A 72089-nucleotide genomic window follows, 5' to 3' on the forward strand; every position below is an offset into this window, starting at 1 on the left:
ACATTACCCACAGTACACAAACAGAAAATACTTTTGTTTATGACATGTCTATTCAGTTATTGGCATATTTACTCTTATTTCTGTTTTCAGTAAAAATAGATTGCCATCTGAGCACCAAGGACTAGTGTCTACAATGTGCATCCTTAGGAATTAATAAAGCAATCATAATGCTTTCACAATTGTACTGATCCTAAAGAAGAGTCAACAATTCATCCCACCTCATAAAGGTATGGAAATGATATCTACTTTTTTAGTTCCAGCAATTTTCAAAGTTACTACTAAGTTATTGAGGATATTATGTTTGGTATTAGTGGACAGAAAACCCATTGTAATGAAATTATAAGTACTACATCTATTTTCTTTTCTTCTCATGATAATCCTGGGAGATAATTTATATTATCCTTATTTTATGGAAGAAAAAAACTGAAACACAATGAACTGCCTGAGTTAGTGTCACAACTAGGATGAGATCTCAATTATTCTCTTAGTCTTCAACTTTTTCTGCTGAATCATATCTAACCAAACAGTTCATTTATTCTACTGTGAGAACTCAACTATCCTCCAAATTTCTTCAAAGTACTTAAAAATAGCTCAAAAGCTCTATTTATATCTTTAACATGCTTTGGACACTCCAGTTATACAGGGAACCTATCTGAAGGTCACAAATCCCCATCGATTTGCCAATTCTCATTTCTCTTCCATTCTAAGGAAATGCTTACAGAACTATAGCACCATGAAGGGAAGAAGTAATGAGTACACCTCAAGATTGATATCTATATGGCAGAAGACTACTCTCTCTCTCTCTATATATATATATGTATATATATATATATATATACATATATACACATATGTAAGAATGGGTAAGGTTAAGAAGTCATTGTCAAGAACAATAAATACTCAAACTGGATTTTGTGCATATGAATAGGACTCTCATGAAATCAGAATTAAGTTTATATCATCATGTGAAGTCCTTTGTATACTTTGTATGTAGATGCAGCCATTGCCATCTTTAAAAAAAAGTTTCCAGTCAAGGCAGTTGTTTATTTTTAATATATGAGGGAAACTATAAAAGATTAAGGGGGAGAAAAATAAACAAAGGCAAAAAAAGATAAATAACATTCCAGAAACAAATCTATTTTTGGATTTTCTTCCTATTCTTTTACAATATTCCTGGGCTCAGGTTTTAGATACAATACTATTATTTGGTTTTAGACAATGGAGCATTTAAAAGGAACAAGTTGTTTCTAGCCATTTCTAATATAGTACTCATAGACCAGACTTTGCTACAGTTTATAGATTAATGGGGGAAACGAGCTTTGCCAACCTGTTTTCTCACTCCCTTTATTTGTGCTATATACTTGTTTATGATCTTTTAGAAGGCACTTTTCATATGGTTTGAAATGAAAAGATGATCTATTTCCTCATTACTGATCCACTGTTCAGTGATAAAAACAAAACAAAACAAAACACGGGAACAAAGGAAAATGCCTTCCTGTCAGTTCTTAATGCTCCCTGCTGTTGCTCAGCTGGGACTGGAGAGAGTAGGGGTTTAATGAAAGAAGGTGAGAAGGTGAAGAAAAAAACCACCCTAATGAGGGTGTTTCGTTGTACTGAAAGATCACTTAGGAGCTGGCATGATTTCCTTTGTGCCTGGAGAATGTTAAAGCAGTATTCCCCAAGGTCAGAGAGACCCATCCTTCCTCACTCATTCACTCCCCTCCCTGGCAACCAGCATTTCCACCTTGAGCTGTTTTTCGTGAAGTTTAATGTCTGATGGTTGAGTCAAAAAGAAAATTAATCTTCCCTCCCCAGCTTTTGGTTCCCATGGAATATGTAGAAATACTGCATGGGATTCTTCAAATAGGCTGGATTGTAAATGGAGCAGTTGTCAAACTCTTAGCAGCAAGGGAGGCATTAACTTCTTTCAACTCTAGATGATGGGATTCGACTTTTGAGTTCCGGTTCCTGGGATTGCCAACACTTGTCCCTTGTTCTGGAAGTGAAATATATTGCCATCCAGCAACACTCGGGACACTGAAAACTCAAATTTACTCATGCTTCAAAGGAGAGTCAATGAGATCCGATTGGACTACAATGTATACTTCATATTTACTTTGCATATAGCTTTAATTTACTAATTTATGTCCATGTTGTTCACCTCCCCACCCCAGATAAGTGTAAGCTTTTTGAGGGCAGGGAGAGAAAGACTCCCAGGATCCCAGGATCTTACATGATATCTGACATGTACCAGCATTTTATAAATGTTTGTTGAATGAATGAATGAATAAGACACTCCAAATTAGAATAAAATTATGCTGTCATATCCATCTGAACAAAGAGTCTCTATGCAATTAGCCAAAGCTGAGTCCTGAACATCAATCATATATGTGTGTGTATATAAATATGTATGTAAGTATAATTATGCTTTTGTTTTCTAAGTTATCAACCAGTCAAGGCATTGATCATCATTCTCAAGCTGCTCACCACCTAGGACTAGAATTGTAAAGGACCTTAGAGGACATCTATATCAATCCCCTCATTTTAAAGAAGGGAAACTGAGGCCCAGAGTAGATACACAGGTTTTGAGAGGCAGAGCTAGGATTTGAATCTAGACCATCTAAATTTAGATTTAGTGAATATTCTTTTCACCCTGACTCTCCTTTACTACCAATTTGAAAGAATAAAAGAAAGTATAATAGATTTGGGGATGAAAGGGACCTTAAAAGGTCATTTAATCCAATGTCTTCATGAAGAAACTGAGAGGAAAAGGTGGAATAAGTTATTCTGAGTCCTCTCACTCCAAATTCTGCACTTTCCATTGGACCAGCCTGCCTCCCTTTTATTCACAGGATTTATGTTGCAAGATTAGGAGGAAGAAGACCATGATACTGTAAAAGAAGAAACTTAAAATACAGCACCTTTTAGATCAACAAAGATCTTGCCAAGGCAGAAGATTCTTTCCAAATATACTATGTCCAGTGTAACTATTAGCACTTCTGTCAGGAATAAATGAGATCTTTCTTTGAAGTTGAAATATGCAGTCTTAACTGTGCTCTCATCCTCTTAATTTCACTGAGTGAATAACCTAAATTACACAGAACAGCAGTTAAATTGGCTCATCATCACTCAGCTCTAATTTTAAAAGGATAAAGGAAAAAAGAAACCAAAAAAGCTAGTGTGGAGGACTGAACGGCATCATGCTTACTGTTACGGGCCACCAGGGTCCTTCCTCAGAAGGGCAGTGGTTCAAATTCAGCCCAAGTTAGTAGTGGCCAAAGACCATTCAATGCCTAGTGTTAAATTAATGCATGGCCTCCACATAATGTTCCTAATGGGTGTATTGACAGATTACATTTGTCATTTTTGCGGACTCTCTCAGGGGTGAGGTGAATGGTCTACCAGATGTGGGAGACTAAACCGTTTTCTCACTTTTAAGAGCTATACTCTGTCAAAATGTGTATTGAGGTGCTAGGGAGAGTCTTTCTTTAATGTTACTAGCAACTGCTGGCAAGGAGGATAAAAAATCATCTCATCATCTGTCAATCTAGCATTCTTGAAGAGCCCTGGGTATATTTAAAATTGTAAAGATATATACACAACACCATAAAACAATATAATAATTTCTTCATTTTCAACTTAAACATTTACATGCCCAGATGACACACTAGGTCAGAAGTCACATTTTGTTTCCATTACTAAGTACTAACCTTGATCTCTAAAATGGAGAAGCAGTTCTATTCACCAGCTGCCATCTTTCAGATTGCCTCTGCTCCCACCCCCACCCCATGGCAACAGAACGAAGGGCTAATGGAGTTAGGAACTTGGTCCCATGCTTAATGGTTGGTTAGTGTCCAAGGCGCCTTCACCAGTCACTCAACAAATGTCCTTTCATCATTCTTAAGACAATTCTTTTAAAAAGTTCAGTTTTCATTTTAGAGCCACAGGATTCAGAAAATTCATGTAAGTTCTAGGAGTTAATCCAAATATATTTGGGATGGACTAGGAAAAAAAACAAAGGGAATTAGACTGCTCTTCTGAAGCAAATTGAGAGCTGTGATGGCAGACATTTTCTCATAATTTAGATAGAAAATCCCCATGGACCACCACAGACTGTAAATTTCCCTCTATAACACATTAGACTTTAACAACTCAGTATTGGGAGGGTGGGTGAGGTAACACTGCTCTGAATAGGATGAATGCCACCAGTATTTGTAAGTGTCCCCTACTTCATGAAAATGGAACAGAGTTGGTCCCTTGAGCATGTATTATCCCTATATAGTAACTAACAGTCCCTTCTATAGAAGAGGGTGCTATTGGAAGTGAAGCACCTCCTGGGCAAAACATTCTTACCTAAAGGCTCTCTCTAAGCATAACTCACAAACCTTTTACAGTATCATCCGAAAGATGTCCTTCTAACAAGGAGTGAGAGGAAGTCCTGCCTGCGCAGCCTTTTTCCTGCATTTGCTGCCATTCCAACTGTATGGCACCAGGCAGTCTAGATGCTTCGAACATGATGTTCAGGCCATCTCTTCCCTTAGCAGAGACTGAGACACTAATTACTCTGGAAGGTAGTGTCTGGCAGAGGTTACAGGGAGGGCAAAAGCCTGGCAGCGTCCCTGGTCGACCCTAGGTTGCCACAATGAAGGGAGTAGATAAGAGAGGGTGGTAGAGTTCAGAATAAGGAACTCTAAGCAGTCTGTGACCTTTGGAAGATGCCTCCAGTCTAGATCCCTGGGGGAGAGCTGATGGTGCCTACTGCTGTAGGATTTTCTTCTATATAGAGAAGTATGACCTTCCTTGGCCATTTTGTAGGACGAATTCTCCTTTGAAGTATTTCCATATATTTTAATAATAAATTTGAGTTTAACTACTGATGATGCACCTTTATCTCAATTTACCATTGAAGAAAAAAATGACTGGAAGTTTTTCCTAATATGAAGGTATAGGTACCACATCAGGCGGCTCCTACCCAATTTTATCCCTTCTCCAATATCTTTCAGCTGCTTGCTTTTCCGGATAAGTCCCATGCTTTCCTGGGACCCCCAAATATGGAACGACTATAAAATAAGGGTTCACGAAAAAAGCTCTCAGACTGCATGAGTGTTTGTTTTGGTACTGGAGGTGAAAGTGAAAATGGCAAAAGGGAGAGGAGTGAGCTTCGGACCCTTTGCAGGGTGAAAACAGCAACAAAAACGTACAGGCAGCAGTCTGGTTGGGCTTACACCGCCTTCCCTGCTGTGCACTAATTTTGAGTGATTGGGCGCTCGCATCAGGTGGAAGGAGGTTGAGCCTCCCCCACAAGACACCACACTAGAAATAAAGATGTCTAAATAACAACAACAACAAACCGAAACCACCCAGCGCCAGTCCTCAGGGAATGGCTTTTCTCAGCTGCTCACGCTATAGCTGAGAGATGGGCTAGGGAAGGGGATCTGGGGGTAGGTTGGAGGTTCGTATTCACCATGATAAATGTAAAGACCAATTAAGGTTTGATCCGTCCACATGGGAGGCAGACGGCGGTTGATATTGTAACCAATTAACGAGCATGTCCCCTAATTCTTGCCGCCACCTCCGAGTGCAACACGCATCTCTAGGCGTCGTCCGTGGGAGCCCCCTGCCCCGGAGCACACAGCTGATCCAGGGGAGCCAGTCCCCCCTGCCAGAGTGGTGGGGCAGACGTTGTGTGCAGTCCCTGAGGTGGGGCGAGGGAGGTTGGCTTAGAGAGGCAGAGGAAAATGCTGGCAACCGCACCTGGCGGATGCAAATCAAAAGTGGTTGCGACTGGCACTGGCCAGGTGGGCAGTCTGTAAGTAATTTGCTCCAGACCTTGAGCCCCGAAGTGAAAAAGGAGGGAGGGAGAAGGAGGTATGGGGGTGAGAAGTCACCGGGCGAGGGAAGGAATGGAGGAGGAGAGACGGAGAGACCAGAAGGGGAGGAGAAGGGAGATGGAAGTGAGGAGCTTTGGCGCCCTGGAAAGAAGACAGGTGCCTCGAGGAAGGAGGACAGGTGGCGAAGCAGCAGCCCAGGTAGCACCTCGAGGCCCTCCCGGGGAGACCCGGAGGCATTGGATGCCTTCTCCTCGGCTGCTGGCCTGCGCTGAGTAGGGAGAGGTGGTCCGGGCTCCGCGAGTCTCTTCCTTCTTTCCTTCCTCCCCTCACTCCGCCTCCCCCAGCCCACCCAGTTCAGTCTGGTCCCCGGAGGTAAAGCGCTCCACTGCTCCATCAGCAAGGTGATACCGATGTATCTGGCCAAGGTGGCGATCGAGAATGGTCTCGGGGGTCTGGGAAAGTGCAGGGTAATGCCCCGCACCCCGCTCCCCCACGCCCCCCAGTATTGGCTCACATTTGTGAGCGGACAGGGGTCAAAGCCCCTGGGAGCCCTCGGGCTGGCTGGGGAGGAGGTCGAGCCAGAGCATCTTTAGCTCCAGGGCAGGTGGGTGCTGCTGCAGCAGCAGGTCTCCCGGAGGCGTCAGGGGGCGGCGGCGGCTGTGGGAGCGAAGTTTGGAGGCTCTGCAGCCACCTCCCGTTCGTCCTCCCCTCTGCTCTTTGCTCCCTCTCCCCCGCTCCCCTGTCCCTCCCCTCGTAGCTCCCGTGGCGGCGGCGGTGTCTGGGCGGCCGCTGCCAGGGACAGGACAAAGGCTCATTAACACGTGATGGGACCCGAGCTTCATAAATGGGACTGGAGAGAGAGAGCGCAAGAGAGACAGACACAGAGAGCGAGCAGGAGGAGAAGGAGGGAAGGGAAAGAAAAGGGAAAGAGAGCGCGCAAGGGACAGGGATCGGGCGAGCAGCAGAAGCCAGGCGCACTGGCCCAGGCTGGCTGGGGGACACCGGGAGAGGAAAGGAGGCAGGCGTCCTCCTGGGGCTTGGAGACCGTAGAGGAGGAGGGGAAGGGGAAGGAGGAGGACTGAGAAGAGAGGGAGGGAAAGGGAGGGGAGGGGAGGGGAAGGGGCGACAGTAGGGGGCAGCTTCTCTGCCCATTTCCCTGCAAAAGCTTGAGACGGGAGTAGCTTCTTTGAGTAGGGTGTTAGATCAGTGGGAGAAGAGACTGCGGAGAAGAAGAGTGCTGGCAGGGGCTTGCACAGACAGGCAGACAGACTGATGGACACACCCCACTCCACCCTAGCTTAGCCCACCCTACCCCTCCTCTCTCTCTCTTCCTCACGCCCAGCGGCACCGCCTCCCTCTCTTCTCTGCCTTCTTCTCCTCTTCTCTCCTCTTGGGCTTACTAGCCTCTTCACTCCCCTAGTGCCTTGGTCCCTGGCCCTGGCCTGGGGCGGGGCGCCTTCAGTGCTCCCTGCCCTGGGAGGGTCTATAGAATAAGTGTGGGATCTTTCATTCTAGCTGAGCAGCCTCCATCCACAACATTTGTCAAGAGCCCCAGAGGGACTGAGGGTACCGGATCCCCGGCGGAGGACCAGGGGATGAGAAGGGTAAGAGTTCCACTGGCAATACTTTTCTGCTTCCCTCCCCTGTGGTGCTGACCAGGCTGAGCCCTGAAGCGACTGGTGCGTGCTTTTCTTGTTCGGTGTATGCGTGTGTATATGTACAATTCATGCATCCATATGGTTATTTAAATATCTAGCTGTCAGTCTGCCTTAATGTTCCTTTCAGTGGTCCCCCAGTTTTTTTCTTCTTAAGGTTTCTTGAGCCCTTCTCATTTCTTTATTAAATGTGCACTGACCAATATCTATCGTGTGCATCTGTATATGGTTGTAGAAAATGGATAACAGGAAATGTTTGCAAATTGGGTTTTTGGATTTGCTATTGAATATCTATAAACATCAACAAGCATGTCTTTTTAATTCAAACTGATCTCTGCACCAAACCTAGAACGCAGATAAAGTGAGAGCTTAAGTGCCTTATAAAAGCAATACATTGAAAACAATAAACTTTCTGGACAGCAAAATGCAAATGAGGATAGAGAGAAAACAAATGTGAACACTGAACTAAAACCAAAATAGTAAAAGATGGAACTAATTTGGCTAATTCATAACCTGGTATTTAATACATTTTTTAAAGTTCTTTCTTGGTCCTAAGTTGGAACCTTTAATTCTTTTTACTTTTCACAAATGATTGCATACTAAATGGATGTCTACATGGAAAAAGTGAGGAAACCTGTGATCATTTGGGATTTTAAAACATACATGAATTCTAATCTTAAAATTGTTATTCTTAAAAGCTTATAAATTAAGACATAGTTGGGGGGGGATAAAATATTTTAGTTTCCTTATCATGCATATGCACGTGTTTTGTCTTTTTTTTCTCCATATAGTGTTGTTTTGTTGCTATGTTGGCATATTAAGACACCTCAGGCATTTAATCTAATGAGGGATTAGGACAGGTTTTTATGGTCTTAAATATGTTATAGGAGTTTTATTGGCTCTGTGAACTGCTTCTCATTTTTTATTACCACCTAAATTAATATCTTTTGAACAATAGGGGGGAAAGCCAATTTCTTAGGGGAAACTCAGTACACATTGAGGACCAATGATGTCACCACTAATATTAATCTATTTCCTTGTATATTGAGAAGCTCATAGCAAGTAGCCTCTTAGGTTCCCAAAGGACTGTATCTGATTTAAAGTGTTGCTTTTCTAATCCCATCCTACTGGTAATTTACAATGGAAGACATTCTTATTGATTTTTTTCTCTGAGGTTTTTGTTAGTACCTCTTTTTCTCTTTCCCAAAACTCATTCATGAGCAATTTTATCAAAATGTCATTTATATTTCTTTAAGTGGCACCAAATTATTTTGGATTAAATATTGATATGAAGATGGCTACACCCTTTCTACTATATGTATATAAGTATTATATATATATATATATGTGTGTGTACACATATATATTTTAAAAAATAAGCCTGAAGACAGATGTTTGAAAGTACAATAGTATTGTAGTTGAGCAAGAGATTTAAACTTGGTCCTGCATTAGTCTTAACAAACTTATTGATTTTAAGTAAGCTATTAACAAAATTTACTACAAAAGGCCTCTTTTTGTTTCTAAGATATCTCCTACTCAACATGAGAAATCCTCTTTACCAAGGTATGTATCAAATATATGATGGGAAAGAAATTTCACTGTTTTCCTTAGAATCAGTGTGAGTAAGATGGTGCTAGAAAATGGAAGTCCATAGTTTTGCCCCAGTTAGGCAAAATTTTTTTTACTGTTTTACATATATAGTACCAGAAGAGAGATCACATGTACATATGCAAAATGCTCAATATCAGTATATATATACATACGTACATACATATATAGTCTCTTGTGCATAGTTATATCCATAAGCTTTTAAAGAGTAAGGTACCTAGTTTGATTGGAATTCTAAAGGTTCTAATTGTTAAAATGAAAACTTAAATGTGAAGTGTGTTGCATTGTCCAGCTGTTGTTTCTATTCTTTTATTGTTATTCTTTTCCCAGTGGAATATGTTCTTCTCTGTGTTGCTTGTGAGGCTGTCCTCTAACAAGCTTAGTTGCAGGATCAGCATGTTCTTTTGGCATTTCAAACTGTTAAAATAATGAAATTATTAAATGTTACCCAGATGAAACTGTTGGAAATTAAATCTTCCAAGATAATTATTATTTGTCATGTGATAGCCTACTTAGCCAGGAACTACTTGGAGGGCATATCCATTTCTCTTTCCTTAAGAAAAGCCCCAAGGATTAGATTGATGATAACTACTGGGTATGAAATATTAGTTTATTAATTACTGAAACAAATCCTGGAAAACTTTTTAATGACACTAATTTGTCATTTTAAAAAACTGCTTTGGTTTGGCCTTAGCATCATAACTGTGGGGGAATTTAGGTATATTCTCAATATCCTTGCAGATTAGCATATGGAATTAGACTCTAAGTACTTGGCTCTATAAGATTAACAATTTGGAAATGGAATTATGGTTGCAGCATATTATCCACAAAGCCTCTAACGAATGTGTCTTGCCTGGAAAACAAGTTGGAAAATGAAGAAATTAATTATTTTCCATTAGCTATCCAGGAATGCTACAGAAGAAAACTAATAAATTGAATTTGAAAATAGCTCACAATATGTGATTAAGGAAAGGAGGATTGGGTTATGGCTTCTTGAATTTGGTTAGTAAGATGAAGCCTGTTCTTTGGGTTGATGCCTGTTATTCTTGAGGGTAATTATGTTAGCCCAGTTGCATAGAGAACAAGAGCGTTCCCTTTCTACTAAAAGGATGACATGTTTCGACCAACGTAAGTCTGCCTCTTCTGTTTTTTATATGCATGATTTTCCAATCAAACAAATGATATTAGAAACTGGGACAGCTTTTTACTCTTTCTAACTCTATTCTTTTGACTCAGATGCAACATGGATCAAAAATTTCTTGAAAATTGTGATTAAAATTTAGCTATAAATATCTATCTTCTTTGAGACTGCCTGCTCTGTTTATTTACTTCTGATTAATTAAACATTAGTAAAGAAGTTTAAAAAGCAAAGAAAAAAATCTCAAGTAATCTGGGTATTTTCTTCTGACAAATTTAACTTCATGTCTTTGATTTATGGTTTATGGTTCTTTCTAATCAATTTCTTGTAGAAAATGTCAGAAAATTGAGAAACTCCAGTTTTTTTAACTTTCTGTGGCAGTATAATGTTTTTAGCCTCCACCTAACTCATTCATACATACATATATACATCTAATATTCATAGGTGAGGCTACTTTATCCTTATGAAATGGTGCATCCATAAAGATTTCTCTGAAATGTCCTCAACTGATAGAAATCATAAAGATTATTCAGATTATACAGGATATAAATTCCATAGCCTATATTGTACCACTACATGCATATATACATGTGACATTTTCTATAAATGAGTGTCATGGCCAAATTAATAATAATAAACCTTGCCATCTTTTAAAATTAGAGTACTAAGGGCTGATTTAAAATATATTCTGCATATACTGGGATTTGTCCAATTTCAAAGCAGCTGTGCAGATGGACATGCAAGGTTTAAAGCATGATGTCCACCTTCAATAACAAAGCTGTTCATATTTATGTAGAAATCTTTCTAAACTTCCTTTGCTAAGAATATTCTTACAAATTTGCAAGATGAACAGCGATGGCATTCTATTGTGAGTTTGATGTTAAATGCTTAATACAGCAACTCTATTTCTTTCAGGTTTGCCGGTCATTTTGATTTACTTAGAAACTAGTATTTTCCTGGTGTGAAGAGACATTGAAGATGTTTATTGCACAGAAAAATAGATAATTTATACCATGATATGCCTCATAGAATTATGTCATTATGATCATAAGCAAATTATAGCTATAAACAAATCCATAAAAAAGAAAATTTTTATTGATTCCTCATAGCCTCTGGCTAATATTTTGGTGTCCACAATCCTGTAATAGAAAAAGTTCCATCTAGAACTTGTTTCAGTATTGATAGTTCAGAAGTACCCCCTTAAAATGGTTGTTCCGTTTTCAGTCTAAAGACTCTTTAAGAGCCTTAAAGAAAGTTAACTTTCCATCTAAATAGGCATGCATAGCATTAAATACGTCTATTCAATTCCATTAAAATTCCAAGGATGATGTGGATATGCAAACATACCCTTAATGCAAATGTTCATATTAATTTCTTCATTGTAGAAGCATCCATCTGGTGCATTTCACATCCAAATACTTAATGATGCATTATCACCTAGTACCATTTATTTAATTTTATGTCAGGCAACTCTAAAGATATTGGATTTTGATTAATTATAATCTATCTTATTGTGGTTCAGACTTTTCAAAAAATGTGGGGAAAACATTGTTTACTCACCCAACCTGAGAGAATCTTTAATGTTGAGCTTTAGCAGTTGTTCAGGGAATACTATGAATTCTATTTCAGACCCAGCTGGAGTAATTTTCACACCTGCACTTTAGGAAAGCTCCCCAAGATGGTTGGGGGGGGTGTTTTGTTTTATTTTTTGTTATTCTTTTTTTAAATATGTGAAATGTGGTTGATATAAATAGTCATCATTTATAGCTAACTTTCTCCATTTAGAAGGTACTAGTGTAGTAAGTAGCTTTTGAATCCCAATTAAGTTAGATCATAAATGGAATTGGAGTTTGATAATTGCAAAAAAAGGAAACAAAGTAGGCTTTAGTTGGTTTGTTCCCCTCTTTCCCTCGCCCCCCCAAGATAGGTGGTAAGTAACTTTTCTGAGGTCAATATCCCTATTTTAGTATTCTTTTGTCAATTCCCCCACCCTCCATATTGTTCATTTAGAATTAGGATGTTAGGAGGTTGGTTGGATAAAAAATATTGGTGATCTTTCAGCTTAGTTAATTATTTATTAGCATAACCTTGAATTATATTATGTGTTTTATGGCAGTAGAAAGAGTGTAGCATGGGTTTTTAAAGTAGGCATATATTATAGTTTGTTTTTCTACCATTCTTACAAATTCTATGCAATTCCTTTTTAAAGAAAAGCAGAGGCATATTTCAAAGATGTGTACCCTTGCCAGGCAATCTGGTGTGGTGGCTTAATATACTGGCAAATACTTTTAACAAGTTGTTTATGTATGTCAGTAGAGTATCTAAATGGCATTAAAATGCTAATATAATGAGGAAGTTAGTTTCCTTACTTGTTTTAGAACCCAGGAACACATATGGGAGACCTCCATTGTCACCTCTCCACCATTTCTTTTGGTCCTTTCTCTATTTTAGACTGTTTACTAAAATGGAAGTATAATTAAAGAGGATTTGGTTTCTGCTGAGAGTGCCAACAGGGAGGGAGGTGCATTTAAATCAGTGGTATATTCTAGTACTTTGACTAAACCTCTTGTCTCTAGACACATACATTAAGTGATGCTCTGAGGTGAACTTTGATAGGGAAAGAGGCTGAAAAAATAAGAGAAAATTTCCAATGTATGGAAAGTCAGTATCACTATGAACCCACTGTCACACTATTCTTTTTCTTAAACTATTTACCATTTAAAAGTTAGCTTGATTTGGTCCTTACTGGGCTCTTAGGTGTTTCATTCACTCGGGTATAAGTGAACCAAAATTTCAAAATCTGTCAATCTTATCTCTTTAGGGCACTGGAAAATTTTTGCCTTCAGAATTAGTACCAGTTAAGGTGAACAGAGAGCATATGAAAACAAAACAAAAAAGCTACATAATTACCCAGTTTATGTAGGCAAATATTTGTCAAAAAATATTTTTGCAAACAAAGGAACTTGGTTATAGAAAAAAATTATTGGTCACTTCTGAAAAGGCTATTTTCACTTCATATGGCTTACATAGAAACATTACATAGACTTATATTATCTTACTTGAATCCTCTTTACCTAAGTACTTGCATGTTATCTATATACAGTATATTATCTAATATACAGATATATTAGCTGTATCTTAATTCATTAATAAAGATGTTAATGATTGCCTAATTATCTGATTTATTGAATAAATCCTTTCTGAAGGAGTTACAGTGCCTAAACTTTGAGCCCCTACTCATATATTGCCAACTTTTAGGGTCAATTTTTACAAATGAACTGGCCCTCTTTATAGAGTACTAAGAGTTGCATAATTAACTGAGTAATTCAAGCAAAACCATTGGCTATGGGCCTGAATTATTTGGGTAATCACAAAGTCCTCCATTTCACTTTGACTATATAGCCCTAACTCTATATCCTGCATTGCAGCTTTTAGTCAGAGCTTTGAAAATTGTGCATTTTATAATATGAAAAGGTGAACTGTAATTACTTTTCCTTTTTTTTCCACCTTTGCTTTTTTAAAACAGATAAGCAGGAGCTCCTAAGCAAAGTTATTGACAGTAAACATATGTTTTGGCAGAATCATACATGCAAAAAAATTGGATAGATTTTACAAATAGAATTAAGAAAACTTTGCTGTGGGGAGCTATTAATTGTTTCAATGTATTTTGTAGCCAATTGTATACTAGATGTACTCATAGTGCTCAAAGCCACTTTCATTTTCTGGACTAAATATATGATAGTATCCTTCCTGGATACGTCTAGAAACATAAAGAATTAAAAGACCAGAACAACCTTCAGAGAACATCTTTTACCCTTACCCCTAGATAAAACTACCCCAATGCTATTCCAATTAGATAAGAATTTTTCTAATTTTTTAAAAAAGATCTCTAGGAAAGGACATTCTAAAATAAGCAGATTCCCTTAGCAACCCATTCCAATGTTTCAAAAACCTGCACTACCAGGGAAGTCTTCCTTTAATTCTGACTTGCAGTATTCTCATAGCTTCATCTCATTTCTTCTGCCTTTTACAGCCAGTGACCATCTGTACAATAACATCTTTTATGCTTAAGAAGACTACTATTAAGTTATTCTCTGGCGTTTCCTTACTTAAGACTGAATAATATCAGTCCTTTTAACTACCTAGTGATCATTTTATTTTGAAAATCGAGACTCTTTTCTGAACCCTTTCAAAGTTTCCATGAACAATTCATTTCAGAGTTTGAGTTGTATAAAGCAGTGTTATAGGAAGAATTGCTTCCTGACCTTGTCTAAGATTTTGATTTGTATGAAAAGGCAGTATATTATATAGAAAGAACAATGAAACTGGATTCAGAACTTGGGCATAAATCCACCCAAGGCACTTAGTATTATATAACCTCAAACAAGTCACTTAAATGCCCTGAGCCTCAGTTTTCTCATCAATAAATGAGGGGGCTTGACTTAATGACCTCCAGGCCCTTCCATCTCTAAATCTGTAATCATATGATCATCTGTAAAACCAAGAGATAAGGCTAGATAGCCTCTGAGCTTATGCCAGCACTAAATAGAGATCTTATGTTTCATGCTTACTTTTTAAATTCAACACTGTATAGCTGAAGTACATTGAACTCATCTCATCTATCTCTTTCTACTGTGCTATTTATGTTGTCATTCGCTATGTAGTAGCTCCCCCTGTCTGTCCATCTGTCCCTCCCTCTCCCTCCCTCTCCCTCCCTCCCCTCTCCCTCTCTCTCTCTCTCTCTCTCTCTCTCTCTCTCCTCTCTCTCTCTCTCTCTCTCTCTCTCTCTCTCTCTCTTTCTCCCTCCCTTCCTCTCTCTCCCTCCCTCCCTCTCCCTCCCTCCCTCTCTCTCACACTCTCTCTCTCTCTCTCTCTCTCTCTCTCTCTCTCTCTCTCTCTCTCTCTCTCTCTCTCTTCTCCCTCCCCCTCTCTCTCCCTTCCTCTCTCCCTCTCTGTCTCTTCCCTCTCCCTCTCTCTGTCTCTTCCCTCTCCCTCTCCCTCTTTCCCTCTCTCTCCGCTTCCCCCCTCTCTTTTCCCCCTACACTGAATTACCTGTAGATGTTGCAGAGTTCTTCCCTTCAACACTTTTTACCAGGCTAGAAGAAACAAACAGCTTTAATTTTTGAAATGCTATTGACAACAGAGAGTGTATTGAGGTAAATCAAGGATGATTAATCCCAATTCAAAAATTTAGGCCAAATCTGAACATATTTTTGAGGTTTCAGTGGTCAGTTTAACCATTACAAACTTAATTAGGTATATGCTGATTGAGAATTCTATGTGCCTTTTCAAGCTATGACTGATGGTTTAACTATATATGTAATAGCATGAAGAAATAAAAATTACCCATGTTGTGACTTTCATGATTTTTTCAAGCTCTAAAGAATGAAAACCCAAGTGTCTCCTAGAAAGAGCGATGTAGTTATTCTTGCAATTAATTTTGGCCTCAGAGACATTCTTCCCATCCTGCTCTTAACATCTTTTGGCATAGGTATATCTTTGGCTTTCAGAGGAAGAAACAATTTTTTTACTTTCATTTATTTTCTTGATTCCAAATTCCAAATATTCCCAATTTATTTTGCTTATCAGTACATTAGATTCCACATACCATTATGCCTATGAAAAGGCAATTAGATTTGTTATTTTATAGGCAACAGTAACAATTGCCCATTTCCCCCCAAATAACATTTTCTCATTGAGCTTTCAATTAATTCATTCGTAAAATGCATAAAACATTGCAGCAGGAAGATAAATTGCTCATCCACATAGAACAAAACCCATGGCCACTGAACAAAAACCAAATTGGCCACTGAGGGTTTGTAAATGCCACTCTGTAAATGCCCCTCCATCTAGTGGTTGGCATTTAACACAACTTCTATGGCAGTTGTGGAAAGTCCCTTGCGTATAGAGAAACTAATTTGGGAAAGATTGATAAAGACGAACAGGCATTTTTGTAAAAAAAAAAAAAAGAATTGATTGACTGTGCATTAACTTAAAAGTTAAAGTTCAGGAATATGTAATTAAGGTTCTAAGTATGCCTTAGACAATATGAGCCCCTATATCAGTGCCAGCTATTGTCCTTGTAACTTTTAATGAGACATACACATGTGTATGTATATATACATATTATATACACATAGCAATATATATAGATACATAGATATGTATGCAATCTGTATAAACATATGTGAATAAATATCTCTTTTTAAATTTTTTTTTTATTTTTAGTTTACAACACTTATTCCACAGGTTTTTGAGTTCTAAATTTTCTTCCCCTCCCTCCCATTTCCCCTCCAACCTCCCCCCAAGATGGCAAGGAATCCAATGCATGTTCTACATATACCTTCGCATTAAACATATTTATACAATAGTCAAGTCGTAGAGAAGAACCATGATCAATGGAGTGAATCATGAGAAAAAGAAACAAAACCAAAAAAAAAAGATATAGGAAAAAAAAGAGAGCAGATCGTTTCCTTCAATCCACATTCAGACTCCATAGTTCTTTATCTGGATGTAGCTAGCTCTTTCTATCATGAGACCTTTGGGGCTGTCTTTGAACTTTGTATTGCTGAGAAGCCAAGTCTGTCAAAGTTAGTGATCACAGAATCAATGTCTATGTGTACAATGTTCTCCTGGTTTTGCTCCTCTCACTTGGCATCATGTCATGTAGTTCTTTCCAGGTTACTATGAAGTCTGTATCTTCCCCATTTCTTATAGCAGAATAGTATTCCATTACATTCATATACCACAACTTGTTCAGCCATTCCCCAATTGATGGGCATCCCCTTGATTTCCATTTATTTGCTACCACAAAAGGAGCTGCTATAAATATTTTTGTACGTATGGGTCCCTTTCCCCATTGTGTGATCTCTTTAGGATACAGCCCTAGAAGTGGTATAAAAATCTATTTAATAAACCATTTGTGTATAAGGTAGGCAAAGATTGGAATAAAAAATATTTACCTGATGATAGTTCATAGACACTGCTTGCAGGTATTTTAGTTTTTTACAGTAAGGAAAAATTTCTGCGATTGACAACATTGATTCTTTCCACGAAATCACTTCATAGTCAGATGACTTACCTATTTTGGTTGGGTCATGGTATGGATGAGGCTGTTTTGGGTTTGATTCCCATTCAACACCATTAGCTTTGGAGGAGGAAAGCTATCAATGAGCGTAAACATCTTGTTCCAGTCATCTGTCTTGCATATGCAATCCTGGGTCCCAAGGGATGGTGACTCAGCACAACATGAGCCACAGCTAAGAGGGAGAAGGCTTCCATGGATAGATTGATAAGAGGCACCATCTTCAGATATAGACAACCCATCAATATTTCATTATTATAAGTCTTGTTATTGTTGAATACTTTAATAACTAGGTTTGTTTGATCAATCCAAGCAATGGGACTAAAGTAGGGAAAGGACAGATAGAACACACTTCCTTATCTTCCCAGGGAAAGTGATACCACTGTACAAATATGTCTGTTGGGCCACATACCACATAAAAGGTCATGGACTAGAAAACATTAAGGACCATAGCCAGTAGTTACGTTACTGTAGTAAATGGGTATACACAGTATAATTTTGTCATAGCCGTGAATTCATTGACAATGATGGCAATATGATGGAAGCTCACTCTAGATTGTAGTCTGATTCCAGGGAAGAATAAAGGGAGAAACTTTTCTTTCCCCTCTACTCACTGGGAGTAATGCCTTTCCTAGAAGAGTGAAGCTAACATTGATTTTAAGCTAAATTAAATTTCTTTATTTTTAGAAGTCTCTTTTAAACTTCTACATGCTACCTGTGATCTACTTCAACCCTTACCTTGAGAAGACTTCTAAGCCAAAAAGGGAGTTGTCCCTAGTTATATTTTATTGCAATTTTCAGAAACATCACTAAAACAAACCACTAAATGGTGTTTCTCACAATGTAAGAAACTGCCCCCACCCTCCACTTTTCCTCTTTATTACAAACTGTTGATGAAGTGGTCAGGTTTAATTAGTTTTGATTTTTGGTAGGCAATGCAACAAAGTGGAAAGGTTGTAGACCAAGGGTCATATAATAAATCAGTTGGCAACCTAGGGTTAGAACTTCCAAATTATGAAGTTATCTCTAATTCTGAGTCTATTGTAATATGTAGACAAGCACCATTTTCCTGGTGCATGTCCTTCTAGCATTCTGTGAGGCTTGCCTTTGGACTAATGCATGGGGTTGGGGGTGGGGATAAAAGGGAAGAGGCCTCAAGTGCTATGATTCCCCATTCCCCATCCAATTCTGCCTCTCTTGCCTAGAATTGAAAAGCAGGATATCTTAAGGAAATGGTTCCTGAACCCTCCAGGTACTTAGTGATTTGTTGGTAGTGGGAAATCAACCATTTTTAGTGAGATAATTCAAGAATCAGAAACTCTTTCTTTTTAATCCATGTTTTGAATCACACAAATCGTACTCCAAAATTATTTCCTGAAGCCTGAGAAGCAAGACTTTCTCAAAAGCTTGGCTTTATTTAAATGTTGGGTCTCTCCTAGGACCTCATAGTAAGTGTCTTTTTGCTAATTCATCAAAAAGAAAGGAAGTAAAAATATGTTTTTGGCAAGTGGGATGGCATGTAGCAAATTTAAAATTTTTACTTTAAATCTTTATTATTGAATGCTGAGAAGTCAAAACTGTCATAAGAGAATATATTTGTTTTATGTGCTCCAGCCATTAGAAAAGAATTTATATATCTTACTTCTAATAACCAAATCTCATCTTAAGAAGTCTAGTATCCACGAATATTTTTGTATGTGAGCCATTGTCTCTATTAAGTTGAAACCCTTTCTGTTTTTTTGTTCTAAAAATATGTTATATCAGTAACATTCGATTACTTTCCCTTGCAAAGGATAAAGTGAAGATGTATTTTCACAGCATTAATATTTTATTCACATATTATTTATTATGAAACATTGAATGTAAAGACAGAAATAAGTAAAGGATGGTTTTTATGCAATTTATAAGGATGATTCACTGTCATCTTAATTGTGTAAAAGATCTAGGGGTTTTTAGTGACATTTTCTAAATTGGAATGTTTGTCTAAGTGTTTTAAAAAACATGTTTATGTATTGAGTTTCATGAGTTCATTTGGACAGCATTAAGAACAAAGTGGTTGGACCTTCAAATTAAAGTAAAATTGAAAAATAGCTTTCTAGGAGCCTTGATTTGTATTTATATAGTTGTGTCTTAAAGGACTGAATTTTATCCTTAGTAAAATATATATGTATGTGTCTATAGATATATATTTATATATATTAGTGGTTTCCACATCTCCATGAAGAGTCTCCAATGGTTGGTTTTATGTTGTTTCTAGAGGATATAGTTATCACTTTCATTCTACCAATGAAATGTTTATAGAGAGCTAAAGGCTAGGGAGTCAACAGACTATGCCCAGCATAATAAATTTCTTTCGAATATTGGAAAAGATGTTAGTAATGATTCAAGTTAAGTGATTACATACTTTATCTGAAATATCTGAATAATTAACTTAATTTTCCATTTTACTCTGGCTCTGGAGGAAAAGGAAACAATCTAATCAAGTTACTTGATTAATCATTACATGGAATTATTAAACCACATTGAATGTGCACAATTCTCTAACAAATTTTAGTTGTTGACTTGTGCCATCCCAATAGTAATAAATACATGTCTTTGATGTGATGAATTTTGCCCAAGGGAGAAAAAGGTCTACTATATCTATTGAGACGCTGATTTGGATATAATCCATTTAAAATAGCTGTTCCTTATTAACTGGGGGACATGTATTGGCAAGAGATTTTTGCAATATTGAATTAGAAGGAATTTGGACTCTAAAATTAAGGAACTAATTCATTTAATAAGTATATCCATTAGATATCTCATCATTTTAAGCCTTTTATAAGTCTATTTAAAATAATAAAGAAGCATTGAGCAGGGGAAAATAAGTTTAGCATAGGACCAGAACCTTTTCTATTTTGGTGCTATAGAATCCTCAAATGTTAAAGCAAAAAGGAACTTCAGGAGTCATCTCATCCAACCCTTTCCCCAAGGCCACATAGTTAGCAGCCAAGCTGGATGTGTATCTCACGTCTCTTAACTACTAGTTCAGTGATCATCTGATTTCTCAGTTTAGGCAAGATAAAAAATGTTTCCCCAGTGTTTCTGAACTCACAAAGTTTAGTGGAGGGTGAATAAAGAATCACAGTTTCTTAAAGTTGGAATGTACCTCCCAGGCCATGTAATCCATCCAATTTCTGATTATCCATACTGGTTTTTGAAGACTTCCATTCCATTTTTTGGATAGCTCTAATTTACAGGAAGTTTTTCCTAACATCAAACATAAATGAACCTCTTTTCGACATCTACCCATTGCTTTTAATTATACTGCAATGCTCAAAAAAACCCAAAACAAACAAAACCAAAGTCTAATCCTTCTTTTGTATGACAGTCTTTCAAATGTCCCCCCAATCTCTTCTGCAGGCTAATTCTATCCACTTCCTCCAGTTGATCCTTATCTAGCATGAACTTGAGACAGCACCATCCTGGTTGTTCACACCTCTCTCTGAGCATGCTCCAGCTAATCAATATCTTTCCTACAATGTAGTGCTCAGAAGAGAGCATGCAGTACTCATGGTTTCATCTGACCAGGGCAGAATACTGCACACCTATCACCTCTGTAGTCTTGGACATCATGCTTCTCTTAATTCAGGCTAAGATTGCATAAGCTTTGGGCTCACTAAAACCTCCATGACTTTTTCAGACAAAATGCTAGTAAGCAACATCCCCTCCATCTTATACCTGTGAAGTAATCCTTTAAACCCAAGTAAGACTTTATATTCCTCCCTATTAAAATTCATCTTATCCAATTTCACTTAACTTTTTAGCCTTTCAAGACTTTTTTGGAATGTGTTATACAGCATGTTCACTCTCCCTCCCAAATTTGCTTCGTCTGAAAATTTAATAAGCATGGCATTTATTATAGCACAATAGGATAAGAGACTTAGAGCTGGAAGACACAATAGAAACACTAGACATTTGTCCAGACCCCTCATTTTACAAATGAGGAAACTGAGGCAAAGCCAGGTTAAATGGCTTGCCCAAGGTCACAAGGTATTAAGTGACAAGGGTAGGGTTTTGATCCAGGGCTTATGACTTCAAATCCAGAGCCCTTTCCCACTGTACCACCCTGCTTTTCTCTGTGCCTTTATCAATATTAAAAATATTAAATAATATAGAGACAAGCAAGGATGGCTAAATTACTATACTGAAGATCTTCCAAGCTAACACCATGCCATTAACTTCTATTTGGATCCAGTCATTTGACCTGCTCCAAATCTATCCAATTGTACTCTCTTCTAGACTACATTGCGTCTTCTTGCTTGTAAGAATAGAGTGAGAGACTTTACCATACACTTTACTAAAATGTAGGTAAACCATATCTATGGCCTTCCTTTGAAACAAGTTGGATATCCCTGTCAAAAAAACAAACAAGTAATTGAGATTAGTCTGGCAAGACCTATTATTCTTGATGAAGACATACTGAATCATTATAATCCCCATTTCCTTTTTTTCAATGTTTGCTAACGATGCCTTTAATAATGCATTGTATGACAGTGCTTCTTAATATAAGGTCCTGAATTTGTTTTGAAAAATATTTAATAGCATTATTCCAGTATAATTGATTACCTTGAAAAGCCTTTGTATTTTATTTTATGTATTTAAAATTATTATTTTGAGAACAGGGCCATAGGCTTGAATCAGAATGCCCAAGGATATCTAATGACACAAAACAGGGTAAGAACCTCTGGTCTAGAATTTTTCTAGGAATTAAAGTCAAGGCACTGAGATTATAGTTTACTAACTTCATTCTCTTTTCTTTTTTGAAAATTGGGATATTTTTTCTCTAACTCTGTGGTACCTCTCCTGTTCTTCATAGTCTTTCGAAGATCACTGGCAATGGCTAAACAATCTATTTTCAATACCCTACAATGTAGTTCATCTGGGTCAGATTCCTTGAACTCATCAAGGCAATGGGTTGCTTTCTTATGATCTTCTTATTGGGTATCAACTCCCTATATGCCTTTTTTGTTTTATATTTTCCAAAAATTCTTGAAAAATCAAACAGGAGCAAATTGGAGCACCAATCTGTCATTAGTCGCATCCATACCAAAGAAAAAGTCCTTTCTCATCTTTGATCCCTTTTATCCCAATATAGCTTAAGAAACCCTTCATTTAAAAATATTTTTCATTTTCCTTGCTGGTCTCTGAAATAATTTTGAGCTTTAGCACTTCTGAAACTTACTACAGGACTGTGTCATACTTCTGTACATAGCCTGTGTTATCTGTCCTAGCTCCCATCTTCACTACATATCTTAGTAAATATTGGGCATTTTTTTAGAAAGTCAGGTTTTGAGTTCACTGTGCAACCACATTAGCATCTTAAATTCCTTTATTTAACCTTTGTGGGAACTGATTATTTTTATATTTTTTAGAATTCCATTCCTGAGAAATTTCTATCTCCTGTGGGCTGACTTTTCTAATAGAATTTTAATCTGTGGCACCCTACTTTTGCTTTGAAATCTACTTTCCTACAATTTAGGGCTCATGTCAGACTATTCTCAGCTTTTATCCACTCCATTACACACTCTAAAATTGAATGGCAACTTCCTCCCAAGGTTCCCATCATTTCCATCCCATCGACCAGTGTTCTCTTTTTTGGTAAGAATCAGAACTTTCCCATGTTGGTTCTTCCCTATTTTGAAGTGATACGAGGATGGATTAAAATAAACCCTAAAAATTCAATGTCAATGTGGACAGAATTACCTACAGGACACAGGGTTCTTCATCTTTTGTGTCATGGGCCCCGCTGGCAGTGTGGTGAGGCCTATGGACTCCTTCACAGAATAATGTTTTTGTTTTAAATCATCATTAAAGGAAATAGGAAATTTTAGTTAGAGATTAGTGAAAATGTTTTCCTATCCAAGTTAATGGACTCCCTGAAATTTATTGGTGGGTCCCTTAGGGGTTTGTGGACCCAAGGTCCCACTACAGAGGATCCCATTGTTCCATCTGTCAGTTTTCCATATGACAAAATTAGAAAGTATACTACATGAAGTAAAGACGGCAGCTAACCTAATTTAATACAGATATCAACTACGCATCTTTTCTAAAAGAAAAAAATACTAGAAGCAGTCTAGTTCTCAAAACAGCCACCCCAGTGAAATCTGTGATTCGGGTGAAGATTTAGCTGGCATAAAGAAATTCATCTCAGGAATGAGAACATGAAAGCTAAAACAAATCACTTGCCATTCAGTTATACTAGCAAATAAACCATGGCCCCAATTAAAGTATGTTTTATTGCATGCCTAATATTGCCTAGCTGTCAGAATAATGATTTTAAATACTGTAGAAAATTGATAAAATTATGGGTAGAAACTCAATTTTAAAAACTGATACTGCAGTCTTGAAATGCCTTTGACAATACTATATGCTGACAATTTTTGAGGGGAGCAGTGTGGAGGTGTGGAGAGGCAGTTACCCAGAAATTAATGCATTTTGCCAATACAACCCAATAGATAGTATGTGGGTGGCATGGTAGGTACCATATATAGCTCAAATGGACCCAATATACTGTCTATATTAAAACAAGAAAAATTCTAGTAAAACCCATTTAGATGTTGTTGAGTCACTGTTTTACTGCAACTTTAATAAAAATCAACTGCCAATTTAATAGGTGCAGCCACACATTTTGCCAGAGATTTCCAATTATGATTTTCCCAGTAGCAAACACAAACAAAATTAATGTCAGCCGCATCCCCCAAAGCCTAAACTATATTACTAATGAACTCCCAAGTACTCTCAAAGAAATCTCTCAATGCAAAAACAATAAGGTGGAAATTACTGTAATAATCCAAATGTAGAAATAGAAGGAAGAATTATTGAAATGCAGCAAGCGATTTGTCTGTCATGATCCCATTAACTTTGTTGGTACCACAGCATATGAACAGTGGCATTTTAAAATTACTAGAATACTCAAATAGCATGAAAATTATATTATTTTACTTCCATCCCCCAACCCTATCTTATATTGGGTGATGACTAATTGTATAGCAGGCAACAACTGAAGAGTTGTAAAGTTGGCTTTAATGTGAGTATGTGGTTGCGTTTAAATTGGAATTTTGGTCCCATGTGCAGGAACCAAATTGAATCCTATGGATAAAAACCTTTGGCATCAGAGAATTTTTGTCTCTTATATTCTTTCTTTGCTCAAACATCTTTGAAGCTGTAGAACCTCCTCATCTAAAATTTATATTACTGGAATCATACTTTGTTGTTGTTGTTTAGACTAGATCTTCCCACCTGCCCAGGCTAAAAGTGCAAAGTTGATCAGCCCAGATGCTTTGGTCTGCTCAATTTCTGACCTGGGCCACTTTGTTCCACCTCAGGCAGCCCGGTGGACCACCACATCCAGGGGTTCATCATTCTGGTGCTCTACCTAGTGCTGAGACCTGATGAGCTTCCAAAAACCCTACTGAAGCTCAAAACCCCCAAGCCAAAGTGGTCCACTAGCCTCAGCCTTCCCAAGAGCAAGTATTACAGGTTTGCCCCACCCAACCCAGATCTGATGCCTCACCCTTGGTGAGTTGTGTGAACTAAAGAAAAAATTTTCCTGGTTAGAGGTAGAAATGTTATTTGAGCAGACAATCCTCTTTAAGGCTAATATTGGCCAAATACCTGAAAGAGGCATCCATCTTCATGCATGGAAGACTTACCTGAAAGATAAGATGGTTGAATGATCTTTGTTAGAGATCTTTGGGTATGCTGTGGTACTTGTCAACCTACCACATGCACCATGGCACTGTGGGGGTACACAAAGAGATATAAAAGATGGCTCCTGCTCTGGAGAAGTTTGTGATCTAGTTAGGAAGACAAGGTGAATATACTTTGAGAAAACTGAAAAGGCAAAGCAAATTTTGAGAAGAGAAGTATCATGCAGAAGAAGTGCTGTTGAAATACAGAGGAGGAAAATGGCACCAGCTGTGGTTAGGGACCACATGATGATGTTTGAGCTGGGCCTTGTAGGATGGATAAGAAGTAGGTACAGGAAATGGAAATGATTTTTCAGGGAGGAAGACAAAGGCAAAAATGAAGAGGCATAAGACAGATGGGGAGGAGAAGGGAAGTGTATGTAAATAATAATAGCTTTATAAGTTTATAAAACTAAGGTTATAAAACATTTCATCTTCTCTATAACCCTATGAAGTAGGTACTACAAGTGTTTTGTTCTAGTTTTTCCGATGACGAAACTGAAACTTAGAAACGATAAGTGGCAGTCACATAGCCAATAAGTGTTCGAGGTAGGCATTGAACTCAAGTGTTAAGTTAAGTCAGCATTCCTTCTGCTCTATCATATTTTTTCTTGAGTAGACAAGTCTAAATGTAGTAGAGGGTTCACAAAAAGGAAGCAGTATTAGAAAAAATTAGAATCATAGTTAGTTGCTAGATCGTGGAGAAAATCTTTGAGCAGGAGCTGTTTCATTGTTGTCTTGTATCACTAATGCCTAGCACAGTGCCAGGCCCAAATCGGGTTCTTAATAAATGCTTACTATACTGAATCATCTCCCCAGTTGGATTGTAAGTTCATTGTAAATGAGAAAAATCCATTCATTTTATTTTGTCCCTCATAACATGTAGAGAGTCAGCATAATGGTTTTTTACTTTATTAAATTTATTTATTTAACATATTTAGTTTTCAGCATTGATTTTCACAAGAGTTTGAATTAAAAATTTCTCACCATTTCTACCCTCCCCCCACTCCAAGATGACGTATATTTTGGTTGCCCTGTTCCCCAGTCAGCCCTCCCTTCTGTCACCCCACTCCCCTCCCATCCCCTTTTCCCTTCCTTTCTTGTAGGGCAAGATAAATTTCTACACCCCATTGCCTGTGTATCTTATTTTCTAGTTGCGTGCAAAAACTTTTTTTTTGTTTTTGAACATCTGTTTTTAAAACTTTGAGTTCCAAATTCTCTCCCCTCTTCCCTTCTCACCTACCCTCCCTAAGAAGTCAAGCAATTCAACATAGGCCACATGTGTATTATTATGTATAACCCTTCCACAATACTCATGTTGTGAGAGACTTACTATATTTTGCTCCTTCCCAACCCCTTTATTGAATTTTCTCCCTTGACCCTGTCCCCTTTCCAAAGTGTTTGTTTTTGATTACCTCCACCCCCATTTGCCCTCCCCTCCATCATCCCCTCCTTTTTTTTTTATCTTCTTCCCTCTTCTTTCCTGTGGGGTAAGATACCCAATTGAGTATATATGGTATTCCCTCCTCAGGCCAAATTTGATGAGAGCAAGATTCACTCATTCCCCCCTCACCTGCCCTCTCCCCTCCTCCCACAGAACTGCTTCCTCTTGCCACCTTTATGCGAGATAATCCACCCCATTCTATCTCTCCCTATCTCCCTCTCTCAATATATTCCTCTCTCATCCCTTAATTTGATTTTATTTCTTTTAGATATCTTCCCTTCATCTTCAACTCACCCTGTGTCTGCTCTCTGTGTGTGTGTGTGTGTGTGTGTGTGTGTATACACATACACATACACACACATATATACATACATGCACATTCACTTATATATATATATATACATAAACATATATATATATGTATGCATATTCCTTTCAAGTACTATGATATTGAGGTCTCATGAATCATACACATCATTTTTCTATGTAGGAGTGTAAACAAAACAGTTCAACTTTAGTAAGTCCCTTATGATTTCTCTTTCTTGTTTACCTTTTCATGCTTCTCTTGATTCTTGTGTTTGAAAGTCAAATTTTCTATTCAGCTCTGGTCTTTTCAATTGAGAAAGCTTGAAAGTTCTCTATTTTATTGAAAATCCATATTTTGCCTTGGCGCATGATACTCAGTTTTGCTGGGTAGGTGATTCTAGGTTTTAATCCTAGCTCCATTGACCTCCAGAATATAGTATTCCAAGCCCTTCAATCTCTTAATGTAGAAGTTGCCAGATCTTGGGTTATTGTGATTGTGTTTCCACAATACTCAAATTGTTTCTTTCTGGCTGCTTACGATATTTTCTCCTTGATCTGGGAGCTCTGGAATTTGGTGACAATATTCCTAGGAGATTTCTTTTTGGGATCTATTTGAGGAGGCAATCAGTGGATTCTTTCAATTTCTATTTTGCCTTGTGGCTCTAGAATATCAGGGCAGTTCTCCTTGATAATTTCTTGAAAGATGATATCTAGGCTCTTTTTTTTTTAAATTATCTGTCCTGGATCTATTTTCCAAGTCAGTGGTTTTTCCAATGAGATATTTCACATTGTCTTCCATTTTTTCATTCCTTTGGTTCTGTTTTATAATATCTTGATTTCTCATAAAGTCACTAGCTTCCACTTGCTCCAATCTAATTTTTAAGGTAGTATTTTCTTCAGTGGTCCGTTGGACCTCCTTTTCCATTTGGCTAATTCTGCCTTTCAAGGCATTCTTCTCCTCATTGGCTTTTTGGAGCTCTTTTGCCATTTGAGTTAGTCTATTTTTTAAGGTGTTGTTTTCTTCAGTGTATTTTTCAGTATTTTTTTGGGTCTCCTTTAGCAACTCATTGACTTGTTTTTCATGGTTTTCTCACATCCATCTCATTTCTCTTCCTAATTTTTCCTCTACTTCTCCAACTTGCTTTTCTTTTTTTTTTTTTTTGGCTATTTTTAAAAATTTATTTAACATATTTAGTTTTCAGCATTGATTTTCACAAGACTTTGAATTACAAATTTTCTCCCCATTACTACCCTACCCCCACTCCAAGATGGTGTATATTCTGGTTGCCCTGTTCCCCAGTCAGCCCTCCCCTCTGTCACCCCACTCTCCTCCCATCCCCTTTTTCCTTCCTTTCTTGTAGGGCAAGATAAATTTCTACACCCCATTGCCTGTGTATCTTATTTTCTAGTTGCATGTAAAAACATTTTTTTTTGTTTTTGAACATCTGTTTTTAAAACTTTGAGTTCCAAATTCTCTCCCCTCTTCCCTTCCCACCCACCCTCCCTAAGAAGTCAAGCAATTCAACATAGGCCACATGTGTATTATTATGTATAACCCTTCCACAATACTCATGTTGTGAAAGACTTACTATATTTTGCTCCTTCCCAACCCATCCCCTTTTATTAAATTTTCTCCCTTGACCCTGTCCCCTTTCCAAAGTGTTTGTTTTTGACTACCTCCACCCCCATCCACCCTCCCCTCCATCATCCCCCCCCCCCTGTTTTTTATCTTCTTCCCTCTTCTTTCCTGTGGGGTAAGTTTCCCAATTGGGTATGTATGGTATTCCCTCCTTAGGCCAAATCTGATGAGAGCAATGTTCACTCATTCCCCCCTCACCTGCCCTCTCCCCTTCTCCCACAGAACTGCTTCCTCTTGCCACCTTTATGCGAGATAATCCACCCCATTCTATCTCTCCTTATCTCCCTCTCTAAGTATGTTCCTCTCTCATCCCTTAATTTGATTTTATTTCTTTTAGATATCTTCCCTTCATCTTTCAACTCACCCTGTGTCTCTTCCCTCTCTCTCTCTCTCCATATACATATATATACATAGATATATACATACATACACATTCACCCATATATATATATATATATATATATATATATATATATATATATATATATATATATATATATATATATATACATAAACATATATGTATGCATATTCCCTTCAGCTACCCTAATACTGAGGTCTCATGAATCATACTTGTCATCTTTCCATGTAGGAATGTCAACAAAACAGTTCACCTTTAGTAAGTCCCTTGCAATTTCTTTTTCTTGTTATTTTTCTTGATTATCTTTTCATGCTTCTCTTGATTCTTGTGTTTGAAAGTCAAATTTTCTATTCAGTTCTGGTCTTTTCACTGAGAATGCTTGAAAGTCCTCTATTTTATTGAAAATCCATATTTTGCCTTGGAGCATGATACTCAGTTTTGCTGAGTAGGTGATTCTAGGTTTTAATCCTAGCTCCATTGACCTCCAGAATATAGTATTCCAAGCCCTTCGATCTCTTAATGTAGAGGCTGCCAGATCTGTGGTTATTCTGATTATGTTTCCACAATACTCAAATTGTTTCTTTCCGGCTGCTTGCAGTATTTTCTCCTTGATCTGGGAGCTTTGGAATTTGGTGACAACATTCCTAGGAGATTTCTTTTTGGGATCTATTTGAGCAGGCGATCGATGGATTCTTTCAATTTCTATTTTGCCCTGTGGCTCTAGAATATCAGGGCAGTTCTCCTTGATAATTTCTTGAAAGATGATATCTAGGCTCTTTTTTTGATCATGGCTTTCAGGTAGTCCAATAATTTTTAAATTATCTGTCCTGGATCTATTTTCCAGGTCAGTGGTTTTTCCAATGAGATATTTCACATTGTCTTCCATTTTTTTCATTCCTTTGGTTCTGTTTTATAATATCTTGATTTCTCATAAAGTCACTAGCTTCCACTTGCTCCAATCTAATTTTTAAAGTAGTATTTTCTTCAGTGGTCTTTTCCATTTGGCTAATTCTGCCTTTCAAGGCATTCTTCTCCTCATTAGCTTTTTGGAGCTCTTTTGCCATTTGAGTTAGTCTATTTTTTAAGGTGTTGTTTTCTTCAGTGTATTTTTCAGTATTTTTTTGGGTCTCCTTTAGCAAGTCATTGATTTGTTTTTCATGATTTTCTCGCATCCTTCTCATTTCTCTTCCCAATTTTTCCTCTACTTCTCTAACTTGCTTTTCCAAATCCTTTTTGAGCTCTTCCATGGCCTGGGACCAGTTCATGTTTTTCTTGGAGGCTTTTGGTGTAGGCTCTTGCACTTTATTGACTTCTTTAGGCTGTATGTTTTGGTCTTCTTTGTCAGCAAAGAAAGAATCCAAAGTCTGAGACTGAATCTGGGTGTGTTTTTGCTGCCTGGCCATATTCCCAGCCAACTAACTTGACCTTTGAGTTTTTCAGTGGGGTATGACTGCTTGTAGACTAGATAGTTCTATGTTCCACATTTGGGGGGGAGGTGCCGGCTCTGCCACACCAGCACTGCTCCTTCCCCAACCCCCAACCCGGACTGGGCTTAGATCTTCAGCAGGCTGTGCACTCCTGCTCTGATCCGCCACTTAATTCCTCCCACCAGGTGGTCCTGGGACCAGAAGTAACAACAGCCTTGGCTGCCCCACCTCCAATGCCCCCGGGGCTGGAAGCCAAACCACGAACTCCTTCCACTCCCGCAGCTTTTCCCACTAACCTTCTTAGCAGTCTTTGGTGTTTGTGGCTTGAGAAGTCTCGTAACTGCCACAGCTCACTGATTCAGGGCACTAGGGCATGCTCTGCCTGGTTGCTGGTCTTGTTGGTCCACACCGCTCAGGCTGGGCTCTGCTCCACTCCGTTCCCAGCTCCCAGCTCCGTGTGGGATAGACCTCACCCAGAGACCATCCAGGCTGTCCTGGGCTGGAGCCCTGCTTCCCTCTGCTGTTTTGTGGGTTCTGCCATTCTAGGATTGGTTCAGAGCCATTTTTTATAGGTTTTTGGAGGGACTCGGTACGGAGCTCACGCTAGTCCCTGCTTACCAGCCGCCATCTTGGCTCTGCCCTAACTTGCTTTTCCAAATCCTTTTTGAGCTCTTCCATGGCCTGGGACCAGTTCATGTTTTTCTTGGAGGCTTTTTGTGTAGGCTCTTGCACTTTGTTGACTTCTGGCTCTATGTTTTGGTCTTCTTTATCCCCAAAGAAAGAATCCAAAGTCTGAGACTGAATCTGGGTGTGTTTTTGCTGCCTGGCCATATTCCCAACCAACTAACTGGACCCTTGAATTTTTCAGTGGGGTATAACTGCTTGTAGACTAAAGAGTTCTATGTTCCACATTTGGGGGGGTTGCGCCAGCTCTGCCACACCAGCACTCCTCCTTCCCCAAGAACCCCCAACCTGGACTGGGCTTAGATCTTCAGCAGGCTGTGCACTCCTGCTCTGATCTGCCACTTAATTCCTCCCACCAGGTGGGCCTGGGGCAGGAAGCAACAGCAGCTGTAGCTGCCCCACCTCCACTGCCCCAGGGCGGTGGCCGAACCACGAACTCCTTCCACTCCCACAGCTTTTCCCTCTAACTTTCTCTGCTGTCTTTGGTGTTTGTGGGTTGAGAAGTCTGGTAACTGCCGCAGCTCACTGATTCAGGGTGCTTGGTCCTGCTCCACCCGGCTCCTGGTCTGGTTGGTCCAAGCACCTCATGCTGGGCTCTGCTCTGCTCAGCTCCCAGCTCTGTGTGGGATAGACTTCACCCAGAGACCATCCAGGCTGTCCTGGGCTGGAGCCCTGCTTCCCTCTGATGTTTTGTGGGTTCTGCCCATAATGGATTTTTAAGTTGGTATTAGAATCAGAGATCTGAGTTTGAATCTACTCTCCAACATTTATTATCTTAAATTCTCTTTTCATCATGTTAATCCTCCACTCACCAGCTTTAAGTTGTATATTCATGGATATGAAGAGATCAATCTGACCAAAGTAGAAATTGTATTTGAGCGAGTAAATAGAAACAAAGTAAGATGGGAGCAGGTAATGGAAGATCTCAAAAGCCAGGAATGAGAGCCTAGTACTTGAGTAAACCACAACCGTCCCAGGAACTCAGTTTCATCTTGTGTAGTATGAGAAGGTTGAACTAGATGTCTCGGAGGTCCCTTCCAGCTCTGGTACTAAACAGGAGTTAAAGGTATAAAGAACGAAAATCCATCGGAGCATGAGCTGACAGAGCTGTGACCTGTGGAGGAGACGTTTAGTATAAAAGATTCTAGATAGAGAAATGATGACTCTTGTGCTTAGTGGTGTCACATAAGCAGTGATCACATAAGTGGTATCACCACACTTTTTTGTGGCTTTCTCACAAACCAGTGATTAATTTTAATGGTTTTGAGAATGGCTTGATCTATATCCAGATTGTATCAATGGCAAGATTCAAACTCAGATCTCTCTTGATGGTAGGTCCAATGCTCTGTCAGCAGATTTTTGTTAAGTGAGATTAAGCTTCCTACTTGACTCTATGTGTCGTATAATCATATCATAAAATAGTACTTAATAATATCTAGTGTTTACAGAGTACCTATTATCTTAATGTGCCAGGCACCATGCTAGGTGATTTACAATTATTCTCAGTTGTTCTTCATAATAACCCTGGGAGATAGGTGCTATTGTTATCCCCATTTTACAATTGAGGAAACTGAGGCAAAGAGAGGTTAAGTGACTTCCCCAAGGTTACACAACTAGCAAGTGTCTGAGGCCAGATTTGAAATCAGGTCTTCCTGACTATGAGCCAAGCACCCTATCCACTGTGCCTCCTAGCTGCCTAACTTTGGAGCTCATTGTTTACAGTACTGTTTTGTTTTTTCCTTGGTTTTATCTTCCTTGACTGTTTCTTTGTTTTCTCTCCCACTAGGATTCCCTCCCCTGTGTTTCTTCTGGATCCATTCAAAATTTGCATAATTGAAGACAGGGGTTATGAAGTCCAACCTAGATGGCCTCGCAGACACCACCTTCAGGACCATCACAACAGACCTCCTCTACGCAGGCTCTAACGATATTCAGTACGAAGATATCAAAGGCAACATGGCATCCAAACTAGGATACTTCCCACAGAAGTTCCCTTTAACTTCTTTTAGGGGTAGTCCATTCCAAGAAAAAATGACTGTGGGAGATAATCCCCAGTTAATTCCATCAGACCAGATAAATATCACAGAGTTTTACAACAACAAATCTTTATCCTCGTACAAGGATAATGAGGAGAATATCCAGTGTGGAGAAAACTTCATGGACATGGAATGCTTCATGATTTTAAATCCTAGTCAGCAGCTGGCCATTGCGGTATTGTCCCTCACATTGGGCACTTTCACAGTCTTGGAAAACCTGTTGGTGCTGTGTGTAATCCTCCACTCCCGTAGCCTGCGCTGTCGGCCCTCTTACCACTTTATTGGTAGCCTGGCAGTGGCAGACCTGCTGGGCAGTGTCATTTTTGTCTACAGCTTTGTCGACTTTCATGTGTTCCACCGGAAAGATAGCCCAAATGTATTTTTGTTCAAACTGGGTGGAGTGACGGCCTCCTTCACGGCCTCAGTTGGCAGCCTCTTCCTCACGGCCATTGACAGATATATATCCATCCACAGGCCACTTGCGTATAAGAGGATCGTCACCAGACCGAAGGCTGTGGTAGCGTTTTGTGTCATGTGGACCATCGCCATTGTGATCGCCGTGCTCCCTCTGCTAGGATGGAATTGCAAGAAGCTCCAGTCAGTTTGCTCAGACATCTTTCCTCTTATTGATGAAACCTATTTGATGTTCTGGATTGGCGTCACTAGTATTCTTCTTCTGTTCATTGTGTATGCTTATGTTTATATATTGTGGAAAGCACATAGCCATGCGGTCAGAATGATCCAACGAGGCACTCAGAAGAGCATCATTATTCATACATCAGAGGATGGCAAAGTCCAGGTCACTAGGCCTGACCAAACCCGCATGGACATCAGGTTAGCCAAAACCCTTGTCCTTATTCTGGTGGTCCTGATCATATGCTGGGGTCCACTGCTTGCCATCATGGTCTACGACGTCTTTGGGAAAATGAACAAACTCATTAAGACAGTGTTTGCCTTCTGCAGTATGCTCTGCTTACTGAATTCTACCGTGAACCCTATTATATATGCTCTGAGGAGCAAGGACCTGAGGCATGCTTTCCGGAGCATGTTCCCCACTTGTGAAGGCACGGCACAGCCCCTCGATAACAGTATGGGGGAATCCGACTGCCCGCACAAACATGCAAATAGTGCAGGCAATGTTCACAGGGCTGCTGAAAGTTGCATCAAGAGTACAGTTAAGATTGCCAAAGTAACCATGTCTGTGTCTACGGATACCACAGCTGAGGCGTTGTGAGCTGAAGACTTCTCAGCGACATTGGGAGAAAAGAAATTAGGCTTTTTTTTTGTTTATTTGTTTGTTTAAAGGAGTCTATCCTCTTACATTTTTAAGTTTACCATATTCGGTTAAAAGATAATTGTCGCAATGATCATTAGTCATTTTAAACAATGAGAAATTAAAACACAACTCTTCAAAGGTTTTACAATTGAGAAAGTTGGTTTGTTCATTTTTTTAAGCATGTTACTTGAGTCACCCATGTTTGACTACGTAGAGGAAAAGTTCCAGTGAAATAAATGGAAAACTTTTGGGGAAACATGATCCAAACTTTAAATATCTGTTTGAAAAATTCCATCAAATGAGTAAAGCCTTTGTAACCATAACTTTCATGCTAATGTAAAACGTATTTGATGTCTATAGGTAGCAGAGGTTTCCGTTCCCCTCCCCAAAAGCTGCAGTACAGAATTAGAACTATTTTGTAAACCTGTATTGTCCTGTGAACTGTGTACTGATGTTTATTACATGTTATTTATATTTGTCTCGTTGGGCAATATGGAAAGATACAGACTTTTCTGGAAATAGTACAGAATATGCAGTAGATAAGTCCCAGTGAAAACCCTTATTTGCAATCATCCATACAGTGACTTTAGAAATCTTACACTTTGTTGTCTCCAGCATTTTCATTCTTTCTTTTGACATTTCAGATATTCCTAACCCTTAATTTTTCTGTTAACACAATATAACACTAACAGGAGAATAAAGACCCATTCCCATAGTGAACAATATTCATCAACCCCAACTTTGCAATTTGAAGTTGCAATTTCAAGTTCTAAAATAATTCAGTTTGCATTTTTTATAAGGACATTTAGTTAGGGTCTTCTGGACTATTGCTGTTTGGTTGTGTAATGTATGACTCCAAGAACTGAAGACAAAGGATTAGTGGCTTTTTTAACCAACACCTGGTTTTTTTCCCTTAAGTCTTTAGCTATTCCCAGGTCTCTTAAGACAGCATGTGTCAATCTTAATATAAGGTGTTATCACTGTGCCGTTGACATATTCTTGAAGAGTATTGCATTCTTATATTCCAGAGTTAAGTAGATTCCCTGCCTGGGAGGCCAAACAAGAGTCTTCATTTATTTTAATTGAAAAGAAGTATTGTCTGGATTAGCAAAAATATACTATGTGGGTGTGAATTTCCATGTATGTGTGTATGTGTATGTGTGCGTGTGCGTGTGTGTGCGCGTAGATCGTAAATGTGTGTGTGTCATAGTGATATTATAAAGTTAGAAAAATGTGACTAGGTGTAAATTGTATTACTTGTTGCACTCTTTGCACATGAATTCAGTTTCTAAAATTGAGTTCTTTTCAACATCTTGGTTAATGAAACTACAGACTGCAAAAAAAAAATCAGAAAATTTTCATCCACTTTGAGAAAGTATGCCAAACATTAAAAAAGTATCCTTTAGTGTTACTCAAGAACAATACTTATCAAGGAGCAATTGATTAAATAAATTCAATGAAAAATCCTATATTTTCAATGCTAAAGAAAATCATTCTAATTTTCCAACTTGAGGCACAGTACATTAAAAAATATATAAGGAGACAGCATGGTAGGATGAATGGATAAAGAAATGGACTCAGAGTCAGGGAGAAGCAGGCTCAAGGGTACATGACCCTGAACAAGTCACTTAGGCTCCCTATTGCTCTAGGCAAATGTGGAAGACGATAAACAGCAGACTAGCTGCCTACCTGCATTGGTAAAGGGAATTTCCTCATTTGAGAGTTCTATCCCCATCTATCTCTAAGGAGGCAGACCTCATTATAAAAGATGAATGTGCCTCACTAAACCCAAAATCATTTTGAAAAAGTAATAGTTCATCTAGCCCTTGTGAATCCTAGTTTTAATGGCACTAAAGAGATCTCAGGCGTTCCTCAAATCCACCTCTAATGAGGCATGACTGCTCCTCAGCCTACATGGCACAAGGAGATGGTGGGCTGGGCAGCTTATTTAGATCCTGAAGAGATGCAGACTTGATTATTGGAGCCTGACTCACTTCTGTAGCCCAAATCAGCAAGATCACCAGTGTCTTTTACCAAGATTCACTTGGTAGATGCACAGACCTCTCTGTCTTGCATTTCCTGTGCAAACTCTGCTTTTATGAGGCTGCTGTCCCAATCCAGGCCGTTGACTGAGATTTATTGATAAGTAAAGATTGGTCAAAATGAGGCTTTTTTTAGGCCCCAATCTTTTATTCCTTCATAATGTCATAGGGGCCCAGAAATGGACATTCTGCCAGGAAAGAATGGGATTTCTTAAGAGGCTGATAAGCCCTGATGGATTTTATTTATAAACAATCTTCTCTCCTTCCAGAGACAAATCATTACTCCTGCAGCACCCCGAGGCCAGGTCTGTAAAGCACAAGGTGAAGTGGAAAGTTTGCAATTATCTGTGGGTTCAGTGGGAAAAAAAAGTTTCTATACTATTCTTATCCCCCTCCTCCCCCCACCCCCATTCTCCCATCCCACAGTTATGGTCTCTGACCCAATTGCTATGTGGGCAAAATTGGAATTGGCTGTCTTTATAGCCCAAATTTGCCTCAAAATCTCTGTGTATCTCTGTTCTGTGCAAATAAAACCTTAGGGTACTATGGTAGTAATGATATCTCTGTAGAAAAAGAGAGGGTTGATTTATGAATAAATTACTCTAGGGCCTAATAGCCCTTTAAAAAAATTAACCATTCTTTTGCCCTGAATTATCCAAAGTGGTCTTCTGCACAGTTCAGAATTCACCAGGTCGCTACCAACTTTCCACTCTGTTATGAAACTCTGGCCTCAGTGAAAATGAGTGGGAGGAGGAGTTGGAGGAAGGCCAAATATTTTTAAAAAAATAAATCTAAGATCCTTTTTTGGAAACTGTGTTCCTGTGAACTCAATGCAGATTTTGTAAATTTGTTGTGCTTTCAAGATCTAAATTGTATGTTATAAATCAAGGGACAATGGGGCTGTCAGCACTAAAATTGGTGCTTATCTATATAATAAGAAATAGCATCTTGTGAGATACTATCACGTATCTGTTACAATACCATGCATACATACATTCTAAACTAGTTCTGCACACTTTGCCTTTTTTTTTCAATCACTTGCTAACTCAAGTGACTAAAAACATACTCCCTGCTGAATATAGTCACTAGAATGACAATTAGTTAATAAATCAGTTCCTTAAGCAAAGCTAGTTTCTTTAATGTGGTTTATGTGTGAGTATGCTTTAGGCAATCCTGCTTCATGGTCATCAGCTTTCCATTGGTGATTAAAAATTATCAAAACAACTCACAAGTCTTTGTCCTAAGCACTTCACCATTGTGGGTCATAGTTCACGAAGGGCCATACTCCCAGTTGACTTTATTTCTTTTTAGGAGCTGACCCAAGCACGGGGTTCCTTTGGCCTGGTCTTCACAGCTGCAATCAACCCAGTAACTGGTCACCAAGCCCAAATTTCTTACATTATATGTTCCTACGTATAATGTAAAAGAAACTTGAGGTTTCTGATGGGCTAAGTCATGCAGATTGCTTACCTAAACACCAGCTAATTGTCAGGACCCCATAAAGCTGTGTGATGACACCATCAGAAGCCAATGAGATTCTGGTGCTTCAGATCACTTCTGCAAGAAATAAGCAGCACCATCCACTGTGGGAGAATTTGGCCCTGCTCGAATAGCACTGTAGTTATCATTCTATCTGTCCATTTCAGGTGTTTCATATCTGTAAAAGAGACCACCTATATCATGTGCAAAATTAGACTCCTCATGATCTAATTGTATATTTGTATGATATTTTAAGATCTAAATGCTGTGCTAAAATGGTTTTTTCTTGCACTGGCCCTCCAATGAAATGTTAATGTTACCTATTATGACATAGACAAGACATTTCATCTACTGATTTGGGCTGAATGTATGTAAATAAGTTTAAAAAAAAACAAGCCAGATGTACAAGCAGTGGCCTAAAAATCAGTGCTTTTCATATAGGGCAGTGTGTTTAAATTGCTATGGCCGCCTAAAAGCTATCTTCAGATAGATTCCATGTATCGGGTGTTGGGGATATATGGTTCCCCAAGAAGGGAAACATTTTCTTGTAGTAATAAGCAGCTGAGATGCTGGATTATCTGAACTTTTATTTCTGATGTTTCAAAGTGAAGAACATAACTCTTTATTGTCTGTAAATCTAACATTATTACTTTCTCTTAGAAGAATATTGTATTGTTAGATGTTTGTTGAGCTGGTAACATCCTTGCAACCGCTGCAATATCCTTGTTAGTAATCTGTATGAAACTTTGTACACAAGTTCTGGTATAATTGTCATTAAAAGTAGCTTCAACCATTCAACCACCTCTGGCAGAGTAGTATTTCTCTGATATGTACTATTCCCAGACTGTATTTTATTTCTATTATGTAATTAAACTTACACAAAGAGGAACTATTTGATCATGCCCGTAATTTTCAAACCTTAAAATGTCCATCAAATAAAACCCTAGATTATCATGGAGGACCCAAAGTGACCTTGGAAGCTACTTTCTCATTTCCTATGATGACATTAAAAGAATAAGACATTCATATTAATCTCTTCCAAACTGATAGAAAAATTAGCATGGTCCAAAATGACACACACATTTCCTTGGGAAATGGGCAAAGGAGTATTTGAAATTTAATTAGGCGATGGTGTGTGTATGTCTATACACGCACACACACACACATACACACACACACTCACACTCACATATCACTTGATCAACAGTAAAGAAAAATGTATCAAGTCACCAAAGAGCATTTATTCACTGAGGCTTAGGGGACTAGCTGAATAAATTACAATAAATTTAATATTTGTAGTGTGAATGGACTCAGTAAAATCTAAATAGCTTGTACTTATACATTGCTAAATCTAACTACATAGATCATGGTAATTAAATATAACTTTCAGTATTTTATCCAACTAACTCAATTGGATTTAAAACTGGAAAGAACTTTTGAGGTCATGTAACCTACCTAACTACCCCTCCCTATTTTACTGATAAGGAACCTGGAACTGGTAGAAATAAAGTGAATTTATCAAGGTCACACAAGTGGTAAGGGCAGCTTGTAGTCAGGAAGTCCTGAGTTCAAATCTGGCCTCAGACACTAGCTGTGTGAGCCTGGGCAAGTCACTTAGCCTCATTTACCTCAGTTTCCTCATCTCTTAAAAAAATGTGAGCTGGAGAAAGAAATGGCAAACCACTCCAATATCTTTGCCAAGAAAACTCCAGAAGGGGTCATGAAGAGTCGGAAATGATTGAAACAACTAAACAAAAACAACAAGAACACAAGTTGTAAGTGCCAGATCCAGGATTCAAATTTAAAAGCAAAGAGGCCTTCACTTCCAAATCCAGGGCCTTTTCCACTACACCAATCTAGTGATACAATTTTGATATGTAAAAGCACAAAACAACCACATCATGGCTTATCTACCATACTTTTCTAGTGAAGGATGATTCAACATGCAGTCAAATTAGAAACATCCTGAATAGCCAAGGTCTAAACTGGTGACTCTTGATGGTAAGTATACTTTGTGACTTTAAAAAGCTGTGATCTGAGCATCACTACATTCATTGCTTTCCCTTTTATCAGATATGGTTGATGGTGATGACTCTTTTAAAACCAAGCTAGTCTTGTAATTCAGGAAATTTCACACTTTGATCAAATCCTTGAGTTCACTCTCTGCCTAGATATCATCCTTAGTAAGAACACAGTCAGTGCCCCATGATCTTAAATTCAAACCCATGAACCGTGCTAATGAGGACCCAGCTTCTGGCAATGCAAATGTAACACACACATTCAGAATTAGGTGGAAACCAACATTATGGTGCATGCCTATGGTCCCCGCTCCTTCTCCTGAGGCTGAGGCTGGTGGATTGCTTGAATTCAAGAGTTATGAGCTGTAGTAGGGCTAAAGTCCATCAGGTGTCCATACTGAGACAATGTCAATATGATGAGCCCCTGAGATAGGGGGGGCGGGCCATGGGGCTCCTTAAGCAAGGGAGCAAGCCAACTCATGTCATAAACAGAATACGTGAAAACTTCAATGTCAATTCAGCAGTGGACAGAGAGGGGAGAGAGAGAGAGACAGAGGGACAGAGACAGAGAGATAGACACAGAGACAGAAACAGAGAGAGATATAGAGAGACAGAGAGAGACAGACAAAGACAGAGAGAGAGAGTTACATGGAAGCGTGAAATCACTTAAATATGTACAGAACCTATAAGTTATAGGATCACAGACTTAAAGCTAGAAGGAAGTTTGGAGGCATCTTGTCCAATCCCTTAATTTTTACAAATGAGGCCCAGAGGTTAAGTAGCCATCAGTGATTATCCTCCTAGCACATTCTGCTTCGGCTCAACTCTCCCTTCTTCTCCTTCTACATGTTGAAGAGTCATCACTTGAAACATCTTTTAGCCCTGCCTTAATACCCTCAGGTCCAGTTTGATCTCATTCCTGAGCAATCTGTTGCTCACATATAGCATTACATGTGATGACATATATGAAATGCTTTGCAAACCTTAAAGTACTATGTGTTGGTATTATTATTAATTATTATTATTTTACAGATTTAGAACCAGAAGGGACCTTTCTTAAAGTACATCTAGTCCAACTAGTCCAACACTAAAGAAAAATGTATCAAGTCACCAAAGCACATTTACTCACTGAGGCTTAGGAGAATAGCCCAATAAATGACAATAAATTTAATATTTATAGTGTGAATGGACCCAGTAAAATCTAAATAGATTGCATTTATACACTGCTAAATCTAGCTAAGTAGATCTTGGCAATTAAATACAACTTATAGTATTTTATCCAAATAACTCAATTGGACTTAAAACTGGAAAGAACTTTTGAGGTCATCTAACCTACCCACTACCCTTCTCCATTTTACCGATGAAGAACCTGGAACTGGTTCAGATGGTTGCAGATGAAAAAACTAAAATCCAGTGAGGGCAAATAACTTTCCCAAGGTCATGCAAAGTCATTGCAGAACCAGGTTTCAAACCCTGATCCTCCGACTATAATGCACCAATAATACTTTGGTAAAGAAATAACACCCTGCCCAGGGGAGGGCCAGAATGGGAACAACTAGACAACTTGACCTAAGTCATTGCCTCAATAACCAGTAGTGAGGACGCATGATAGAGATTAAGAAGAATGAAAAAAGTAGTAGGAAGAATGGTTTATTTTAAACTAAACAACAAGTGAGGATTACAGGGGAAACCACTTATAACTAAGAATTTTTGCAGATTTGATTGAAAGAAGAAAAGCACTGAAGATGAGGAAGCTCAATCCCCCTGGGTGTACCCAATTCCTCAAGCCCTAGAGGCAGGAGTAAAGAGAGCCAGTAGGCAGGTAGATGGGGGTAGGCAAGGCACTAAGTGAGAGCTGCCAGTAAGTGGGATCTTGGGAGAATCAAGGGAACAGATGTAGGTACGCCCAATGGAGAATTGCAAAACATAAGGAAGGCAGGCAACAGGACTTTGTGGGAAGGGAAGCATGCTCTCCCCATACCCAAGTTTGGTGCCCTAAGACAAAGCTCCAGTCAGCCAGCCTTAGTTATGACTCTGGGGGAGGACTTAAGGAAAGGAAATTTCAGTGTTAAGAGTGTAGTAAAAATTAAATACTGTAACTCCTTCATAATGATCATAGCGCTACAACACTTTCATTCACAGCACTTAGCCCACGGTCTTACCAATAGGAAGTGCTCAATACTCATTGAATGAATAAGTGAATTATTCCACTTTCAGGACCAATACATAAAGAGATAAAATAAAATTATAATTTTGACTTTTTCTCGTTCTGGAAAGTTGACAAGAATATTTTCAATCTTTACATGATTCTCTTTATTTGGAAGACTCTCCCACATTTTTTTTAAAATGCAAAATAAATTTAGACTTTTTGTCTAAAATCAGAATCAAGGTAAATATCAAAATTATCCAGGTTTTTCTGGCACAGACAGTATGATATGGAAAGACTGCAAGTTTGAGAGCCAAAAGAAAATAGTCCCTACTTGTTGCTCAGTTATTTTCTTATAATCTTGAACACATCATTTAATCTCTTTAATCCTCAGTTTATTTACATATGAAAAGAATGATAAGTCTGAGAGACACAGTTTCTGAGAAATTAATCATCAATTTATTAATTAGGCCAGTATATAATCAATGAATTGAGATCAGTGGTTCTCTCAGAAACCAAAGACCTAGTGTGGAAGCTGCTTGAATGTTTAAATGCCTTTGGAAAAGGGGTTGTTCCTAACTTGTGGAAATAGACTCTGATTGGTTAACAATTAATGAGAGAATAAATATTATAATGAAAGATGGGCCTATTCTAATGAGAGTCTGGGGAATGTGACCCTGATTCTGTCAGTGCTCTTGGACAAAAAGCCTCATCTCAAGCCAGGCCACTCCCACCTCATCAGTCTTAGTTGAACAATGGGCCAGAATTCATCTAGATTAGATTCTCTTTACCCTTTAATCAGAAATGAGCTCTCCCAGTTGGGTAGGGTTCCCCACCCCCCAAGATGTGCTCAAGGACTGTGCTCAAGGGGAATGTGCTCAAGGACTGGGCTTCGAGTGAGGAAATAAAAAGAGAAAAACTCCTACTAACAATTGGTTATTAATGATGAAAAAGAGAATCTTTGGGTCCTGAATATAAAATTGGTAATTGATATAAGGAAATAATCATTTTTCTCACATGTAAAATAAGAATTTACTTGTCTTGCTTATTATACAGTGTTTATGAGAGGATCAGATGAGATACGGTATGTAGATGCATTCTGTGATTGGGACCATTTTTGCCAGATCTAGTCCATCAATGAGCATTTATCTTAAGTCCTACTATGTGCCAGACACTGTGCCCAGGGAATAGAATAATCAAAACTCCCCAATGGCCCCTTGGCTCTTGTCCTGTGTCTGTTAACTTGTGGCACCACAACTTAATGCATCTTATGTCCCCTACTTTGCTTACATCAGAAGGCTTCAGGATTTCGCTGTATGTTACTTGCTGCCATCACTTTGTCTTGATCAGAGTTGCTAACTGCCCCGAATTTTCCTAATAGAAAGAATGTAATGCAGGTGCTTCCTTTGTGTCATACTTTGTTTCTCGATTTAAGCACACACAACCTTTCTGTAAAGCTCCTAAATCAGGTGCTTTTAACTTTTTTTGTGTGTGTCATAAAATAAAATACATAGACTTACAAAAGAAACCAATTACATGGATATACACTTCAATTTTTTTTGTAAGTTCATGGACCCCATGTAAGGAACTTAGTTCTAAGGGCTTTAGGAAAATATGCAGAGGTTAAAATAATAAAGAAAGAGGGAATTGGGTGCAAGTTTATAGAAGTCTTAACAGTTCATGTTAGTCTTATGTGCAAAAGATATTAGCCCTTAATCTGAAGTCTACCCTAACCTCTCCCTTTTCCCCACCCCCAAAAACTTTTTTGCCTGACAAAATTCTTTGTCTCATGGCTATTTTATTTTTCTTGAAGCAGTGGGGGTTAAGCGAGTCACCCAGGCTCACATGGCTAGTAAGTGCCTGAGGCAGAATTTGAACTCAGGTCTCCCAACTCCAGGGCCAGTGTGCCACCTATCTGGCCCTTCAGCTCAGCTTTGAATCCAATGATGTATAAAATTGTGTAAACCCGAAAGCCCCATGTGTTACCTGTCATTATTATTGATATTACTGTTTGAATTCAATGAATTCATTCCTGTCTGATGTGGATGATGAGTCAAAATCGCAGATTTTAGACAAGGCTGGTTTGGTTTGGGAAGGGTGCTAGATTCTCAACTTTACTCAGGCCTGCTTCCCCAATCCTTAGTTCTCTATGGGAGACTCCAGCTTGTGAGAGGGACTTCTAAGTTCTCCTGTGGGCTTCAGGCCCAAAAGAATCTTTGGTCTCAATGAAAAGGGGCTCAGTGAAGTCCTGTCTTTTTCCCCTTGGCTTCCTGGAGGAGGAAGATTCTTCCCCATCCGGTATCCAAAGATGCCTTTGTTTTGAAATGTTCTATACTGACTACTAAGTGTTCTGTCTTGTTTTCCCTTCTGATTCCTGGCAGCTCTACCTTCTCCCTTGACTCACCCCCTCCATCCCACTTGGTTAACCTCTGGGAAATTCAGTGACCAATTGCTTTTGCTGTCTCTTCCCTTTCTGGAGAAGTTGCCTTCTTCACCTTTGTCCTTGCACTGGAATATTATTTTTTACCTCTCTGAAGGTCATGTGGCACTGGCCCATGGGGTCTATTTTCCATAATCTCTCCTTCTCTCAGACTCACTAGCTTTCCCATTCAGAACTCCTATTAGGTCTCCTACTAAGTTCCTATTTCTGGGGACTCCTGACTTACCAATTTATTGGTAGGGCTAGAATAATAGATGGGTCTAATGAAAATTCCACACTTTTCTTTAGTCCAGTTGCATCTTCCTATTTTGCTATATTTTCAAGATTATGTTTTAGTCTTCAAATTCCTTTTCCAGTTAAATGGTTTTTTAAGATCCAGTTTCCCACTCACAAAATAATAATAATAAATATAGAGTGAATAATCAATTCTTTCTGTCCCTCCATCACCAATGGCAACTGGAATAACTGCCAATCAGGTTAAGGTAGCATCATTTGTTCCAATATTTCATAATTAAATAGATCTATGGTTTCTTCTATATAGGTACTCCCTATAATAACGAAGATTGCAACCCACCCATGCCTACCCAACTGTGCCAATCACTCATTCAATCAACCAACAAGCTTTTATTCAGTGTTGACTATATGTTAGGCACCTTGCTAAGCATTGGTGGTATAAAAACATAATGGAAGACTTTCCTTCCCTCAAGGAGATTATATTCTATAGAGGAAATCAATATATGTAAAGATATAAAAACAATACATATTGAAAAATAAAAATAATGCAGTTGTGATAGTATTAGCGTATCAAGAAAGGCTTATTATGGAAAGTATCTTTTGATCTTAGCTTTGAAGAAAACTGGACATTCTAAGAAGCAGCAGTATATTCTAGGCAAAAGAATATCCTGTGCGCAGAGACAAGAAATGGAAAATCATGTGTGAGGAACAGCAAAAAGGACCATTTGACTGGACTGAGGAGTACAGAAAGGGGAGTCTTCTATAATAAGGCTGGAAAGGTGAGTTGGAAGCAGGGCTGTGAAGACCTTCATGTTTTCCCATAAAGTCGTTATAGAGAGTGAACTGAACCTGTGCAGGAGCTCGCATTGCTTTCTTTTGACAGGATGAGGATATCAATGGGCTCTCTATCAGCTACCCCTTACTTTCACAGAGTGACCAGTCCATATTCTTTTTCTTTCATATATTTAAAATGAGATAAAGCTCAGGGAGATCCTATGTACTATAGAGTGTGTCCAGAGTCTGGTTGATAGCATACTAGAGGATATCAGGCTCATTTAACTAAGTCCAGCCCTTACAATTTTCTTCTGACCCAATTCCAGGGGTATTATGTATATAATTGAGATAATTACTGTTCTTCTTTTAACACCAAACAAGTGAGTGGAAAACAAAAGCTAAATTAGATAATTAATCAGAGTAAAAAAAGCTAAGTCTCTAATGTTCACATATTTGTTCTGTGAAATCCTTGTGTTATGAAATATGGGGTCATTTCATAACACATGAATTCAAGATTTCTGTTGCCAAGTGTGTGTGTATATATATATATATATATATATATATATATATATATATATATATATATATATATATATATATATATCTGGCTCTTCACAGAATCACAGAATTTCAGAGTAGGAAGGAACTTAAGTAGACATCTAACCCAAGCCACCCTGAAAAAAAATCCCCATTGACACATACCTAACAAATGCTTAAAGCCCTCCATTGAGGGGAAACCCATTGTCAACCACTAGAAGTTATTCCATAACTTTTGGATAGTTCAAATTATTGAAAAAATTCCCTTTACACTAAGCCTAAGTTTTCTTCTTTGCAACTTCAATCCACCGTTCTAGGAACAAAAGGAGCAAAACTAATCCTTCTTCTTACGATTCTTCTAACCTTTCTTAGCTAGATGACCATGGGCAATTTGCACAACCTCTCTAAGCCTCAGTTTCCTTATTGGCAAAAAAGGGATAAAGGCAATATGGCAAAGTAAATAGTATGCCAAATTCATAATCAATGAGACCCGGGTTCAAGCCTGGCCTCCAATATACATTTTATATGACCCAGGGCAAGTAATTTAACTTCTCAGTATCCCCACGCAACTCTCTAAGACTATAAATTATAGAGCATGTGGTGATATGCATGGATTTCCTCCTTGAGAGTTCTCAATACCAATGAAAGCGGGAAAGGGAGAGGGAAGGAAAAGGGAGGGGAGAGGAGAGGAGAGGAGAGACTGGGGGAAGGGAGGGTGAAAGGAAAGGAGGGAGGGAGGGAAGGAGAGGAAAAAAGGAAAGACAGGAGGAGAAAGGGAGTGAGAGAAGAAGGCAGGAAGACAAAATCTAGTGCTCAAAACATAAGGATTCAAGATTTGTTGTGTGATATATTTTGCATTTCTGATAAATCATAAAATAATAGCATTTCAGAGTTGAAAAGGAGATTAGCACTTGTCTAGTTCAAACCATCCCTGTAAAAGAATTCTCATTGCCACTCAACAAACAATTGGGCATCCAGCCTTTTTTTGAAGACCTTCAGTGACATGGGAGCCATGACCTTCTGAGGCAGTCCTTTCCAAATCTTTTGGGACACCTCTAGTTGTTAAGAAAATTTTCCTTATACCAAGACTAAATTTGTTCTTTATAACTTTCAATCATTGCTCCTAGTTTTGTGCTGTAGGATTAGGCAGAACACTTCTAAGCTCTTTCCTATGTGATAGTTTTTCAAACACTTGAAGACAGGCATCATTTAATATGTCTGAGACTCAGTTTCCTTATTTATAAAATGGAGGTAATACCTATATATATATATATATATATATATACCTATATATATAATATATAATAATACCTATAACTATAATTCCTTCTTTACAGGATTATTGTGAGTACGTAGTATGTGCATGTAAAATGCTTTTAAAGGCACTATATAAAGGATAGCTATTACTATTGTGATGCTTATAACCACATACTTCAGTTATTTTCCCCAGCCTCAGTGTTTCAGAACTCTTAACTTATCAACCCTAATATGAATGTAGATGGTGAAATATATGGAATTGGCATTATATACTTTTTTCTTGGTATGTTATTAATTACTTTGGGTGAATAACATCTTGGACATTTGATTTAGTCTGTCTCTCTTGTCGGGAAACAGTGAAAATGTTCCTTCTTTCACCACCTTAAGTTATTTCTCCTACATTCTTGGGGAATGCGGGTGGAGTTTTAAAATCTCTTACTTCCTATTTTGACTTTTAGTGGATGGAGCAAGACATTTGTCTCCAGGGAACTCTCTCTACTTCCCTGTTCCATTTAGTGCATATTGTAAAATTATCTCTTCAGCAATTTAGCAAGTTTTTAAAGAAGACTTATTAAAATAATAAGTGACAGGCATATAATGGTGTAAAGTGCTGAGAGAAAGCTATAGAGTAGTAGAGAAAGAGATAGCCTTGAAGTCAAGAAAACCTAGTTTTAACTCCTGCTATATATATATCTATATATATATATACATATAGATATATATAGATAGATATATGTGTGTATGTATATGTTTGTATATATATATACATACATGTGTATACACACACACACACACACACACACACACACACACAAAATGCTTGTGATCCTTGTTAATCTCTCCATACTCTAGACAACTCTCTAAGAATATAAGCCGCAGAGAAATCCTTAATTGGTAGAGAATTCCTGATACCAATGAAATCACAGGTCTAGGCAATCTTTTTAAGGCAGGGATTTTTAAGCTGGGTCCATAGATCCCTTTGGAATTCATGGATAGATTTTGAGGAGATCAGTAAACTTAATTTTTAGCATTTTGAGAATTCTTTCATTCCAATTGGTTTCCATTGCCATCCTGTCTACTTGATGCACTTTAAAAGATTACTATCTGAGAGGGTTCATAGGTTTTACCAGACTGCCAAAGAAGTTTGTGATACAAAATGGTTAAGAATCTTTGCTCTAAGTTTTATGACATTCTTTAAATCTGTTGTTTTATATGATTCTCATGTAGAATTAATCTCACAACAACCACTCTAGACAAGTATAACTGTACATGACATGACTAATGAGCAAAGTTAGATTAAGTGACTTGGCCATAGTCATACAGCCACTTAGTTTTCAGAGATAGGATCTGAACCCAGGTCTTTCTTAACTCCAATTCCTAACACTTGCTCCATTATTCTGTACTACCCTTCTAAGATGTCCCAGGTCATTTGTTACATATGTGAATTGCCCAAAAGCCTGGGAGGTTTGGATGTCAGAATAGTTTTAGTCTGAAGAGCAATGTTGTAAAATTCTCAGAGATAACTAAATTCAGTATGCCTTTACTGTGACCTACAGGAACCTAGGGGATTAACCCAGAAGTCAAAGAATCAGGATAACCTTTGGCCTGATTGCTTCTTCAACTAAGGTTTATGTACAGAATGTTCTTAGGGTCCCCTCAGGGTCCCCTAGAGGACCCCTAAGGGGCCCCTACGGTTCCTTAAAATGTTTCCATTATACACAATATAGAATTATATACAACTTTGGTTAAGCCCTCCCAACATTCAGAAACTCTTCACTGACTTAGTATCAGATGCTGTTTTATTGGGGGTTGATTACTCATTAAATTCAACAAGTATTTCTGCCCTTATTATGCTTTTGTCTAGAAGGGGAATATGATCCATAAAAAATTAACTAATACAAACTGCTACTTGCTAAGCATATGAGAGATTTAAAAAGAGCTCTATGCATAGTAGTCTTCCTAAAGAGAGTGCAAACTTCAGTGCAGAAACAAGCTAGTTTTAACAAGTTACGATCGTGTCAACTGCAGACTCAATAGACACAATCGAATGGTGTCACTATTGTATCTGTAAGTTGGGGGTGGGTGGAGATCCAATTATTTTATAATTGTAAAAGATCACAGAATAACAGACGTAGGGTTAGAATGGACCTTAAAAGTTGTCTAATCTAACCTCATTCCACAGCTGAAGAAACTGAAACCCAGAAAAAATGGGATTCCAACTCAAATCTTCTGACTCCAAGTCCTACACTTTTTTGATTGTGCCTACTAGAAAAGTGAATTCTTTCTGAAATTTTTGCCTGGAACTCTGTATTTGGAGGGGACAGAGTATCAGAGGATGCTTTATTTAGGAAGTAACTTCTAAGCTGAGGCTAGAGGAAAGACATTAATTCTAAACAATGGAGGTGGAGTTTACATTTTATCCTAGTGGCCTTGGGGAGCCACTGAAGGTTTTGAAGGCAAAGGAGTGACATGGAGGTCCGAGCTTTGCCTTAGGAAGATCTTATTTTATTAGCTATGTAGAGGATAGACCCGAAAAGGGGAGAAACTATAATCAGGAAAACAAATTGAGTGATTATTACTGTAATTCAGGAGAAAGGTGATGAAGATCTGAACAAGAATGACGGTTGTATGGATAGAAAGAAGGGGACAAACTCAGATGCTATGGAGATAGAATCACCAAGAATTGGCAATTGATTGGCTATGGGGAATGAAATTATCAGCATAATTCTATGGTTACAAGCCTAGGTGATTTCTCTCAAGAGAAATAGGGAAGTTCAGAGGAGGGATGGGCCTGTGGGGTAAGATAATGAGTTATGTTTCATATGTAATGAGTTTTATATGCTTATTGTCTATTCAGGAAGACATGTCCAACTGACAGTGGATGAGTTTCTGTTTTTTAGGAACAATAGAGGCCTCAAGGTGCTTCATAATAGAATAGTTATCACTTGGGCCAGGATTAACCACCCAGAGTGAATTCCAGTGCCTGGAGACATCCACTTGAATGGCCTCTTGGCCCTTCATAAACAATATTTTTACCACTGTTACTTGGTTAGCCTAGAGGGACATTGAAACCTTTGTGCAATTTACAAAATAAGGAAGGGTAGGCATAACTTTGTCTTGTAACTCACCCCAAAATCACTCAGCTCCAAGGCTTACTAAATTCAGTCATTTTTTATTTTGTTCATATATATAAACAATAGGTCCTGTTTTCAGTTAGAATCCAGATTTTGAGAAGGTGAGAGAAATTTATTCTTTCTAAGGGACAAGATCTTGTGAGTTTTCATTGTGGAGAGAGAAATATAAATTTGGTATTAAAAAAAATCACTTGCCTGAACCTCACATTTGAAGTCCCTGTCATTTGAAATAAAACCATAACATAAACTGAAGTTCTTTTACCTTTCCCCAAATTTGAAATGATTATGTTTTCTATTTCTTTTAAAGATTCTATTCTATGTATTTTCACAAAGAATTACAGAAATTTAATCATTTTAAGGTTAAACAACAGCAACAAAACCTTGATATGCTTAAGTACTTTTGTTTATTCAACAGTTTATTCTCTGCTCAAATGAACTGAGTCATCAATCTCTCCTGTTAGTTCCACAACAAATGAAATCCTCTGCTTATATTAAGAAAGGAAAAAAAGATACTTTAACTATTCACTTCAGTCTTTTATGCTGCTGCCATCAATTTTCAATCTGTCTAGTCTGAGAATAATAACCAAGAGAGTCTGGGCAATCTCTCTTCTTGCCACTCATTCCTCTAATTGGTCAGTTCATCCAGTAACTTCCATTTTAAGGAAGGGCCCTGGCCTCCATTCTGAGAAGGTTTGTGCGTTACAGACATACAGCACCACTGGACAAATATTGTTGGTTAAAAAATAGATATTTGTTAGAGGAATAAGCAAAGGGGCCTAAGGAGTGTTGCAGTTTCCCAGGAATCATCCAACCAGTTCTTCTCCTCCGATTCAGCAGAATTGAACAGAATTGAGGTAAGGAGAAATGAAGATGTTCATTGCTCATGGACTAGTCCCCTAGAGACTATACCTTTCCCCACCTCACTTTCATATCATTCAGGAAACCAAAAATGGGGAAGTAAGTGCATAGAAAAAAAGGGAAAGTATCTCTGGGTTAATGAGCAGCCTTTTCTCTAGCAACTATATCAATCAATCCCAGATACAAATAGTGTTTCACTGTAGCTATGAATGGAAATAAGAAAGAAAAGTCAAATTGATTCTTGAAAAACCCACTATGAAAGCAAATTCTTTAACAAGATGGAATCGGGAGAAGACTGAAATAGAAGAGGAGCCTCCTTGAAAGAAAATATGGTATCTTGGGTGTTCAGAATTAGAAAGAAATCGGGTTGTTATGATAATGGGTTTACCCACTGTATGATTGATTTTACCTCAAATTGTTCACTTAAGGTTTTAAAGTTGATGTAGTCCTCCCACCTGACTTCTGCAAAGGACATCTCTAGGATCACTGGGTCCAAAGACAGCTGGGTCACCTTCTGGAAGGTGCTGGCATGCATGTGAGAATACTAGTTAAGGAGAAAATGTGTCTTTAGATGTAAGAAGTGATTCTAGGAATGACAAGAGGTTAGGCACCAAATGCCTTCTAAACCTGAGGCCCCAATGAAGCAGCCATAGAGGATCTATAAAATGGAAGTTAAGCTTGAGGCCAAGTGAAATTTTAAATATAAAGGATTTACTCTATTTTTAGTTGTTTTTTTTTTGTTTTTGATGGCACTTTGTTAGAAAACTGAGACTGTCTACACAAGTAAAATGAAATGGAGAACCAAGGCAAGGAGACATGAGGATGCTCATGGACCCGTCCTCCATGCCTTTTCCCAGTCCTCCATACTTTTTCCCACCTTTCTCCATGTGGAGTTAATCCATTCAGGGTAAGGGACTCAGTCAGGAACTGTGCTGTTCTGATTGGGTGAGTGAATGAAAACTCATCTCAACCCACTATATCTACCAAGTCCCAACAAGTGCTGCCATTTTGCGCTGGCTGTGAGTGCATATCACCCACCCCTGCACTTATTCTTGCTCTGGCAACAGCAATTAGATCAGTACTCCCTCTGACACTGGACTGCATAAGTCAATCTACTGTCTTATGGCTTCCCTTGCCATCCCTAGGACTCCCCAGGCCACTCCCTTCCTTGTCCCTATTTATAAAAATTTTATTTATTAAAAAGAGAGGTAAAGGAAGTGGATAGTCCACAAACTGGTGATTCACCTCTTAAAGGATCAAGAGAAAACTGTACATAGGGTAACATAGGGAGCCTTGGCACATTGTCCAAAGGCAGCAGATTTGAGTAGTATGTTAGCCTCTGGAGCATCTCTCACAATCCTATAGGGATGTGTGTTGTATCCCATTAAATAATAATAGTCCTTTGAGGTCAGGAACTGACTCACTATTAAAACATATATATATATATATGTGTGTGTGTGTGTGTGTGTGTGTATATATATATACACTATATACTATATATACATACATATACACACATAGTGAGTGGCATATAGCATATAAATACATATGGCAATGTATAGATACATATATATATCTGTACACATAAATATATATGTGTCTACATTATATATGTATCTACAGCATTTTATATAGTGAGTGGTATATAGTAGGAACATAATAAATGCATATTGTTGGATCACACAATTGATTAAATTGTCTACTACACAGTCAATAAAATATGTCTTAGAAAACCTGCTACATAAAATTCCGAATTTACAAAACAAAGCAGTTGGTGACTATTCGCTTCAAAGAAGAGGGAATTCTTAAGACTTACAAAAGGGTTGTACCTTAAGCAATTATATTCTCTGGTGGATTTAAAATATGGTTTCAACTTTTAAAAATATCAGTTTGTAGACAACTTTTCAAGAATTCATCTATGGTATAAAATAAGGCACAGATCCATCTTAAAACTAGTGTAGGTACACACAAATGCACAATAAATCTTATCCATTCAACTATTTCCTATCTTTTTCTATAATCACTAATGCACAAACTTTCCCATAAATATCTCTGCTGACAGAATGAGCTCTTTTTTTGTTCTTTTAGGACATACCATTCAAACAATCAACAAACATTTGTTAAGTACTTACCACGTCTCCGGCACTAGGCTAGACAACGTAGATACAAAGACAAGAATTAAGTTTATATAATTCATGTCAGGGAGTATGGAGGCCAGGTAAGAGAACTTTGGTCTAAGCAGTCACAGGGATTATGAGTGGAACCATAAGACTGTAGATTGCCATGGCCTGTCCACCACCAATGGTGATATTGATTTGATTTCTGTTTTCTGGACAAGAGGTAAAAAGGAGGAAGGAAAGGGCAGATAGCAACATGCCCATACTGGCTATGCCTTGGTTTCCTGTTGGATGGCTAACTAGGATGAATCATACTATTGTTGTTCGTCCTTCATTTTCAAAAACGACCAAAGACACCACAAGGGTGATGCAGGATTGCACAAAGTTGTCAGCCTCATTCTCTCTTCCAGAGTCATTGAAGTCCAGTGGCAAGACAAAAGTCAAGATGACTGGAGAATGAATCAGTCTTTGGCTAGCTGGCCAGATATGGCTGCCATGAGCATCATCTTAATCATATGAAATAGCTACAGCCTGAGTCTCAAAACTTAGTGGCTTAACTCCACCTGAAGAGTGGATGAGGCAGGGTCTCTAGATGAATCAAGATTACTGTTCTCGGTAGGAGAAAGTAAGCAGAATGTGACAGATAGCAAAATACCCCCTTGAACTAACAGGGCCTTGATGTTAGATGGAGAATTGGATAGGATAAAGCATCTTGGCTGGTGGGTCTGCAGCAACCTAGAAATAGGGATGAGGTAGGCATGGACTTACTCTCCAATCTTGGACATCTTTGGCATGGAGCATATTGATTGCCTTAAGCTCCCACATGGGGTGGGGTTAACTGGGAATATCCTCTCTGAATAATTTATAATTACATATGGCATATCCAGACTCCTTTTCCAATGGGAATCCTAGATGTAAATGAGGAAATCTAGAAATAGTACTACAATATCACTCTATGTAAAATGTGTAATGTTTTTCCCCTCACTAAATATCTTATCACTGCCATATGTACTAGCGAGTGGGTCATTTGGACTGATTTGAATGAATGAGTAAGGGAATGAAAGCATTTCTTAAGTATTTACTATGTGCCAGGCACTTTGCTAAGCCCTGGCCTTTGAATATGAATAGAAGCAAACAATACAGTTCTTGCCTTCAAGGAGCTTACATTCCAATAAAGGAAGCCAACACTTTTAAGGAGGAATTAAGCATACCCAATTTCCTCTGCTGATAGAACTTCCAAAGGGTGAAATGGCCAAAAAGAGCGGACAGAAGAAGAGATGGAAAAGAGAGGTAAAGGAAGTGGATAGTCCACAAACTGGTGATTCACCTCTTAAAGGATCAAGAGAAAACTGTACATAGGGTAACATAGGGAGCCTTGGCACATTGTCCAAAGGCAGCAGATTTGAGTAGTATGTTAGCCTCTGGAGCATCTCTCACAAGCCTCTGGAGGTATTCACTGAAAAGCATTTGCTCCCTACTACAAGACAATTAATGTTTTATTATTATTATTATTATTATTATTATAGTGTACAGAACACTATAACAATGCCTCACATTTCTGTATCTCTCTGAAGTTTATAAGACACTCTTTTTGCAGCAAAGTCATAAGATAAATGATACAAGTATTATTACCACCATTTTTACAGATAAGAAAAATTACTTCCTGAGACATTAAGAAACTAACCCATAGATGCTAAGTAATATTGGAGGCAAGATTGAAACACAGGACTCCTGACTTCTAATTCTACCCCATACTACACCACTTCTAATTTCCCAAAGGCCCCATACCCTAAAGTTATGGTGACTTAATTTTAAAAAATTAACAGCTCACATTCAAGTAATGCTTCATATACATTATTTCATTCAATTCTCACATAACTGTGTAATGAGTCATGTTGTATGACTATGCACCATGGAACGCTATGGTCTCCAAAGAATTAAAGTTAATGATCACTCAAAGGGCAATGGAGAAGCACATGGTTGGTGTGAGTAGGCTCTATCATATTATGAATGAGGAATTAGGAAGGAATGATGTAAAGGATAGCATTAAAGAAATGCAGATGTGGTGCAATAGAACCAATCTCAGAGTCAAGAAGACATTGGGTTAAGTCCCACCATCACCACAGAGAACTCTGTGTGAACCCAAACACTAGGCAATTCTCTTGAACTATAAGTTTCAGATAAGATGCTGACCTACATTGGTAGAGGGAGATACCACATATGGGAGTACCCTATGCCAATAAAATCACATTTTCCACTTCCCTCTGCTGCCTCACTAGAGTATTTAGCTGGGTTTCAGGAGTACAGATTATGTCCTTTTGACATAATCTAAAACTTCACACAACGCCCCCAAAGGTCCTGACCCTTTTCAAACCAAAGAACAGGCCAATCTTTCACCTCAACCCCTTCTCCTCAGCAGGAATGCTTCAGTGTTTGTGGAACTCCACTGACAAAGGTGGCAAATCCCTGCTTTCTGGGAGTTACTGGAGAGATTTATTTTGAAAAATATGCTTCTGTCTTATTTCATCAATTTCAATGCCATCTAGATCTCCCCAGGGTCTTCTAGGTGACTCAGTAACAGTCAGTTTATGTGCCCAGAATTCATACATAAAGCTAACCCCTTTTCAGTTTTCATCATTTTTCCCAGAGATGACAGACAGCTGGTCTACACTGCCTAAATGCATGTGGCTATGAAGTGACAGCCCCGAAGTTAAGAAAGAAACAATATCTGGTACACTGCAGCTCTTTCCAGTTACAGAGCCCTGTATTCTCTGCTCTGCTGCAGCAGCTACTTTTTGGAATCACCATCATCTAAAATGAAGAATCAAATTTGGACATTTTACTACTCAAACAGAACAGGATAATCTGATGACTTTCACAGAGCAGATGTCATCTTACGTTATTTTAATTCACATGGTAGTTAATGAACTCTCTGTGACTGCTTCTCTCAGTTACATAGAAAAAGCATTAAGGTCAATACTATTCAGTCAATCTTAGTTATTTCCTCCCAATATGAGGGCAAGGAGGCATGAACAAATGTTTATTGCAAAAGCTTATTTTAAGAAAAACATCTGAGGCAGTTAGGTGGCACAAAGGATAGAGTGCTGGACCAGAATCAGGAAGACCTAAGTTCAAAATCTGGCTTGGACATTCACTACTTGGATGACCCTGGGCAAATGATTGGTATCTGCCTCAGTCTCCCCAAACGTAAACTGGAGATGATAATAGTCCCTACCTCTCAGAGATATTGTGAGGATAAATAAGATGTATTTAAAGTGATTTGCAAATGTTAAAGCACCATAAAAACACTAGCTATGAATAAGTATGGCTATTATCACTCCTGTTGGAGGAAGGGAAACAACTGAACATGCTTCAGAAAAGCCAGGATGCCTCTATTATAGTATCTTATAATACACAGGAGACCTGTTTCACTCACGTATTGTAACTCCCTGATGTTAAACGTTCTCTCTCCCTTAGTGATGAGTCTTTGTCTTATTGAGCCCCATGGGGGTACAGAACCACTTTCAAAGGTTGATTAGGGGGAGTGGCGTTGAAATTATACCTCTGACACGTATTATCTGTGAAACCATGCAGCTCCTTTAGATCTATGTACTAAATTATAGACCAGTTTTCATCTTTATTGTTGTTACTGATGAAATCATAGATTGTTTTCATTTTATGTTAACATTTTAAAAATTTTATTCATGAATTTTGACATATCAGTCACTTGCCTTTCTAAAGCTCTTATAGTATCTTTTCATTAAAAAAAGCAAGTGAAACAATTGAACAAAACCATCTGATTAAATAATTGCAGCTAAAAATAAATTGCTTGCCTTTTAAAAATTTACTGTGAAGAGAAAAAAATGTGTACTTTAACTTCAAAGAATTTGGAACCAACATTTACCATTGTATTTTGCCTCAATTTTGTTGCCTCTTAGTGAAGTCTTTACATTGTAATCATTGTATATCTTTTTCTTTTCATTCTGTTTTATTTACTTTTGATCAGTTCATATAAGTCTTCCCATATTTTTCTGACCTCTGTGAACATTGTTCCTTATGACACATAGTGCTTCACTATGTTAATATTTCACAAATTGTTGGATACCAAGTATGTTCCTTTTGTTGTTGTTCAGTCATTCAATCGTGTCTGACTCTTCATTACTACATTTGGAATTTTCTTGGCAAAGATACTGGAGTGGATTACCATTTCCTTCTCCAGAAATATGTTCCTAGCTTTTTGCTATTATAGGTAATGCTGCTATGAATATTTTGGTATGCATGCTATTTTTTTCTGTCATTGACTCTCTAAGGATATAAGGCCTGTGGTGGAATTATTGGATAGAGAGAACATTTAATAACCATTTATTATGTGCTATGAACTGGGGATGCATATAAAAGCCAACAAGACAATCCTTGTCCTCAAGGAGCTTACAGTCTAAAGCTTGTCTTCATCCTGACCCATAAAGATCAAAAGGCAAATGTAACCAGGTGAATGCAACTAATAAATGATGGGGCATCACTTTACAAAGCAGGAAATGCCACACAAATGTATAAAAGGACTGTTTTAAATTGTGGAACGATATGGAGCTCTTCAAGCACTTGAGTCCATCAAGATCATCATGGATCACTTTTACTCCTTAAAAGAACTGACTGAAGCATTTACAAAGGGACATTTCAAATTGTGTTTAGGCAAGAAGCACATTTTTCTTGATGGAACTCCAGAAGCTTAAAAGGAATTAGAGGAAGGTTATGACAGCAGCCTATTAAACTTCTCAGAGATGAGATAAAGATATGTGAAAGAGGATTAGCCGAAAACAGTATGGTATCTAATCTTAAGGAAAGAAGAATTTTAATGTTGAATATGTGTAGTACAGAAATATGCTTTGAAAATATAGACTGTAATATAGGCCCCATCAGTCTTATAATTATATAGCTTCTGACTCTCCTTTATTTTTCAAAGATTTTGAGTAAGATTTGAATAAGTTCCTTGATGCTAGAGTTCTTTAGGCAATAATTCAAATAGATGGAAATTTGCATGAAATCACCTTCATTCTAATTTTAAAAGGAATCACAACATTGAATTTAGAGAAACTAATGCTTACGTTGCACAATAGTAAATATCTGAGGTCATATTTGAACTCAGGTTTTCCTGACTTCAGACCCTACATTCTATACAATGTACCTTCTAGATGTGTCCTTCTGTGTTGGGAAAGCTTCAGTGTTGCTCCACTGCAAATAATGCTAGCTTTTGACCATAGAAATATACTTTTATTTGTCATGTTGAGTCATTTCAGGCATGTAATGACTCTTTGGGGCCCACATTTGGGGTTTTCTTGGCAAAGAAACTGAAGTGGTTTGCCATTTCCTTTTCCAGTTCATTTTACAGATGAGGAAACTGAGGCAAAAGGATTCAATGACTTGCTCAAGGTTACACAGCTAGTAAGTGTCGAAGGTCAGATTGGAACTCACAAAGATGAATCTTCCTGACTCTGGTTCCAGCACTCTATCAACAGTACTACCTAACTGCCCCACACTACATGCTACACTATACAATTTACTACACTGTACTATACTATATTATGATAAACCTTTAAAACAACTTTAATGTTCCAAATCACTACTGACTAGAGAAATGAAAATTAAAACAACTCTGAGGTACCACCCCACACCTATCATATTGGCTAATGTGACAAAAAAAGAAAATGATAAATGTTGGAGGGGATGTGGGAAAATCGGGACATTAATGCATTGTTGGTGACATTGTGAACTGATCCAACCATTCTGAAAAGCAATTTGGAACTGTGCCTGAAGGGCTGCAAAACTGTGCATATCCTTTGACCCATCAATACCACTACCACCATCCTACAGAGATCAAAAAAAGAGGGAAAAGGACCTATTTGTACAAAAAAATATTTATTTCAGCTCTTTTCATGGTAATAAAGAATTGGAAATTGAGAGGACATCCATCAATTGGAGAATGACTGAACAAATTGTGGTATATTATTGTAATGGAATATAGTAAGAAATGACAAGCAGGATGATTTCAGAAAAACCTGGAGAGACTTAAATGAACTGATGCAGACTGAAGTGAACAGAATGAAGAGAACATTGTGCATGTCACAGCAATATGGTATGATAATCAGCTGTGAATGACAGCTGTTCTCAGCAACACAAAGATCTAAGACAATTCCAAAGGACACATGATGAAAAATGCTATCCACTTCCAGAGAAAGAACTGATGGAGTCTGAATGAAGATTGAAGCATTCTATTTTCCATTCTTTATTTTTTTCATTTTCTGTCTCTGTTTTTCTTCTGACAACAGGACTAATATGGAAATATGTTTTACATGACTGCAAAGTATATATCAAATTGCTTAACATCTTGGGGAAGAAGTAAGGGAAGGAAGGAAGGGGAGAATTTAGAACTCAAAATTTTTAAAAATGAGTGTTAAAAATTGTTTTTACATGTAATTGGGAAAATAAAAATTATTTTAAAATTTTAATAGAAAAAGATTAATTTCAACAGCATAAAATGATATTAAACTGGAAATTATATCAAAAAGAATCCTAGCTCTCCAGGTCAAGATGGCGACACGTGTACCTACTGTAGCATCAAGCCAATGGCTCCAGAGTCTTCGAAAGTGGTATTACAATGCTGCAGGATTCAACAAACTTGGGTTAATGCGTGATGACACACTTTATGAAGATGAAGATGTTAAAGAGGCCATAAGGAGGCTTCCAGAGAACCTGTATAATGATCGAATGTTTCGTATCAAGAGAGCTTTGGACCTGACCATGAGGCACCAGATCTTGCCTAAAAACCAGTGGACAAAATATGAAGAGGACAAATTATACCTTCAGCCATATCTGAAGGAAGTTATACGTGAAAGAAAAGAGAGAGAAGAATGGAATAAGAAATAATCACATCAAAAGAATATCAGTACATTAGTCTTGAGAATATTTTTTAATAGGGATGGTTGTACAAAATATGAGGTTAGCTAACCATTTGTAACCATGTGCTGTGCATTTATTTAAATAAATGACTATCATAGGAACTGGTGAACTAGAAAACTTTGCATCAGAATATCTTGAACCTTGCTATATTCACATTAAATCAGTGTTATATAATTTCTGGTATCTTTAAGGTTATCCTCATAACTACTTCCTGTAGCTTGGAGGATGAGGTAATTTTAAATGAGTGATCTTTTTCACCACTACTCTAGCTAATTAATGAATTGCTGTTGTTCCTTTATAGTTAGCTGTGTAAATATGCAATCAAGACGATTCTAGGAGAAAATTCTAGCAAGATGGTGTCATGGATAGATAGCTGGAATTTGAATCAGGAGGATGCAATCCAGGGACTAAGTCAGTGCTAGAATCCATGTCTCTTGTCTCAGCTGAGTGTTCTGTCTCCTATAACTCTGCCTCTCCAAGTGGTATAGAAAATCCAGTGAAATTTATTTATAGTGCATTTCAAAGTTTTCTCTGTTTTCTGTGGTTCATTCAATTCTATACAACATAAATTCTATTTGGAAAATACATAGAAATAACCCAGTAACCAAAATAATTTATAATTTATCAGCATTTATTGAATACCCACTAAGTGCAAGATACTCTTATGTAGTTAGGATACAATACTGTCCTTTCTCCCATTGGATTTATAATCTGGGGGGCGGGGGATGGGGTGATGAGAGGTAGATGGGTCATACATTAAATAATACAGTTATTATTATACAATACTATATTATACAGTACGATAATTAGCCTTTGATAAGTCCCATGTAAAGGGAGTATGTCTACGGGCTCTTGTAGGAGATGAGAGTAAGAGAACACTGTGGATTAAGTAGAGCTGGAAATGGTTTTATGGAGGTGAGGTTTGAACTGGACTTTTAGCTGTTGCTGACCTCTGTATTCTAATCTGTATTTGAGAGGATTTGTTTTAACAACCCAGCTAGCAGCTTCGGTGGGGGCGCAAGATCCCTCCCCCACAGCTGGCACCCAGGGGGCTGCCTGGACCCAGGAGGCTGCTGGGACCCAGGAGGCTGCCGGGAAAGCACAGGTTCTTTTTATCTGCTTAAACAAGGAAAGCACGGTGAAGGGGTTGACCAGCTTACTTTAATCCAGCATTCAGTTAGCATACAGACAACAATCATTTAGTTCAGGGGAAAACGCCAGCATTCAGTTAGCATTCAGTTAGTTCAGGGGAGCATACAGACAAGCATCAAGAGACAGACCAAATACAGATTCATTGACTTACTTCAGGGGAAAAAACCAGCACCCTGAGGTTCAAAACATTCATTTAGTTCGGGGGAAAAAACAAACCAGCACCCCGAACCTCAAAACCAAAATACAAAAAAATTACAAATATCAACAGACAGACCCAACACAATTCATAGTTACCAACATCTGGGCTCGGCCCGAGAGCAAGGGCTGGCCCAGAGTCACACTTGCTTGCCGCTGCTTCCCACACCAACCGGAAGGGGAAAGAGAGAGCTTCAAGCTGTCCTCTCCCCTCTTATAGGGTTTTTGACATCATCAAGCACCGCCTGAATGACCAGGGCCGATTGGTTCTTGACTTGGCCCCTCCCCCTAGCGTAGACCAGGTTCTGGAGCTAACACCTCCCCTCAGCCAGCCCCATGACTCATCACACAGGAAGTTCTGATTCCTGGTATGGTTGCTGAACTTCCTGCCCCGGAAGAGCAAGCCCCAGCGTCCAGAGGCTCAATGAGGTAAGCTGAGTCACTCAAAGAAAACAAAGGCCATTCCTCTTACAGGATTGGACAAAAAGAATTGTTTCTCTTCCAGCGTGTGACTTTTATTGACTAGACACTAAATTTTAAACCTTATTTTTGTTTTTGTTTTTCAGTCCTAAGCTTGAACTTTAAAAACAGGTCCATAAATAAATTGAGGTTTTTATTTTAAGAGATTGTACCCAGGGACATTTTTTCTTATGAAATTGAAACTTATGAGCCTTCATAAAATAGAACCTCTTAATTCTTTATTAAATTTAAGAATTAAAAAAAAAAAGAATCCTAAATTCTGTCCCAAATTCAGTATTCCTTTGGTTGTACTATATACATGACTGACTGGCTTGAGACATAATCTAGGTCAGGGGTGTGGAAATTTGTTCTGTGAAGTTTTGATTCATTCAAAGAGCCCTACTTGAGGACCTAGAGGGCCACATGTAGCCTTGAGGCAGCAGGTTTCCTACCCTGATCTAGGTTTATTCCAGAATTTAGGATGCATGGGAGATGAGGGAGTTCTCACTAAAAGAGAAATGGCAGCATAGACTCAAAGGGAGGAAAATTCAGGAAAAAGTGGAAATAACAATTGGAATTTCAGAAGAAACCCTTATTTTCAGAATAGAAGTCAGAATGAAAGATGATTACCATCTAGTGTTTTGTCTTCTTTGGGCCCAAGGATCCATGGATCAGTCTGTAGAAGGGAGGGTTAGGCGAGAATGAAAATGAGAGACATAAATGATTATCCCTACAAGAGGCTGCAAACTGCAGGTATAGAGGTATATTATAGTTTTCACAAATATTAAATTGAATTAGAGTTTTGACACCTTTAAAATAAATATTGTGTCTCTGCAGGTCACATAAATACATAAGGAACAAACCCTGAATCACATGAAGCTGTCCTCCTGTAAGCTATATGCTTTACACAGTAAAGGCAAGCACTTTCTTATCTCTAGCAACTCTACCCCTCATTACCAAGAGAAGAAAAAGAAAAAAAATTAATGGTACTACAGGGAAACATTTTTAAGTGAAAAAATAATCAGTAGGAATTTTTGTTGATTTTGATTATCATAGTAGATAAGGAGGATGAGAAACAAATGTTATTTTGCCTTTTATAACTACAGAATATTTAAGAGAGATCCATGGTCAGTTTGAGGTGGGTGCAACCAACAGATAACAAATAAGCAGCTACCAAGAAGAACCAGGGTTAAGGATTTCATCAGAGAAATGTATATGTAAGATAAGAAAAAGAAATTCCATTCATATGATGAGAGCCAGTGATAACCATTTTACTACCCATGTGCTCCACATGTGTGCTCCACATGTATGCTGCCAAGGTCAGGAGAAATCCAGGAAGGCCTATAGAATGTAAGCTCTACTCCCTGGGTCAAATTTATGGAAGGACACATACAAAAGACATATAATATAGAAAGGCATAAGTAGATTATTATATGTATCATAAGAAGAAACATTCAAATCAGTGAAATGAGATTTATCATTTTCTAAAATTTTATTATATATTACATTTTGTATTATATATTAATAATATGTTAAATTATTATATATAATAAATAATTGTTACGATATGGAGTGGTTTGCCATTTCCTTCTCTACCTTATTTTACAAATGAGAAAAATAGGGCTGAGGGACTTGCCCTCAGTCACACAGTTAGTAAGTGCCTGAAGCTAAATTTGAACTCCTGTCTTCCTGACTCCAGGCCCAGTACTTGGCCCACTGTGCCAATAGGAAGATAGTAAAAGAGTACCCAGCCACCCCTGATAAGTTGAAGTCAACAGATCATGAGGCACTATAACCCATGGTACTGAAGGTAGTGGCAAATATCATTACTGGCCCACCATCAGTGATTTTTGGAAGATCATAGAGAAAGGATGTAATACAAAAGGGAATACATTGTCCCTATTTTCAAAAAATCTATAGGCCAGTCATCTTGACCAAAGTCTGGAACATATTAAAGAGATGGTTAGTGAACATCTAGAAAAGAAACGTGATGATCAATAATTGCTAGCATGGCTTCATTGAGAAAAGCTTATCCAAACTGACTTCATTTTCTTTTTTGTCAGGGTTACTTGGTCTGCTAGATCATATAAATGGCATAGATATAGTTTAAACCTGGATTTTACCAAAACATTTGACTAAGTTTTTCATGTAATTCTTATAGACAAGGTAGAGACATGGGAACCAGCTTATAGCCCTGTTAAGTAGATACAGAAATTATCCGAATGACTAGACCTAAAAAGAGTAACTCATTTTCCAATGATGTTGACTTAGAAGGATAATGGAATGTCCCAGGAATCTGTGCTTCTCCCTCTGTTCTTTAACATTTTTACAAATCCCTCGGCATGCTTCATGAATCTGTAGATGATAAAGACCTAGAAGGAATGTCTAATCTGTTGATTGACAGAACATGGATCCAAAAAAAAAGATTTTGACAGGCTAGACCATTGGTTGTAAATATTGAACGGAAATTTAAATAAATGTAAAATTTTACACTGGTTCAAAAATAACTTTGAAATTAGAGAATATGGGAAGCTTGGCTAGATAATAGTCCATCTAAAGAAAATATCCAAGGGTTTTAGTGGCCTTTGAGCTCAATATAAGTCAACAATGGGAGAAAGCCACCAAGAAAACTAATGTGATCTTTGACAGCCACACTCTAGTAAATGTTCAACAACTGGCTCTCCAGAGGAAAAATAAAATGCAACCATAGCATATTCTGGCAGCTGGGTGGAGCAGTGGATAGACTATGGGGCTTAGAATCAGGACCATTCTTCTTCCTGAGGTCAAATCCAACCTCAGACACTTATTAGCCATGTGACCCCATGAAAATCATTTAACTCTGCCTCAATTTCCTCATCTGTAAAATGAGCTGGAAAAGGAAATGGCAAACCACTTCATTATCTTTGCCAAGAAAACCCAAAATGGGGTCATGAAGGATCTGTCATGACAGAAACAATCGAACAACTCAACAAACTTTAAGTTTAATCTTCATTATTAACATTTGTTTCAAGTCTAAACATTAAAAAAAAATGAGTATTGGGCTAAGTGAAACTTGTTAAATAAATCTTCCTTTCAAAAACTGGAAAAAAAATAATGAAACATTAGCTTGTAGTGATTGCCTATTTCTGCAGTGTAAATACTCACACCGAAGATTTAACAACCAACTAACCTAAGCATGCTTGGGTTGTCTACAGCACACTCCTTTAGGTGACATTAAAGAAGGTATAGTATACAGGACTAGAGAAGCAATAGTACTGTTATATTTTGCTATGATAAGACCATATCTGATGCACTGTGTTCAGTTCAGTGTGCCACATTTAGGAAAGGCCATTGTTGGAGACTGTCTGGAGGAAGACAAGCAGAATGGTGAAGGGCTTGGAGTTTATGCCACATAAGGAACAACTGAATGAACTTGGGATGTTAATGTAAGAAAACAGAAGACATGGGGTTGAGGGCAGGGGGAGGTGTAGTCAAATTATTTGAAGAGCTGCCACATTCAAAAGAGATTACATTTGTTCCATTTGGCTCTGGGTGGGGGGTGGAGTGGGGAAGAACTATGAGCGATGGGTAGAAAGTTCAAAAAGGCAATTTAAGCTTGATGTTAGGAGAGACTTCCCAATAATTGGACATATCCAACAGTGGAATGGGCTGCCTTATGATACAGTGAGTTCTCCCCATCTTCCTGGAGGTCTGTGACAGAAAGTGAGTGGCCTCTTGCTGGGGATTCCTTTTCAGGCATGACTTGAATCAGATGGCTTCTGAGGTCCTTTCCAACTCTGAGATTCTGTGATTCATTTAATTTCACACTTCTTGTTCATCTGATTCAATCACAGCATGGCAGAATTTAGCTGGAAAGTAGAAGGAATTAAAGGAGGGGTTAAACTAATTCTATCACGAATTCTCTTAGAAGTATCCCATATTAGCAATTTGTGGTGGTCATCAAGAAAAACTAACTGACCTAGGCATTTGGAGGAGGAAAGAGAGGAAGGAGGAAGAGAAAGAAAAGGAGGGAGGGAAAAAGATGAAGAGGAAGAAAGAGGAAGAGGAGAAGAGATGAGGAGGAAAATAAGGGGAAGAAGAGGAAGATGAATAAGAAAGAGGAGGAGGGAGAAGAGTGGGGAAAAAGAAAGAGGAGGAAGAAGAAGGGTTAAAGAGGAAGAAGAAGAGATAAAGAGGAAGAAGAGGAAAATAAGGAGGAAAAATAAGGAGGAAGAGAAGGAAGAGGAAAAGAAAAGAAAAGGATTTTAAGTAAACGTATTAGGGAGTTTTATAAATCATCGGCCCCAAATGTAAGACAATTTTCTGAGATTGGTCCAGACATTTTTCTGTAACATTTCCAGTCTGTCCAAAAAATATGTTTCTGGTCTTGTATAATAGATTAAACAACAAATTGTTTCTGCTTTCTTACTGACAAACACATGCAGCTTTTACTCTTTCCAAGTGGCCTATGCCATGGTCACTGAGCCTGTATTCATGCTGGGCACATTATGTGGAACACTGGGCAGGTGGGCAGGGTCAGATAATGGAGATGAAGAGCCAAACAGCCTGAGCAACATTGTATTAGTGATTGCTCATCTGAAGACAATGCAATACCAAAGTCTGGCATTTTAAATGGAAAATATGAGTCATTGGGCATTAAAGGACAAAGTTTTCACCAGCTTAATCCTAAGATTAAAATCTAACTGCCACACATACAGAACTAAGGAAGCATGGTTCAGTGCCAAGTGCTAGGCTTGGAATTTGAAGATCTGAGCTAGAGCCTTGGCTTTGCTACTTATCAGTTAGCTCAGCTAGGTGACCTTAAACAAGTCATTTTCATCCCTATGGGTTTCACTTTCCTCATATAGTCAGTCAGTAAACTTTTATTAAGTACCCACTATGTGCTGGTCAAAAAAATGATCCCTCTTACATGCAAGTAGAAAAGGGTAGAGAAGCGATTTCTCTTCTACAGATTTAGAGATGAAGAAAATGGATAGGTTACCAGAGCCAAAGAGTCTCTGTCCCCTCCCTCATTCATTCTCTTTACACATCTCCCAAACTACTTTCTGGGCACCCTCATCAAGAAAGGATGGAGATATTTTCCTGGCATCCTGGTTTGGAACTTGGTGTACATTTCCCCAGAGAAACAATGGCATGAATGGCGGTTAGATGCAATGGAAATAACATGTCTCTATACCAAATGCAGTATGTATTGACAGGTGGACAGTGAACCCACTTGTCCTAGAAGACTTAGCCTAGTTTAACGGCATTTTGTAATTAACTATCTAAAGCTATAGATAATTAGTCCCCCCAAAAGGATTTACTTTGATCAGTCACCTGGGGAATGCATTAGTCCAAAGCAAAAGATAGCCTAATAAATAAAGCAACAAGAAAAGATATCTCCACCTCAACCCATGCCATGCCTACATAAAATACACTCTCCCACAGATTATCACGTCACCAATGTGGAAGTGCACACATACAGAAAACCTCTAATACCAGTGGACATACTTAGAAAGCAAACATGTAGGGAACACGTATGGTCCAGAAACATGTGAAGGGAAATAGATGAGGGGTCTGTCTGGTTGGGGTACATTCTTATGCAGAGATTCTGGATGCTAGACAACTATCTGACTTGAGCTAGAAAATTCCATTGAATTTCTGTTAAATTATTCACTATGAGTTTATACCCCAACAGGCATTTTGGGCATTTCTCTCTAAATCCCACAGGAATTGTGTGGTGACTGGGGTAATGATGCTCCCCTTACTCCCAAGATCCTCCCTGATTGACACGCAAATGAAGCTGAAGTAAGAATAAAAATGTAGGTGAAAAGGCCTCCAACCCTACTTCCCCTACTTCCCATTCCTTGATTTATTATCTATAATTCCCAATGACAAAATTGCTGACTGTTGTGAGGCATTTGGCCAGCACAAATATCACTAGTCTCACATTGTTTCTGTGGGAAAATATATTCCCTTTTCCAAATCATGATAATATCAGCACTACATAAATGAACTTTAAAACTCATCCTACTTGGATGTTGGGGACTGTCTATATAAGTGAAAAATGTGATATTTACATAGAAAGCACAGGCAGCTGGGAACTACTGCTGCTGCTGAAAATTTTCACACAACGTTGGAATCCCATATTACTTCAAGATAAGCAGTGAATGTAGTCCAAGAAAACTGAGCATCCAACATACTTTTATTTTGAGTTTGAAATCAGAAATTCCCATCTGGGTCTTACCCCTTATCTTTCCTTCTTTCTCTCTGTTCCATTCCACTGAAATCTATTCTTTGTTCCTCATCCTCACCAAAATGGTCCTTGTCAACTCTCACTCTTCCTTTGGTCTCTTTTTGCTCTCTTCAGTCTTGACCTCATCAACTATAAATTGTCCTCCACACATGACTTCTTTTCACAGACTGCCAATCATACGGATCATTGCCACCTTATTCTTTCTTCACCCTGTACTCCTCAGCTCTGGAACACTGCTAATGGAGGTCACAAAACCTTGCTACTGGGTCCGCTATTTTACATCAAAATTTTTATTCTTTCTCTCTTTATTCTCTATCCCCCTCTTCTCAGTGGCTCTACCAAATCTTCTCTCCTAAAACCTTAGGGATACATCTACCTTAACTATAGGAAGCTCTCATTTGATCCTGTCATCCCCTCAAGTTATCCCATATCTTCCCATTCTTTCACTGCCAAATTCCTAGTAAGAGTCATCTGCACTTGCTGCCTTTATTTCCACACCATTGGGTCACTTCTCAGTCCCTTGAAATCTGGCTTCCTACTCCACCACTCAACAGAAGCTGCCCTCTCTAAGATAGTGAGAGTAAAATCCAATGGTTTTATCCACCATGATTCTGCAGCTTTTGATAGTATTAACTACCACCGCTCTTCCTAGAAACTCTTTTCTCCTTGGATTTTCATTGTTCTGCTTTCCCCTGTTTGTCTTCCTAGTGTCTGACCACTCTTCAGTTTTCTTTGCTGGATCATCTTCCATCTCCTCTCCTTCTAAGTGTGGGATTTTCCAAAATTCCATCTTGGGCTTTCTCTTCTCTCTTTACTTACTCTTTACCTTACTCTCTTAGCTGCCATAGGTTCAGTAGTAGTTAAATGACTCTCAAAGCTATATATCCAACCCTAATTTTTTTTTTTGGAGGGGAGAAGGGCAATTGGGGTTAAGTGACTTGCCCAAAGTCACACAGCTAGTAAGTGTGTCAAGTGTCTCAGACTGGATTTGAACTCCTGACTCCAGGGCCAGTGCTCTACTTACTGCGCCACCTAGCTACCCCCAACATTAATGAATTTGTCACTCATTATTAGCTACTTATTAGATATTTCTCTACAGATGTCCTATAGATATCTCAACATCAACATGTCAAAAATAGAATTCATTATCTTTCCCCATCTGTATTTGTCAGGGTATCTCCATCTTTCCAGAACCCAGATCCATAACTTTGGAGCAATAGTCCCACTTCAGAAATATCCAATATCATTCCCTTTTAGAAATTATTATGGAACTTTGAATGGACCCTTTATCCAATCAGTTGTCTACCCTTGTAATATTTCTCAGATCCATACCTTTTTCTTCACTTAGTCGTCATCTAATTTAGTCCCTGATCATATCTCACCTGGACTACTGTAAGAGCCTGCCAATTGGTCTTCCTACTTATGGTCTCTCTCTTCTCCAATTTATCCAGCAAACAGCTGCCAAAATAATCTTCTTATGTCATAAGACTGACCTTGGCAATCTCCTATTCAAATGCCTTAAGTGGTTTCCCTTTGTCTATAGGATAAAATATAAACTCTTAGGGTTGATTTCACTGCTTTCAACCATCTATCTCTAGCCTACCTTTCTAGCTTAATTTCATATTATCCTCCTTTACAAATATAATAACCAAACAGGAGTTTTACACAGACACCTGCCTCCATATATTCACACAAACCATTTACTATGTCTGGAATTCACTTCTTCCTCATTTCTCTAGCTAGCTAGGTGGTATAGTAGGTTACTATAACACTAGGTACTATAGTAGAGTTTAGGACTTGGAGTCAGGAAGGCCCGAGATCTAATCCTGCCTCAGGCATTTACTAGCTGTGCAACTCTGTACATGTCACTTTCCTGTGACTCAGTTTCCTTATTTGTAAAATGAAAATAATAATAGCACCTGCTTCAGGATTGTTGTGAAGATCAAATGAATTAACACAAGTAAAACTGATTTGAAAGCCTTAAAACAATATAGACAGATAGATGGATATAGATATAGACACAGATATAGACATGGATATAGATATGGATACACATACATATGCAAGCATATACATAGGCATACATATACACATACACATATACATATGTGTGTGTGTGTGTGTGTGTGTGTATACATCGGTGGTTGTTGTTGTTGTTATCTCTGCCTCCCTGAATCCTTGCCTTTATGGATCAACTCAGGTACCATCTCCTTCATGAAGCCTTTTCTGATTCCTTCATTGGGAGTACTCTTTCCCACTTGATCTTCCTTGTGCTATGTTAATTTGCATAACATTCCATTCTCCCAAAGAGAATGCAAGCTTCTTGAGGCTTGCTCCACTTTTGTCTGTGTTCAGATTGCTTGCACAATGTTTGACACATAGAAAAAACTTGATACATTTTAAAAATTGAATTAGAGTCCAGTCAGTAGGGTCGGTCTGTTCACTTCATTGTGTCTCTGTTACACATCTATAGAACCAGCATAAGAATATATCTACTTCTTGAATGTGTAAGAATTAATAAAACCATGTACACAAGACACTTTGAATGCTAGAATATGGTATCATTAAAAGTAGATCTGCCATTATCTATTTTTCCCACGAAAGGAGGGAAAAGGAATCACGGAAAAACATGCTAGCATGACCAGCACATTGTAATGATATTAAAGCAGGAGTTTATCTTCCTTCGTAAAGTCCGACCCATGGCATTGTGTGTAATCACTGTGTGTGTGTGTGTGTGTGTGTGTGTGTGTGCATGTAGCATAGAATCTATGGAGAAAGGTGCAAAATCAGAGGCAAGCGAATGGTGATACTGAAGAACATACCATCCCAGTTTTCCTTGTGTCATCCCCAATGCTATCAGCGAACAGATGCTCACCTGTGACATTGCCCCACAAAAACTGTACATGAAAATAGGGGTGCGGATGAGGTCAGATTTTGTTCATTCTTGCAGAGATCCAAGAGAATTTCTGAGAAGAGTCTCTGTGGGAGTAAGAATGGAGGCTCTCAAACATGGTACAAGGTTGAAGAAGGAGAGTTTCAGATAATTGCCTCTTTAGAGATATATCCAAGGCTGTCTAAGAATGGCTTTGTCATCACAGGCTTGCCTGTACCGAAAAATTAACCCTCAGCTACCAGAGCAAGTACCAAATGCAGCCAGAGTACATGAAGTACCTAAGGCAAAGGGAAAATCATCACCACCATGTTTTGATTTCATGGCTGCCTTCTCACAGGTTGGCATGCTGGGAAGATGTATACTAATGGGGAAGTTTCCTGTCTTTTTATTAATTGTATCCCCAGAGTTTAGGACAGTGTCTGGCACATAAAAGGCTCTTAATAAATATATGTTGGCTATTGTATTCTAAACAGTACAACAACATAGTTCCCAAACCTCAGAAAGTGTTACCTGGATCTGAATCTCTAACGACAAATGACAGAATCCAGGAACAAGCACCATGCTTCTTCTTAAGTGTCCCAGGCATGTGCCATCCTTACAGACAAATGATGTTAGCACAATATGGCCCAAATGTGACCAGTTCTGCTGCTTCCCCTAGCTTTGCTTTTGACAGTATCCCCTTTCCAACACTTTCTAGAGGGGGTCATCTATTGAGGTAGGTAGTAGGTATGGGGGTTGGGGGAATAGAAGGTCCTTAGCAACCAAGGACGAGATAGCTTACCTCATTTGGATAAAAATTGCAACCATAATATCTACTGTGTGCTGGACACTATACTGATTTTTTATCAATTTATTTATAAATATTTACAGATTTTATCCCATTTGATCCTTACAACAATGCTGCAAGGTAGGTGCTATTATTAACCCCATTTCACAGATGGGAAAA

At 38.3% G+C, this 72089-nt stretch overlaps 2 protein-coding genes across 2 annotated transcripts; both read left to right on the top strand.

The window, feature by feature from the left end:
* Positions 1-6677: 6677 nt before the first annotated feature.
* CNR1 (cannabinoid receptor 1) lies at positions 6678-38629 on the top strand. Its single transcript, XM_036767911.1, has 2 exons — positions 6678-7435; positions 32694-38629. The coding sequence occupies exon 2, from the start codon at positions 32756-32758 to the stop codon at positions 34175-34177; it is 1422 nt and encodes a 473-aa protein (XP_036623806.1). The 5' UTR covers positions 6678-7435; positions 32694-32755; the 3' UTR covers positions 34178-38629.
* A 21211-nt stretch (positions 38630-59840) lies between these two features.
* LOC118857343 (cytochrome b-c1 complex subunit 7-like) lies at positions 59841-60262 on the top strand. Its single transcript, XM_036768028.1, has one exon. It carries the CDS (start codon positions 59841-59843, stop codon positions 60174-60176), a length of 336 nt encoding a protein of 111 aa, XP_036623923.1. The 3' UTR covers positions 60177-60262.
* The last annotated feature ends 11827 nt before the right edge of the window (positions 60263-72089 follow it).

Source organism: Trichosurus vulpecula, chromosome 7 (genome assembly GCF_011100635.1).
Source record: "Trichosurus vulpecula isolate mTriVul1 chromosome 7, mTriVul1.pri, whole genome shotgun sequence".
NCBI lineage: Eukaryota > Metazoa > Chordata > Mammalia > Diprotodontia > Phalangeridae > Trichosurus > Trichosurus vulpecula.

Coding starts and splice junctions, on each gene's coding strand:
- CNR1 (XM_036767911.1), top strand. CDS start 32,756: ATGAAGTCCAACCTAGATGGCCTCGCAGACACCACCTTCAGGACCATC.
- LOC118857343 (XM_036768028.1), top strand. CDS start 59,841: ATGGCGACACGTGTACCTACTGTAGCATCAAGCCAATGGCTCCAGAGT.